The 72089-nt window shown below is 37.9% G+C and overlaps 1 protein-coding gene across 1 annotated transcript; it reads left to right on the forward strand.

Annotated features, from left to right (window-relative positions):
* Nucleotides 1–5135: 5135 nt before the first annotated feature.
* On the forward strand, nt 5136–53395 carry NDUFS4 (NADH:ubiquinone oxidoreductase subunit S4). The gene is made up of 5 exons (XM_055699443.1): nt 5136–5484; nt 25431–25509; nt 44313–44485; nt 48766–48839; nt 53187–53395. The coding sequence occupies exons 1-5, from the start codon at nt 5174–5176 to the stop codon at nt 53288–53290; spliced, it is 741 nt and encodes a 246-aa protein (XP_055555418.1). The 5' UTR covers nt 5136–5173; the 3' UTR covers nt 53291–53395.
* The last annotated feature ends 18694 nt before the right edge of the window (nt 53396–72089 follow it).

Below are 72089 nucleotides of genomic sequence, written 5' to 3' on the forward strand. Positions count from 1 at the left end.
CAGGAACCTCAGGAAAAGCTAAGAAGGAAGAATAACTATCATTAGCAATATCAATCAAGGAGTGTCTGACCTGGACAGCTAAAAGGTCTAGAATCTCTAAAAATTGCTCTCGTTTTATTATTCTAAGACTTTTCTGTAACAAATCTTCAGGCACACCCAGGATCGTTCAAAAATCATATGAGAAAGCAGATGGCTATAAAAATTCAAAGACTAAAATCTGCTTTACCTTCAGTTGTTTTTTTTTTTTTAAAGTAGAATATTATCCTGCAGATGTTAATAATTGTCTGGGGTGGGAGTCAGGGAACGGGGAGACTGGCTTCTAAGTAAACAATGCAAAAAAAGACAAAGAGGTCCCTGCTGATGTAAAACAATAAAAGCAGTTTTCTCAGCAGTGTCAGCTTAGCAAGCCTGAGGGTCTGTATTTTAAACCCCAGTGGCCTGACGTCACTCACCCTGATGGTGTGTGTGAAGGAAGCCATCTCTCTGCAATGACCGACCTGAAAAGTGTTTTCAAAGCCCAGTGGGCTAATGTCACTCACACCGATGGTGGATGGTGGGATCTCTCAGGGTGGCAGCCTGGGGGAAGTGAGCTGCAACACCAGCAGCAGACTATCACTCACTCTGATGGCAGGGGGTCAGCTGGGATTCTTTGGTGGCCTCCCGGGCAATAGTTAAAAAGAAGATTTTGGTTCACATGTCAATGTCTAGCTTGAAAGCAGGGAGTATAAAAAGTGATTTTTTTTTTTTTTTTTGTAATTGTGGTTCACCAGTGGCAGCAGTGCGGCCAGGAAGGGGAGTTTCCTTGCAAGGCCGTTTGATTGCATGTGAAGCTTACAATGGGGCTGGCTCTGCCTGGTTTTAATTTTTTTCTCCTGCATAAGCTGAGATGTTTTATTCCCCCATACCAAAGGGGTGTGTGTGTGGAGGGTGGGAATTAAATCCAGACAGCTCCAACTGCACTTTAAATTTCATATGCAATCAACCAGACTTGGAGAACATTGTCAGCTTCCTTACCAACCTGGCTGCCATAAAATCCCCAAACATCATGTTCTTATAGTTATTCATCTTTTCATGCAGAAACTGGCATACAGGACAAATTCTCTCACTAAATTTACCTTGACACCTGAAGCATAGTAAGGTTTGCAAAGGACTATATAAGAGGGGTAGTCTTCATCCCACTGCAAATACTCAAAAAACCTACAAACATAACTGCAGCTGATATTTCATCAGTAAAAAATTATTTTAAAGAGGATGGAGATAAAAGAGCCACTACTTACAGAGTAAGATTTTACAAAGATAAAATTTTCAAACTAGAAATTAATATTTTAAAAACTAAGTTCCAGTCCCATAAAAGTTAATTAATGTGAGTTCCTTAGCGTATATTAAGCTGTCATGCTTAGATGTCTGGAGGATCAGAATCTGCAAGTTATCCAACACTGAAATCATAGCTTCTGTATGTAAAAGCAATACAACCTCAAACAAAATGGATCTGGGAATACACACAGCTATACTCTGCATAACCAGTTTGCTTGCTTGTTTTACCCTTTCTCTACCAGTTTTTTGCTGCAATAGACTGTCAAGATCATTGAGACTGATGCTATTGTTTCCTGCATAATTCCTCTACGCCACCCAGAAGAAAACAAACTAACTCAAAGCAACAATACATTAAGGAATAGCTCTAGAATTCTGCTTGTCACTGCTGACTCTGGTTTATTTGAGACTATGAAATTATTTGTACCAGAAAAGATTCGTCTGGGCATGGAGTAAAGCTGTGCAGCCTCAATCTTGCAGGGAAAAAGTAAAAGGTTAAATTTTCCTCTCCAATTCTCACAATGTGTGCAGCTCACATGTGAAGAGAAAATACGACTCTCACTCTGCATAGTTAAGCTAACAAGATTTCTCATAGAGTGAGACAATAGGAACTATGAGCATACTGTACAGCACAATAAGTGCTGGCACATGAACTGTTTCAGTCTTGAGGGACAGTGTTTCACAGTTTATCAGTGACAGAAGACCAGCTTGCAGCCAGAATTATGAATGAAAAGTTTAAGCCTTCGTGAAAGTATGGACTTAGAACGATACTTTTGCAGTGACCTCAAAAATGGATGCGTTCACTTATTTTGGGGAATAAGTCATTTAACACTTCATTTTCTACGACTGTTACACACACAAATTCATAAGTTTAACCTAAGACTTGATGATTTTGAAAGGTGTTGTATTATACTATTATAGGTCTACTTCTAAACCGATGAAATAGTGGGAGACAGAAAAATTCCTATCTCTGCCTTTCTCAGGCACCAGACTGCAAGGGACTGTTGGCGCATATTAATTTCACGGTAAACTGTGTACTTGGAATTGCCACACGTGCTGTCTCTGGAGAGCTACAGTTATTTGTCTTGAAATAGTCTCTCATGTTTGTGAATACTATACAGTAATACTTCAGCAACAAATGCTATGGTTACATTTATATTAGTACATAGAGTCCAAGGACCCTTTTGTACCCCTGATGCAGCTTAGCTTATATGGCACAGGTCACATGCATGGAGCTAAAGTCTTTCCTCTCTTCTCCCCTGCTCCAAAAAAACAATGCAAACCCCAGAATAGCCTCATCTATGCGGTTTATTAGGAGCAGTCTCAGGCCTACGCTAGTTCCCAGACTCTGCTCAGGCACTGGGATGGTGCTAATGGGCCAGGGCCAAAATGGTTCCAGGGACTGCACTAGCAATTAGCAGTACACTCACTTGTGCACATGCTCAAGCCCATCAGTCGCTGTGATCTAGCACAGGATGCTCCCTGTCTCTGCAGCTGTCAAAGGCAGCTCCTGAATTTGGCACCCTCCTTTGACAGATTCAGTTAATAAGGTGGCAGCTCCAAACTCCAGCTGCCATGTGCTGCTTCTGTCCTTTTCCCACCCACAGTGGCATGGCTCAAAGAACTGAGCCACATGAAGCACAGTAACCTTTGGGTGCTGCCCAAACCAGTGGTTCCATCTCTGACAGTGAAAGAAGACACCAGATACAAAGCTGGATCTACCTTGATGTTCTTCAGTTGAGCTATGACTATCTGCTAGCATTGATGCAAAGTAGACAAACTCAAAAATCTTGCCTCAGTTTACAATGGAGCCCTCAAAGGCAACTGGTCTCACCAAACCGCTGATGCCTTTGAACAACTATAAAATGTTCCTCTGCTTCCAGAAAAGACAAAATATTTCTCTTAGCTGAAGTACCACAAAGGGACAAGTTTAGATTTGCTGAAGTAAATCTGAGCTGGTATGAATACCTCCTCTAACCTATGAACACTCACACATTAGAAAAAGATGTTGGGAGAGAAAAAAATTAATTAATTTCCTGAAACACAGATATTCTTACTAGGTCTATCTGCATGTGACTGAAGGTTCAGTGTGAGAGAAAATGTGCAGGCTGATAACTGATACAGTTAAAAAACCCTAACAAACCAAACACATAAAACTTTGGTGAACACAGTTTTTCAAGTCTTTCTCTCAAAATCCTTGGAAAAAAATTGGTAAATTCAAAAGTTTGGGATATTTTCCCACCTGCTTTTAACAAAGGATATCACCTCTCCATATAACCCATTACAATTCATCACTGCTACAAAATTACTACTCCTGTCTGTTCTACTACATCTGACTTTGAGCATATTCATTAATGATTGAAAGGTTAATTTAAAACACTCCTATCTGTAAAAGCACCAGATTTGTAAACCACTGTCCTTACTGTATCTCTGTATTATGTTGCCCAGAAAGATTTTTCACTTTTTTTTTCTGCAGTGTTGTTGCTGTTTTGAAAGGGAAAACCAGTATACAATTTTGTTTCCCCACAATTCAGAAATATTTGATGGGAAGAAAGCATAGAAACGTAACTATTTGAAAGTGGAAATTTCTAATAGGATGATTTACAATAGATAGTATTTTGCAACCTTTGATTAATATGAAGACTATGAAATAATGGCTTTAGGTCTGCCATTTAATTAGGATTATACAACACAAGGGCGTTGCTTGTTCTCATCAAAAATTAATTTCTTGAAAGTTTGTTTAACTTTCCATTAAAATTATTCTTCTTCCACCTTCCTTTATTTGGGGCAGGAAAATGCTAAATTTACTTGTTTGTGCAGAATTTTGGTATCTGACCCTGTCAAACTGTGCTGTCAAAATTGAGAACAAGGCTGGCTTCTTCTGGAGAAGAAGAGAAGCAGAGAGAGTTAGTTAAATCCAACATCTCCTCCCGTAGGAATTTCATCACTTTTTTGTTTAACAAACTTTTAAGTATTTTTTCAGTTTTTCAGTAAAATTTAAGCTGAAACCTTAGCTAAGCTTTTTTCAAAATGTCAACAGATTTTTAGTATAATCAGAATAATTTTAAGAATACCACCTTTTTTTCCTCCCAGAGCCAAAATCTGTTCAGTCTTTTACAATATTATAGATTATACTATAACACTGTGCTTTTGCACCACACATTTTTGGAAACTTTATGCCATTTGAGGTTTTGGCACCGAACACAATCATATTTGACTCTTGATTTATAGCCGTCTGTCTTCTTTAAACATGAACACAGCACTATAATGCTCCCAGGGCATAAGTACTGTTATTTACTCCCCTTTTACAGCTGATGTATTACAAATAAGTCTCCAAGAGAACAGGGGTTGTGCCAGTCGTCCTTGGTTGAATAGAGGAAATACAGCTGGAATTGGATTAAAAATAAGACAGAACTCCTGAAAGTACCACAGTATGTTACAACTTGCTTATCTTAATGACCCATGAACGCAGAACCATTTTAGATGGTGAAACGAAGCAGCATGTTAAAAAACAAGTGCAAGAAAGTAAGTCAGATCTTCCATGTCTTTGTACAGAGTGCACCATTTTGCCTGTGAAGCGTTACCGGGATCTTTCCGGGGCCAAAAATACCCGTGCCGCAGCTTCTGTGCCCAAGCAGGAGGGGCTCCAGGCTCTGGGGACACCAGGGCTCCCTGCCCTGCCCCAGGCACGCAGAGCCGCCAGCCCCGCCACTCTGCCCGGGGGCCGAAGGGCCGTAGGGCCCGTGCCAGCCTCCCGGGGCTCGTCCCCCGCCACCGAGAAGGCGGCCTCATGCCCAAAGCGGCCAGAAAGCGCTGCCGGGCCGGAGGTGCCGCCGGGAAAGGGGCGCCGGTGGCCGAGGGCATGCAGGGCCCCAGGCCTAACCTTGCAGTGGGGTGGCTGGCAATGGGATGCCCGCAGCCGCCCACCCTCGCCGGCCCCTTTCCTAGCACTATCTGCACTGCACCTTACCCCCTCCCGCCGGCCCCTCCCGCTCCCTCTTTCCGCCCTCGCCTTCGCGTTTCCTGCCTGGGCGGAGGAGGTTTGGCCCTGCGACGCCGCCGTCTCCCAGCGGCTGCAGCGAGCGTCATGGCGGCGGCTTTCTCAATGTCAGCGGCTCTGAAGCACCTTGTTGCGAGGAGCGGGGTCGCCGTGGCCCGCCTGTCGCCGGCCAGGTAACGGGCACTGCGGGTGCTCCGCCGGCGGCCCGGCCAGCGCCGCTGCAGCCAGGGGCCTGCCGGCGGCCGGTCGCGGGGGCGGCCCGCGCTCCCGGAGTCTGACCCGGGCCTACGGCTTTGCCGTGGCCGCCTCGGGCGCCAGGCCGGGGGGGCCGCGCAGGGCCCCGCCGCGAGTGGGGGGCGGCCGGGCTGCCAGTGGGCGTCCGGCCGAGGCCCTCCTCCGGGGCTGTGCGTGCCTGCCCGTGCCTGCCTTTGCCGTCTTCCTCGCTGCGAGCGCCCGGCCGGTGTCCTTGCGGCGCCCGGAGCCAGAGCTGATGCAAACGGCGGGGGGGTCCCGGCGCGGCGGGCAGCGTTCACCTGGCTGCCAAGGATCCGGAGAGCGTGGTGGTTCCTGCTATCGCCAGCACGGTCCCCAGAGATCTTCACCCCTTTCCCCTGTTCTGAACCCTGTAGTTTTTCTGTCCCCTTCCCGAAATCTGTTGGGTTTTTTTCAGGAGGGACGTAGCAACTCTTTTGTTGATTCATCAAAATAATGCTGGAAATCGTTTTATAATTTTTGGTGGGGGACTTTGTTTCATTAGTGCAGAGACCAGTACTGAAAGACCAGTACATGAGCCGACCTCAAGCTGAAGAGGTGGGCGTGTGTTTACTTCTGTGCATGTCACAGGACTTAGGTTTCTGTAAGAGTCCCTTCTGTTCAGGAGGAAAAATACAGTTCAGTGCCATTAACTGTGATTTGGAGGGTTTGCTTTTCCATGCGACTTAGATCTTTATGTATAAGCATACACAGTAATTTTTTAAAATCTGTGGGGTATTTATATATATATATATTTTAAAATATAAAAATATAAAAACACACAGAGAAAGCTATGTATACACAAATACGGAGAGAAAGAAGAAATATGGCCATACTGTTTTTCCCCACTTTTTATGTTCTGACTGTCCCATTGGTTACTGCTGCTTGCTCCTTCTTAAGGTAACATGTTTTATAGTGCTGAAGGTAATTCTTGGTCTCATAAAAATGCTTTGGAATCTGTGAATATAAATTCAGGAGTTCCTTTATGCTAATGCAGAAACCTACTGTTCATGTTTGACTACTTGTTTCTGCCCTTCTTTTAGTCCTCTGTGGTGTTGACACAACTGTTGCCTGTGCCATGTGGTATCTCAGATCAGTCACCTGATTCCGGTTAAATATAACTTTGTTTGTTTGTTTTAAAGTTTTTCCTCTCTACCTTTTAAGCAGTTATTCCAGAACAAACAGTAGGGTGTAGCAGGGTTGGAAATTAACAGCATGGAAATGTGAGGTAGGGGCTCTTAAGTTGGCATTTCTTCCAGGAAATTTATTCTTTGAAATAGTGCCACAGAGGGAGACTGAAGAATTAAGTGTCCCTTAATTTTTTTTTTAATATGAGGGATATTGAAGGTAGTTGCCTGAGGGGCGCTGCAACTTAAGCTTCACATTCTGTAAGAGAGTGGCCTGATGCAGGTTTCTTGGAGAAGAGGGAGGGAAGAGCACTGTGAGTCTCTTTAAAAGTTTTGCACATCTTTGCTATCATTGCATGTTGGAAGAGCAGGAATAAAATTTTTCTTGGAACAGATTTTCAGAGATTTTCAGAGTAAGATAGTTTTGGCAATATGGAGGAATGGTTGAGGCTGTCCTTCAATACATAATTTTAGTAAAGTAATTAATTATCTTCTTCATGAAGTAGGCACTGAAACTTAGATCTTTCCTCTCTTGTCAGTTACTGTTTTATGCAAAAAGTGTTAAGTAGCCTGTGCAGTCTCCGTACTTGGGAGGGAGAATCAAGATGCATAATTAAGAAAAATTCAGGGCTCTAAATTTTGAATTCAGCATGTCTTCCTGCAGTTCATAGACAGGTAATAAAATCAGATAGATGCGCATGGGAGAAAGTGTATCTTTTGCTTCTGTACTTTCCATTGCTTCTTGAAAGCAGCTGTTTGGTTTGTTTTCCTTTTGTGGATACTTTTCTTGCATACCATATAATCCTGCCTTTGTGTTTTACCAGAAAGATAGATGACTCTAGTATAAATTTCAGTGAACAGGTAGATGCCTTAAAGCTTGGCAGTATACCCGTCCCATTTCTAGCTTTTGTATCTTGCATCTAATTTTCTAAAAAGGGGGTAAAGGAACTTCCCTGCCTCACGGAATTTTGAATGGTCTTCTAATACAAACTCTTTAAGCTTATTTTCCAGTTATAATGATCAGCAGCTATCCAAAAGCCTACTTCTTTGAGAAGCCAGTGGTTTGCGGCATGTCTTGCAATTGGGTATAGTGTTTCCTTTCAGAAAAGCATTTTGACAGATACAGTTTGGTACAAGCAGCTGCTTTGTTACAATAAATTCAGACTGTATTTAAAGTTTTCCGAGTAATCTGTGTTTTTGTCAACCTACAGAAAGAATATACTAGTATGCTACATGTCTGTCTTAAAGTAAATATCAGTGTTAGAATCACTAGCAATAGAAGGCAGCGCTGTTCTTAGGAGATGACTGGAGAAGATACTGGAATTGGCAACTGTGACGGCATATGAATGATTCTTCTGTCACTTCAGCAATGTGCTTTTGTTTACACAGATTCAGGGTGAGGTTTGGTCAAGTTTGGTACAACTTGGTTAAATTACAGTTTCATGTTATTTACCTAAATTAGGTTATGAGGGTAACATAGCTTATTGTTTCAGCACTGTAGGATTAAAGTTTTTAAAGGATTAAATGATTCAAGCAGTGTTTTTTGCGTTTATTTTCCATATGAAACTTCTGATAGTTCTCCAGTTTTCAAAATTTCAATTACAGAATAGTATAACTGCCCTCTGATTTTGAAAACAATTCCCAAGATCACTTTCTGGTAGTCACAAGAGAGATGCTGTACTCATTTCCATGAGTTGTATTTGTTTCTTACAGATATGACACCCTCTAATGTTTAAGCACATCAAAATATGCATGTCCAAGCTGCTTGATAATTTGGAAATAGTTACTGGTAACACAATAAGGAAATAAGCATTTAGTCCAGAAAGTTAGAACTGGCAGCGACATTCCTTATATCTTTATGAAGTTCTGTGTGCCTAGTTTAAATCACTGAAGCAGTGGTTACTGAGTCCATCATGATTCTGTCTAGTGGTGAGCCTAGTAGACCATCAGCAGATGGTTTGAGCTGATCCAGAAAGCGGAAGTGCCTCCTTTTCTTGGATCAGTTTTGAAGCTTTTGTGCTCTAAGGTCTGTCAAGGCTTCAGGAGCCTGAAGTTACATTGAATGTGCCCTTTTGAATTTGACCTCTTTAGGATGAAAGTTGTACCACCTTTGTCTGTCTTACCTAATTACTTCAGTTTTTACCTCTTATCTGCAGCCACAGTTTGATTTGGTATAATGTAAGTAATACGGTTATATTTCTTTAAGTCTCATGTGAATTGGATGAAAGCATAGGAGGGACTTTTAAGTGTCGTTCATTGTCTTGGGAAAGATTGCAGTGTCTCCTTGCATTAGAAAATGTGGGTACATGGAGCTGGGAAGAGACTTAAGATGAATCTGTAATGAGCTGGGAATCAGCTGTTTGTTCCAAAACCACTTAGTGTTTCAGAGTCCCTTTATTTCACAAAGTATTGCAGTCAGGGTACAAAGGTACCAATTTCTGTTGCAGAAGGGAGATGTAATACCTGGCCACATAGTCCCTACATACCATGATAATGGCTTGTTCTTCTCGCTTCTCAGTGATAGATGATAATTCTTCAAAATGTATTACCTTCCTCTTGTAACTGTTGTAAGAACTCTGAGCATGACAGGAAGTGTTTTGCTGCTTCATCATAAATGGAAACATGAGGTTATGAAAGCAAAAAGTTACAGGCATTTGTGTAGTAGAAAGCCTGTTATTAATTCATGCTATATGCTCAAGAGAATGAAGAAACCTGGGATGTCATTTAAATCTTGCTCTTCAGTTATGTTCTACATAAGCAAGCGTGCCCCTCAGTAAAAAGAGGGGGAAACCATTTTTGTGGGAAAGGAAAAGACTTACAGAAGATACCTGTTTCATTTTCTGTCTTGCTTTTTCATGAATAACAGAAAAAATGTTTATTAACTTTTCAAAAAAAGGTGTTTTTTTCCCCTCAAGATAATGGGCTTATTGTTTTATTATTTGTTTTGTTGAGGGTTTTTTTCTTTCTTCAGAATAGTGTTGACTTTTTTGTAGCACATTCATACTAAGCCATATGTTAAAATATGGCTTAGTAGACTTCCCAGATCTGGGTAGACCAAAGTGCTACACAAAGACGCACAGAGATGCATCTGGTTAATAGAAGCACTATTTAGCTGGTGTTAGTGCTAGCCAGTGTGACAATTTTGTAAAGTTTGGAGTAAGTAGTGTGTTGCAGCAGTTACATCACTTACTATTTCATCCAGCTGTAATGCATATCTTCTACTTCCTCTCATACACTGTGCAGGATAATGTATGTGTGGTGGTGCCAGGTTCAGATGCATCAGAAGCTTTGGTTTTCGTTATTTAAAGAAAAACAGTTCTGCAGCACTTCATCAAAATTAATTCCAATAGCTAACTGCATCTGCAAACAGTACCTGTAGTAAAATTTCAAGATAAGACCAGGATAAAAAGTTTTTTGAGGTCTTGCCCTTGCTGTATAACTTGTATTTATACGTAGTTTCACTTTGGTTATTCGTAGGGGAAAAAGACCTGTTAAAACATACATTTAACTTGAATTTTACAATTTTATCTTGAATATTGATTTTGTTTTTAATGCATATCAGAGAAAGTACAGTGAATCAGACTACACAATAGTACAACTGAGAACTGAAATGTGGAATAAAGCTCCAGGGAGTTTTTTGGTTGCAAGATTGTGGTGATGTGAGGTTTGGAGCAGACTCAAGGTGAAAGATGTGGAGAGACAAATGGACGTGGCAAGGGGAGAGAAAGATGAAAAACTGCCATTTGTACGCTTAAAGAGCACAAGTTTAAAAACAAGACTCGAGGCAGCAGTGAGTATTCGCTTGATCTTGCAGACAGCCTGAAGCAGTAGTTTCAGAGAAGTAGATGTTCTGTATATCTAAGTGTAGAATTTATTTAAAACCCATTCCCTTTGACTTTGTCCATGCAGTTCAAATAGTGATTGTGTGGATAAGAGAGGGTCTTGCAGCCAAATCTTGCATATTCACAGTGACTGAAAGCATCATCAGTGGTGATTTTTTAGTCACATGTCTTTTGATGATGATCTGGTGTCTGGCTCTTGTGAAGGAAGGCTGTCTTTCCCCATTAGTTTTGCATGCTTTGAGGGAGAGAGAGGAGAAGATTTCTTCAAGTAGAATGACTTTGAGCCCTTTTACAGTACTGTATATAGGATATCAAAGTTGCTAATCCATCACTACTTGCCTCGGTAGTGTAGGGTGTGATGGGACAACAACATACCAGTCATATTCATGGCTGATGTCTTGTCCATGGGTGCCTTTATTAGAAGGTCAGAGTGGCTCTGGTGAACCAGAATGGTGTTTCAGATTTCCACATTTGGCTTCTCTGGCATTATGGGAAGTAGGCTATAGGAGTGGTCCCACTTTCCTTTAAAATGGAAAGAGGAAGCTTTGGAAAGCCCCCATGGAGAAGTGGAGATGTTGGGTGTGATGAAACTTCAGAGCAGTAGGATGTTGCTATCGAAGTGAAGAATACCATCACAGATTGGAGAAATGAAAAAGTGAAAAAATTCCATGTATCATGTAGTTTAGCTTTCTTCTAATTCACAACTTCTAGTGAGCTAAGATCCAGATCATTCTTACTCTTAAAGTTGTATGGAACGCCCATAATGTGCCTTAACATTCAGGTACTTTCAGTATTGGTCTAGGTGAGGAAGAGGTAGAAATATGTAAGAGGGGCAGAAGGGGGGGATAGGGTAGGAGAACCAGAGTTTGAGCATGGGGGCAAGGGAGAGAGGTGTTGTTCTGGAAATGGCTGTTTTTCTGAAGTGGTTGTGGAGAAGTAAGCAGAGCAGGCATTATGACTGCAAAATGTTCCTGATGAGGCTTCTTAAATTGCTGTTCCTTATTGGACATATGCTACGGAGTTACATATTTTAATACATTTCGTTCCTTCACTTTCAGAATTAGAAACCCAAAGGGGAAGCAATGACAGTCTTTTCAGCAATAGAGACAAACAGACAAACGTTTAAGCTGTTTCTGTCTTGAAAGATAACTAGTAAATAAGTGACGTGCTTGCTTCTGCATTAGAACAGCTGAAAGCTCTTCTTACCAGCTCTGTGCAACTAGTCATTGTGGGCTCAGAACTACAGGTCACTTTACCTAAAGTTTGGTGCAGCATTAAAAAAAGGATTATTGCATGTTAGAATAACTTTTCCTGTAAATCTACTGGTCTGAGAACCTAATAATCTTCTCTCTACTTTGAAGATTAGAAGAAGAACGGAGATATGAATAAAACTCCAAATCCCCACCAAAAGAGAAAAAAAAACCCAAACACAAAAGCCTTGGAGGGTAGAGATGAAGCTTGTTGGCACTAGTATCCCAAAGTAGATGGACCTAATACTTTTCTTCAGGGACTAAACAATTTAAATTAGCTTCTGACACTGTGTTTGAAAATGACGCTCACTTGGTTTTCAAAACAAAACCCAAAACTTTTTTAATGGAAATTCATGTTGTTATTTCCTAATACCAAATATCTGGTATCTTGAAGTTTAGCAGAAATGTATCTTAAAGCACCTTTTTGTTTTTTCAAATGAATAAATTGAAAGAAAGATTATGAAATGCCGTATGAATACATGGAGAAGGCAAATTTGAATGCCAGCTGTCAATAGATAGAATTTCAAATCTGTGTTAACAAAATAATAAAATTTGCCTTAGTGGTGGTAGCTTAATATATACTATTTAGCAGATTTAACTCATACTGGGAAAATAATATATTTTGGGTTATAAAAATGACCTTGATGTTGCTTTAATGTAGGTTTGAGCATTACAGCTCAGTTAACCATGTTATTCCATTACACATATGAACTTGATGCAATATTTTTATATGGTTGGAAAAGCCCAGTAGAAAGTTGGAATGGGTTGTATTTCTGACTGATGGGAACGGTCGCTTTCAAAGCTGTTCTGCACAAAAGCAGGCACAATCAAAATGCACGAGTGAGATTCAGAAGTTGTTAAATTCCAAAGCCCAAAGTAACTTGCAAATTTTATACCATCTGCCTCAGTACAGTGCTGCTTTGGCCTTTCACTCACAGCTAGACACAAGCAAAACAGTATCCAATACCTCTGGTTTTGGCAGGAGATAAATGCAAATAAAATCAACAGTAGGAAATTAAACTATTGTATAGCTCTTGGTGTATTAGACCAATGTGATAGGTCTTCTGTGGCACTGTGGGAGATCTTGCCTGTTTTTAAGTGCATATTGATGAATATTGAGGGTGGAAACACCAATTACAGTTAATATGGTTGATACTTTCAGCTTTTATCTGTATTCTCAATTTTGAATGTTGCTTTTGCTGACGTCTTTGTATAATATTCTATGGACAAATCATCTATTTAGTATAGTAATAATTTCTCATCATCACCAACCTTGTGACTGTTTCCGTCAGGTTGTTGTTTTAAAAGGAATCTGAGCTGTAAGCATGCTTGAAAACAGTGTTAGGCATAAGGTAAATTTCTAGAGATACAGGCAATATCGTAGTTCATAGTTACTATGATTTATGCAATTCTCTGTGATGTAGTAAAACAACTGTTCTTAAACTTGCACCTGTTTGGTTCTTTAAAAGTGGACCATGCCTGTTTGCCTTTTTTGTTTGTTTTGTTATCATAAGGCATGACATAAATTTTTTAGTATTTTAAGAAAAGCTAGAAATTAAACATACCCCACCCTTCCAGGCTGCTGTTGATTTTTCTGCTGTTGGCCAAATCATCTGCCATAGATAAAATTGTCTGTTACAAGAGACTGAAATGCTGAGAGGCTTATACAGTTAGCAGGCAAGCTTGAACCTCCTCACAAAGTTTAAAAAACCCTCAAGTTTTTAAAAAACTTTTTATACTCATAGTTTAAGTAAGTTTGTATAATTTATATATTTTATTTATGTACATGTTTTAATTCTCATGACAATGCAGTGGATTTTGGTAAGGTTTTTAAATTCTTTTGTAAGAATTTGATTCTGTGTGTTACAAAGTATACTTCCAAACTGTCTTTTAAGATCACATCTTTTATTGTTTCTAATAAAACTGTTAAGCTAGCAGGAGGCAGGCCAAAAACTTAACATTACCTTCTTTATAATGCATGTTTCTGTATTTCCTAAGAAATGAATGGTGTATGCATGTTTCTGTATTTCCTAAGAAATGAATGGTGTATTTCTGTCTGAGTTTCAAAGTGCAGTTGTTTCCTCCTGACGGTATAACAGTATGTATAGGTACTGTTTTGTTAACAAGCCACTTTCTAGTTGCAGGAATTTCTGTCTCTCTTAATATTCCCTTGACCTGTGACTGATGTTGAGGAAGTAAATTAGCTTCTGACTCAACTAGACAGACTGTAGGCAGCTCCAGAATGTGTGTGGGCAAACAATTCTTACAGCTGCTTATTCCTGGAGTGTTAACATGAAAGATTTCGTAAACAGCTTCTATTCATTATGTTTTAAATAACAGATTTGATGTATTTTATAGGAAATATTTGAAGACCTATCTTTTTTGACTGTATACTTTATATGTAAATACTTCTGATGTCATTTGCTGTCAGTCTACTAAAGTATTGTTGGTGATGCCATTTGTATTAAAGTCCAAGCCAGAATTTTGTTGCAGAGGATAACTGTTTAACTTTCCATCTTTTCTGTATTTTTCAGTAATTTTAAGTAGAGATTTTTCTGGATGTTGTATCTGATGTCAGTAATGTTCAGAAGTACCGTCTTTCATTATAAAACCAGAGATGTATTTTGTGGCTATTTAAAGACCCAAGAATAAACAAGACGCTTACTGCTTTCAGTAAACCCACTGTATTTTAAATGAAGGGAAAAAACAGCAGAGCTCTTCATGCAGTAGCTTTGACTTTTCTGTCATGTATTCAAGGAGTATTTGTATGTGCTGCTTAAGTTATTTGAAGTGAAATTCTGCAGCCGTGATGTTTTGCCATATGTCAGTGTTGATTGTGCCTACTGGAGAAAGAGACAAATAATCCAAATGTTGTTGTCTGAACTGGAATTCAAGAATAAGGTTTGCATTTGAAACACCAGTTTTGCCTTAAGGGTTTATTCCACTTTAGAAAAGAGTGAGCAATAGCAAGGCTAGGAGTCTCCTTTCAGGGAGCTAATAGCTGCTCAGATAGTAAGAATATGAAAAGAGACTAGAAAAAAGAAAGAGTAGTACCAGTGGAGGAGGAGAAGGTCAGCATATAAGGGAACACACAAATAGGGTAAACTGATGAGGTTATTTTTATTCCCCGGGTTGAGTTCTCCAAATATGCTTGTAAGGTGTGTTTATGTTAATAAACAGTGATAAATGGGGAAAAAATGAAGTAGGATAGTGATGGAACAGCAGGGCACTCAGGCTTTATTTTAAAGTGGATGTCATTTAAGTACCTTGGTAGTTTCATTACATTATTTTTCTAATGTACAATAATTTATCCTTCATCAGACTACAGATGCTGATACAGTACCCTCTAGAATAAAGGATTTCCCCCACCCACCCCCAAAACTAGTGCCTTGTAATTGTTAGTTGCACTTGCACGTAGAATAGCACTTAAAAGTTCTGATGTGGTAATATTTTAAGACTTGGAGACACTTGCATATGTTGCTTACATTGCAGCCAACCATTTGTTTTAAGCTAAAGACAGATGTGTATTGTAGAAGCTAATTAATCACACTGGTACTCACAACAAAAAACCTGTGTGTTTAGTATCTTTTTTAAAAAAGAGATAAGTTTTAGAATTGGTCATTATAGAGAGATTACATAAAAATTAAGTCCTGTGCATTTGTTTCAAAGTAATGAGGCTGAAAAACAAGTGTAAATATGTTGCATACACTGGAAACACTCCAATCTCCCTAGAATTTGATGTGGATTTAATGACTAGTGACGAGTCTGGAGCAGCAAAGGCTGGCTGCTCCTGAAGGTAAGTAAGGCAAGCTGGAAGCCAAGCCTGATCCCAGCAGGCACAGTGCCCTCATGACCAGTGCACAGTCTTAGAGCATCTGTACATGAGGACAGCTGGGTGCTGGTTATAGGGGTCCATCAACCGTCCCAGACACAGCAGTCATAAGTGAGGTCCAGGGTCTGTCTGAGGAGTCCTTTCAGGAGCAAAAGAGACATGTTTGGAGACAAGCTGCAACGTGTTTCTGAAGTCCATCCAGGCAACAGGGTCTGAACAGGACTGGAGTCATACTGCAGCTTGGGTGAGGAGTCTAGCCAGGCTGAGAGACAGGAGCCAGAGCCAGGGCTAGAGGCAGATACACTTAATGATGTCGCTTAGGCAAGGGTGGAAGATCCAGAGCTGAGCTTAAATGGAGCTCCAGGGCCACAGGCAGGGGGTGGTCATGGAGGCCCTGGATGAGGCTGGTCAGGGCTGTTAAGACCTGTTAGTGCCTGTAGGGTCCTGATGGCATGGTCTGACAGAGTTTGTGTTCAGACTGTTAATGTTAGCGCAGAAGCTGACTTGAAAAATCAGATTATATTCTTTCTTGTAAGATGCTATCTTCTCTGCATGTAACTCAGTAGGCAAAGATCTATTGAGATACCATGGGGGTTGTTCCACTCAGAGGTGTGTGAAAAGGAAGTTGGAAATATGCCAACAAAGGAATGATGTGGATAGGCAGAAGAATTAACAAATGGGCTGTGGTGTGATTAAGGTGTGTGATACAAAGGAGAGTAGCCAAGGTACCTGATAACTGTGGAACGGCAACAGTTCAAAAAGGAGTTGAGGACAAAAGCTTAATGTTGGGAAGGAAATTGAAGAGTAAAATGGCTGAGACAAGTGTTTAAAGGCCAGGTTGGGTGGGGCTCTGAGGAACCTGGACTAGTGGAAGGTGTCCCTGCCCATGGCAGGGGGATTGGGACTAGATGATCTTTGAGGTCCCTTCCAACCCAAACCATTCTGTGATTCTATGAAAGCTGACAAAGCAAAGGTGGCATAAAATCGTACACAGTAATATTAGCTATATTATCCCATTCTTATCTAGAACAGCTGCTGAGAGCATGCGGTTCTGGAAGTGACCGGCTTCTGTATGTTGCATTCCATTTGTGAGGGATTTGCCTGCCTCTTAAGTGGCTTTTACAAAGTACTACAAACACAAATCAGTAGATTGGTCTTAAATACATTTTTTCATAGCTGCCCAACACCTGAGGCTTACTAGCCAAATAGCTTCATGGACTTTTTTTAACCATTATAAACCAAGATGTAGTTTTCCAGTATCACTTTATAGGATTGTTTTTTGTACCATGGTTTAGTTCAGTAGTTTAAGTTCAGTTGTTTGAGGGCATTAAATATATGTAAGAAAGAAGTTGCCTTTGTTTATATGCCATGTTTTACAGACATTGCTATTACTTTAGGTAATTAGAATAAGTATTACTTAAGCCTACAACTGCAGTCAGATAGAAAGGCTAAATAAAGAGGAAAGGATGAGGCTGAAACACAGGACCATACTATGCCATAAACCAGTTTGCAAACACAGAGGAATCTTTACTAATTTTTTTTTGCTTAATGTTACATGATTCAAAGGCTCTTGTTCAAAATGCATAAACTTCCCTAAGACAGAGGTGGGTAGTGGAACATTAGTTTCATTCCTCACAGTTTTGGAATTAAACCCTTTGACTTCTGTTGTTCTTACTATAAAGAGAGCACAGTTTATAGTTACTGTCTAGTTGTATGAATGCCTTAATGTGTGTGTGGGGGGAGAAGTTTGACATTTAGAAAGCACAATCAGAGCAAATATGTCACCTGTTTATTTTGTATTTACTCCCTACATAACTTTTCCCTCTTCCTTTTTAACTTTATTAGGCTTTCTAACCAGATGCATAAAATTCAGTTGATAGTTGATATGGGCTTTGCAGCGTTTCTAGTATTTGCTTTTCAGCTGACGCGCCTGCAAGAGGTTTCCACTGGTTCACAAGGAAACCTGCTGTTCTCGGATTGTGATTTTGAGGCTGATTTCTAAGATTAGATCTTCTCGTTTGGAGAGTAGTGTGTCATGAAATTGCTGATCAGCAACTGTACAGGTGGCAGTAGTTCAGAATTCCTGTCACCTGGCAGCAGTTGGACATCTTATAAATTATGTATTCTACTGCTGTAAAAGTAGTACATCAGATCACCTTTTATTAAAAGTTTTATAATTTTTATGACAAAAGTATTTAAATAATTTTGGGTCATTTTATTCTTAGCATGCTAAGCCCCTTTCACCCGTTTTCAGTCTCTTTGCTGTAATCTGGGGGAGACCACTAGCATACTTTGAATCTCATGCATATGAGGGTCTAGAAGCACTGGTATGACTTTGTTCAGAAGTTTAGTTGCAGGTAAGTGACAGAGTTTGCATCCAAGCACATGCAGAAACAGTCTGCTGTCAGCCTGGGACTTGCAGAGAACTGTTTCAGTATGTGCAGCTTGAACCCAAGCTAGCTCTGTGCTTTTTGCCTGAACTGTTCCTCAGCTGAAGCTATTTTCATCGTGTATATGCTTGTGCCATGCATGTACCCACCTTATTAATGCTGCTACAAGGCACAATGCTAAAAAGCAGAGTGGAGACATTCATATAGCTCTGCGGGAGTAGGTTGAATGGGCCTGTGCTTACTGTATGGCTATTGCAGAGCCTTCTGAAGGGTTGTGCTTGCCTTTGTTGTGTGCGAAATGGTGTCAGCTCAATTAGCTAGCTGGAGAGCAGCTCAGAGGGGGCCTGTTTAAGTTGGGGGCAGTGCAGGCTTGGCACTAAGTCAGAGCTAATCTTCATCTTTGTTGACCATTAGAAAGCCGGTTGAATGCGGGAAACTGATGGTGGGCAAGTCAAGCTGTGTCTTAAGAGAGCTGACACTTGTCCTGGGACTTAACTGGGGTGCCGGGAGCAGCTATACTGCTCTGGTCCTGCAGTAGTTCTGGAAGGACTATGGCTATGTTTGCATAGTGCTGTGGTTCAGTTGATACCTTGGTTGTCTGCAGATACATCAATAACGTTTTCCTATCCATAAGATAATTGAAGTAGAACATAAAATAACTAAAATTTGATTCTTTTCTACTTAAATATTTACTACTTGAAGATATAACTCATTTAATGTTTCTAAAGGCAGTTGAACAGAAAATTTAGCTTTGAAGATGCACACTGAATTACAAGTCACAAGTCAAATGCTTAAAGTTATTTTCATGTTTCAGTACCTTTATATGACCATTGCTTCTTTTAATAATGCACATTTGCCTAACAAAAGCGCAATCAGTTCCTGCCCTGTTTTCCACATACCTGGAATATATATGTATACACATTTTGCATAGAAGCAGTGTTAATAAATTTCTGTTATCAATTTTGATCTTTTTTGCCACTTAATATAGAAATTTCAGTAGTTTAAATTAAATAAATAGGCATTCCTTTCATCCATTCAGAAATGTAATTTACTGTGTTTGTAATTTAACATCATTTTGTAGGCGAAGGAAGAATTACGATGTGTCAATATTGCCTGAGAATGTAACTGTATATTCCTGCAGTTCACACTACAAAATAGAACTACATGGTCTCCACAGGCAGTATTTGGCATTATATTTCATAGTTTGTTTATGTTGGGATGTAATAGGAATAATAAATGTATCCTGGTAAAAATAAAATACCATTGACTCTGTTAGGTCTTTATCACTTTAATTACAACTGTGAATCTAATACCGAGGAACTATTATCCCACTCCACTTAGAGTTCATCTCTCACAAGTTCAACTTTACAAGCTGTCTTTATAAAACACATTATATGGGGGCTGCATTCCGTGATCTGTACTGTATTCAACATCATATAACAGGCAGTCATTAATGTCTGTATTTTACATGGCAGAACATTATACTGATTTGGTTTTAGTCTACTTAATTGCAGCGTGTGGCTCGGTTGGATGCTGTGGAAGTTCTGAGCTGGCAGTGTTTCCATGTTCTTTTTGTTCAGAATTTAATGTCATTATGGTGGCTGTATGCTGTGAAGCTTTTATTATTCCTGATAAATGCCATAATATTAAAAAAGGTTGGTTTTCTAAGAATCTGTTCAAGGTTTTGAATGGTTCATCACGGCTTCTGCTTCTGCGTGTATGTATATCCACACCTACTGGTGCCCTGATCATTCAGTATGAGAACAGTTAAAACAGCATTTAGACTTACTTCTTAATGACTGCCCTCATTCTTCATGAGGCTCGTGAGGTTTTCATCAAGGATTTGCTTCATCTCTGTGTTGTGATCTGATTACCTGTGCTGCGATATCTGATTTTCTTTAACATGTCTCCAACAGTTGACCAAAAGGGGGTGCTAATAGATCAAACAGTCACACGTGTTGCCAAAGGTTAAGAAGCCTATTTTTGTGCAATGGATTAAATCTGAGCTACTGAATTAGGTCAGGTAAATATGAGTGTTTGCATCTCTGTGTTATGTAACACGCTAGTCACATCATTGCTCTTTGTGGACGGCAAATTCGTGCTTTGTAAATATGGCAGCTTCTTGCCTTCCATTAGGCTTGTGGAGGATTCTTCGTGGCATTTCCAGAGGCTCTGTGGCTGGCATTCTCTTCTGTAAGACTTCCATTTATATCGTATAGGGTTAAGCGTAAGTTATTTAGCAGATACTTAAGAAGTTCAAGTTTGTTAATTTTAGAGATTGACTACAGATATCCAAAACTACCAAGATAAACGTTCACATCAAATGCCTTAATATCCTACATCCTGATATCACAAAATACTTTCACTGTTCTTTTTTTTACTGTTTGGTTTCTCCAGTTCAACAGAGCTTGGCTAATGGCATCAACAGAGCTGGGGTCTCTAACATAACAAGGGAAAAGAAGCCATAAATACATCCCCTGCAACAAGGAACCTTGTTATGTCCTTATCCCACAGTGGGATAAGATGGTCGAGAGACCTGATACTGATGTGAATATTGTGGCATAGGACTGGAGAGCTTCCAGCAGCTTCTCAATGGACCCCTCCATTTGTGTAGCAGAGATGAACCCATTTGTGACTTTGCTGGAACAGCATATAATGGTGGGAGCACATGCTTCTTGTGGATGACACATGGTTAGATGATCACAACATTATTTTTTTTCCAGGTTGCCCAATACCTATAGAAATTTTTTAACTCTACAAATTCATATTTTCACTAGTAGTGATCATTAATTCATTCCATGTCATTGAGCTATTGTGAGAGTGTTTTTACAAGTATTTAATAAGAACACCATGTAGTATAGTCTTTGACAGATTTCTGCTCTTGTCTCTCTACACAGTATAGAAGACATCCACATTTACTGTGGACTAAATGTGGCATCTTTACAAGCCATACACCCGGTTCTCTTTGATGAAAGAAAAACTTTTTAGGGACTAGAAGACCTTGTGAAGGGTTGGTTATAATCCAAGAAGCTACAGATTGGATTAGTCACATACATTAATGTAGGATACTGTGGGAAAGTATCAGCAAGATCATGAAGGACATAGGTGACTTTTCAAAATAAACCTTAGTTTTATTTTTGTCTGTGTAAATTTGAAGTATTTTTGATTGAAAAGGCTAACTATTCTAATCAAGCCAGGCTTTTACATTTAAAAGCTTGTTTCTTCATCACTAGGGAGCTCACTATAAGATAGATGTTTGGGCAGATCCACAAAGGAGCTGTGGCCAGCTTGGAGTCTTGTCACACTGTTATTAGATAGTAACTGTGAGGGAAGTTTGTCTGAGATGTGTTTTGAATGGGACATTAATGAGCCTAGAAGGTATCAGGGTTTATTATTGCTAACTATTACACGTAAAACTTTCTGTATAGTTTCTGAACTTTAGGATTCTATCACTGCTATTTATTATTATTTAAAGTATTCTGCGTACAGTAATCTTAAGTCAGAGTTTGAGTGGTCTTGGAACAGGGTAAGAAATGGAACTTCCTGCTTTTAAGGCCTCATGCCAAGATCTTTTTTGACAGGAAAAAAAATAATGCGTAAGAAGTCAAAAAGGCAAAACAGGATAATGTGGACCCATATTGCTTACAAAGAGAAAGGGAGAAAGCAGATTACCTTTCTGGAGGTCAGTAGTAGAAGAAAGGAGGAGAACCTTGTGAGAATGGAACTGTAAACAGTATGTTTTATACTTCTGTAAGTTTATCTGTCACAAAAGCTACCTAAAGGCAAAGGTATTGGGAATTTTGTGAGAATTACTTTACTGTTGAGCACAGAATAAAAGATTTACATTGAATGGTCACTTGAGTGATTTAGATGGCATATTCATTTAATTTGAAGGTAAAAGAAATGTTGTAAAGTTTATACAATTTCTAAGGGGAAACTTGAGTGACGAAATGATACTTGTAGTTGTGGGAATTTGAAAAGGGAGGATTGTGCGTAAGAGATCTGTTTACTGATTATCTTCTCAGTTAAGTGCCTGACATTAGGGACAAACTTGCAGTGAAACCTGTTGAAAATTAAACAAGTGCTCTGGGAATCAAGTAACACTTTCTATTAACTTTGAAATAGTAGTATTTCAGAGTTGCTGGTATTTCTCCAGGTTACTTTCCTATGAGAGATGCAACAAATGGAAATACCAGCAACCTATCACATTTAAAGCAAAACTGGTGTTTTATGTATTTTTACACAGCCAGACCTCCATGGACTTACAGTTCACATTCCTAGTCTAGTCCAAATGTCAGTTTTCAAGCACTTTTCAGATAGGAAATTCTTAAGGAAAGTATGTTCTTTCCAACTCATTGCAATCCAGGGATGGCAGAAGGCTGGGCATTTAAGAAATGTACAAGGCTGCAAATTCCAGTAACAGTTGGGCTTTTTCCAGAATGCTGTAGTCAAGAGAAAGGGCTTTGAGAAATGATGAAGAGGAGCAGAAGTTGACAGGTTAGTAAACTATCTGCCTGCTTTTGTAGAAGAGCTGAAACATCATGGACCAGCTGTAAGGTGTGATGCCTTGCAGTTTATCCCAGCTGACAGAGACATCTTGTGCAAAAAAATCAGCTCCCTCTGCATGCAGTGTAGAGGCATCTAAGAGAGATTCTGCTCACCTTTGATCTGGTGGGATTTTTACCCTGCTCTTCCCTATCAACTGTAATGATATGAAAAACATTTAATTTTTTCTTGCAATTACAGAAATTTCCAAAATGAGCAATCATCTGAGGAAAAACAATTTCAAATGGCGTAATGCTGAGTGGAAATAATTTTGGAAGGGCATGGCGCTTATACTTTGCAAAGCTGATTAATGCTTTTCCAAATCAAAAAATAAACACACACACACACACCAACCCCCCCCCCAAACAACAACACAAAACAGCCAAATGCAAACTGAATTGTGCTAAAATCTGTTCCAAATGTCATACACATTAGAAGAAAATCCGTGATTCTGATTACCCTGTTGCTTAAATCATGGCATATTCAAATGTTTACATAGTCATCAGACCTCTCCACAGAGCAAGGTTCATCGAACTTCTTGTTTCATAGTTTAGATGATTTTCTATCCAGAAAGGACCATTTTGATTGCATAATCCAATGTCCTGTTTTGGCCATATATTAAGAGGTGTACTGAACACTGTATCATGTGATGTTCTAGAATAGCTGCAGAATAATACTTCGATACTAAAATTACTGGAGCGGGGGAGAAACTGATTTTCCTGTAACAATGGTTTTGCCTTGTTTAAGGTTTTAAATTTTGTGGCTTCAGCTGCTTACCACTGGAACTCAAGCATAATGCTCCTGTTCTGATTTAGGATAACTGCTCTGGCGTGTTTTTGAATAAGGACATCTAAGAGCCATTTCTTGTAGCATTTTGCAGTATCTGTCTGTTGTGTTTTTATGATGTATTTTTTTACATGTTCAAATTAAAAAATAACAGCTGTGTTGAACCAAAAGCTCTCTGGGACAGAGATTCTAAGCTAACATGGTAGTTATCATTTTGATGTTTATGAAATTCTTGTGCTCCCTTATGCTTGAAAACTTCCATCTTGTTCTTCAGAATACCCTTCTGGTGGGTTTTGTGATTCTAAACAAGAATAGATGTGTCTGTCCATGTCACGAAGTTGGGTGATATTGTAAACTTTGTACTTTGAATTAGTTTTTCATGATGTGGGGATTTTTTTAAGTTGTTATTGGCGGATGGAAGGTAATTTAGTAGACTGTAATCTGTGTTAGAAGTATGGATTCGAGGAAATCTGCATTTGAAATATTACTGAACTGAACTTCATTCCATTTGCTTAGTTTTGTAAGATTCTTGCGGCTTTCTTCAGTCACTGATTTCAAATTCCTGTCTAGTGTAGGTTTTACCCACTAAAAACTTTACCATGCTAATATTGCCTGAAAATTGAATTCTTATTTAGTTACTGTGTTAAATCCAGTGCAGCTAGATTAATTAAATGATCAAGCTCATATCTTCAAATGCATTCTCACCAGAATCAACAAAAATTAGGGGGGGGGGATTTGAGATCAGAAGACATGGCAGATGCATGTGTTACGGAGACTGTTTCCCCAGTTAGGTCTTCCATGTTTCCATGGTTTAGTATAATGTGGTAGAAGATAATGATTTTTTAAGTCTACAAGTTTTGAATGATTGTGTGCAAGTTATCTGGCCCTGAAACACCTTTCATTTTATTGACTATTTAACAGTTACAGTTTATGTGGGGAAGGGTTAGTTTGGATAGTATTGCAGGTTTTATGGAAGTCTTGGAATTTGGCTTTAAAAGCTGTGTTGTTTTTAAAGGCATCTATGGATGCTTTCCTCAAAAATTAGATAAAAATTACGAATAGGTTAAATTACTAGCAGTATGGTTGTAAGTTCCCATAGGCAAAATCTCAGAGTTCATTTGCATCTGCAAGCATGCCTGGCTTTCCAAAGTAGGTAATCATCTGAAGAACAGTCAAAATGAAAGTGGGCTTCATCCCTGTTACTGTTCTCATGTCTGTATTTTTGCTTTTTTGTGCCTTATTTGTTTAAAATGACCTTAATTTAATGTGGAGCACATTCTTAGCTCAGGGAATTGGGCTTTTTGGCTTGTTTCACTCACTGTTGTATTATTTTGTCAAAAGATGATATATACTCGGAGGGCCCAATCCTGACATTAGTGACAATGCAAATGAAGGGAGATTTTACTTCTTAAATCATTAATGTGGAATTGGATTCTGTGTTTCCATATGTACCTTACAGGTTTAGTAGTTATGCAAGAAGATTAATCATATTTCTTGGAAACAAATAAGCTGACCAATACTGATCTAGTGATGAAGAAAATACTTGTGAGCTTTCCCACTCAAACCCAGAAAATTTTGTTTGAATTCTCAGCTTAGGGTTTGTTTTGGTTTTGTTGGTTTTTTTTTTTTGTTTGTTTGTTTTTTAATTTGTTAATGTTCTGTTGTTAAAGTGTAGAACTGGAGCTTTACCATTACAAATAGATTGAGGATTTTTTTCCTTTGATGCCATCATTTTAAGGATCGGAGTTCCAGAATGCTTGCAGCAGCCTTGTATTTTTCTGTCTGTTCGTGACAAACCAGCTACTGTACATTCATATAGAGTAGTACAGTCCTTGCCACTGGCAGTCTGTCTGTGACAGAGAGCCTGTAGGCTGACATAAAGTGCAGCCTGTTGTGAACTGCTAAGTGGGAGTCTGCCAAAAACTCAGCAGACAGAACTAATTGGGGAGAAAAAGGATTTTTGTGCCCTCATCTCTCCCTCTTCAATTTTTTTTACAAGACGGATATTGTTAAAGTAACTTGTTTATGTAAGATTTGTCTGCCTCTATTTTCTCATTGCATGAATCATTTTTTAACTTCAAGTCTTGCACCGCAGGTCACTGAGCACTTCCACATGGCGGCTGGCACAGGACCAAACTCGAGACACGCAACTCATCACAGTTGATGAAAAATTGGTAAGGGTTTTCTACTGCATACTGCTATGATACAGCCTTCAGGGTTATTTTTGCACAATAGACATTCAGTATGGTATTCTGCGTTCTTCTAGGAAAGCTGTATAAATTGGAACTACAAAGCAACAATGCTTCATACATTTTTAAGAGGAGCATTAGTAAAACGTAACTATGTGAAGGCAATACGGAATTCAAAGTATTAAGCAATATAAAATGATGAATACCTTGTTTATTATTATTATTATATCATGGCCAAGGATCAATATGAACTGTAATTTATAACAGTTTGTTCTTTTTGAAATCTGGATATGTAAGTATACATTATTTGCCAGATTCTTGAAACTATCTTCATTAGGACCCATTTTATTAAAGGAACTGTGCAAAGAAGCAGCATGCAAGATTATTGTTACTATGCACATATACTTTAGCTTTTGAATATGCATGAAGGTTAGATTACAACTAGGAACAAATGCATAACATTCTTCTGCTAATCAGTAGCAGATCAGAAATTTGGCAATCTTTTCTTGTAAGTTCTTCCATAATGTGTGGTCTGTTACTCTAGGTGCAACCTGACACTTATGTTTACATTATTCAATAGTATAATTTTTGTAAGACTTCTGAGGGGGAATGCATCACAGCAGAAGCATGCTTTTCATTGGTTTTCAAATCACTTTTGAATCTTCAGGGGAAAAAAAATATTCCCATCATATATACCAGACAGTTCATATTGTATGTAGTGCCTTGTATTCCTAAAGCTATATTAACTACTTGAGAAATATTTTGAATTTGTATTTATAAATCGAAAATTTGTAATGTCAGCTGTCACAATCTAGTTAACGTTTAACAGGCTATTGGAAAAAAACACACCTACTTTACTCTTTAGGGCTTTTTTTTCTCATGCTTTGTAATGTAGATGTAGCAATAATAACCTACTCACAGGTAAAAAAATACAGTTCTTTACGTAAGCTTTTTTTCTGATTTTAGGAAGTAATAGTATAATTTTAGGTTTAAAAATCAGGGAAAAAAATAATGCTGTATTCTAGTGAATGGGATTGTCTTACTAATCTAGTTGCATAACTTGGGATTCAGGAAATTTCATTTAATGGATAGGGGTTTGTGAGTCACTATGTAAATAAGATTCTCCAAGTCAGTAGACCTACATTTCCCTAAACAAATTACGAATGAGTTTGATTATTGTAGCACTGTTCTTTAACATAAAAAAAAAAATCATCTAAATAGCATTTTTATAATGCCTGAATTTACAGTATCATATTTCCCTATTGTGACCTCAGGTGATGAATACATAGATCTGAAAGAGGCTACAGTGCAAAGAGAAACCCACAAAATAAATACTCTTCTATCTTCTGTTTTGTATTTAAATGTACATTATCCTAAGTTAGGGTTGTACATTACCCTGTCTATCTATGACGGTTTACACTTCCAGTTGAGTTAAAGTGATACTGATTTGAAATACAACTATTCTGTTCTCTTAGTGTTAGTGTAAATGAATTGTAAGTTAAGTGGGTATTTCTGTCATAGACGACACTCGTATCATAGTTGCTGGGGCTGGGGTTTGAGATCTCATAGTAGCAGCTGTTGAGTAATTTTAATTTTGATACATGTAATGTATCTAAATTATTGTTTTATGCTCATTTTTTTTCAAGTATTACATTAAATGTCAGACTGGATAGTATTTTTCTACAGTATGTTGGTGCACATTCTAGATGCGCAAATCTTTTTGTTTTCCAGATTATTGTAGAGCCCTAAATAAAATGATGGGAAATTAGAATAACATTTTAAAATTTTCATTTGTAGGTTTAGTAAGTTTTTGAAGTAGTTTCCATAATGCTGTAAAATTTCCAATAATCTATGTTCTTTTAATGGACAAAAATTTGTATCCCATTAGCAAGGAAAGTCTTCACAAAGGGGTTTGATGTGGTTTTCAACTCTTTTCAGGACTAGGAGAAGTTCTCTGGGCACCTATTAAACCTCATGGAAAAGTAGAGTACTGTATTAACTTATTTTAAGTTGCTGCAATATATTTCCTGATTTAAATAGGATTAATTACAACCCATTAAAACCAATTTAACACATTACATGAATGTTCTGTTTTTCTAATAATGTTGCTCAGCACAATAAAACTATTATTTCCATGCAAGTTGTAACTAAACTGTATTCCAGAGGTTAATATTTAACTTTTAATTAAAAAAAGACCCCTTTGCTTGTGTTACTGCCAGATGTGTGAATCTTATTGTTAGAAATCATTAAGTCCTATTTTGATGGATTTGTTGGCTTTGTCATACTTGGGTTTTTTGGGGTTTGGTTGTTGGTTTTTTTAAAGCCTAACATCACCTTATGCGTGGGTTTTATGTGCGTATCAGAAAGAAGAAGCAAGAACAGGTGGAAAATGGGATATGGTTGTGCTTGTTTGCCTTACTGCTCTTGTAACTTATTTTGAAACTGAACTCTTCTGTGAGCTGGTGTTTGCAAGGCTAGTAGAGTAACACTGTGTTTATTTAGAACTTTTAACTGCGTATTGTGGTTGGGTTAATCTATTTCCAGTGCTTTTGTAGGCCCTGTATTCCTATGTATACATGCATATGCTAGAACTTGATCAACAGGGGTTCCTTTGGATTATCTAGAGCCCCATTTGGTTCTGTAAGTACTAAAATGTTCCTTGTCTTGTGAACACAAATGAAATAGAAGGCAGAGGAGCATCCTGACATTGAATTATTAACCAGTTGTCAGTTATCTTCTTACTGCCACCCAGCATGTGTTGAATACAACAGAAAAATGAGTTCTAATGAAATAGCAAAAGAGACAGTAGTTTAGGCCATGTTGACCTTTTATATTAGGAAAAAGTGGGACTGTTAAATATAAGAGGAGCTAAATGCTCAGCTTGTCTAGAACACATCTGAGAAATGGTACCTATGTCTCAAGTTACTGGCTGTTTTGGGTGAATATCGAATAAAATAACTTTTAGTGAATAGTTAAATCCAAGGAAAATAACAGACAAAATGAACAAAGCTGAACAGAAATAAAGCTCTTGCATCACATTTTGAATCTCTGGCCACCAATTAGGTCATATTCCAAGAGTCTGGACAAATAGTTATGTGAAAAATAGTCTCTCAAGACCCGGCTTGTGTTAGGAAATTTGGGCTATAGAGGACAAAGGCTGTCGGCAGCGAATCTCCCTCAGGTAATGTTCCAAATGATTTAACTGTTTATGCATATGGAATAACATAGCTTCCATCATCATTATAAAAAGCTTCAGTGGTTTTGTCTGAAATGTGGGTTTGAACTGTTTTAAATTGCTATGATTTGATTAAATCGTTTTAAGTAGGGTACATCAATACTGTTTGTTTTAGCTAAAAGTTGTCCAGTTCACAACTGGCTTCCCAGTCAGGGCTGGTGACGCTGCATTGTGGGTATCTAGCCTGGAGTTTCTACAGGCTAGGCATTTTTGTGAAAGTTGCCCCCTAATATTTGCCAATAAAAGGACTTTCGTAGTGGATAAATGATACCGATTTCAAAATTAGAACAACTGCCAGAAAATATCCTTTCCATCTCTGAGGCAGAATATTCCACTGATAATGTATATCCTGTAGTTCAAGAGAAAAAATATTGCAAAGGCAGTTTTAGGGTTTGGTCACTGCGGAGACACTAGAAACGTTGTTCAACTGTGCTAAGGATCAGCTGTTAGTTGCAACCATCTCACAGATGTTTTTACTCTGTATCAGGCCAAGACAAAATAGGATGAGTTGCTACTCAGGACTAAGCATTCAAGAGCAGTGCTATCAAGTGCACTTGAGATGGTACTAAAGTGGTTTTTCCAGCATTATGAGAACATGTAGAAACAGACTCTATTACACACATGACAGGCTAACTAGAGTGATAGTATTGACATTTCAGCACCTGTCTTGAAATTGTTTTATATATACTGTGAATTAACCTTTGTTTCAGTAATGGTTCAGAAGTCTCAGTTCTGAAATTCAGCAGAGGGATCGTTTACTTCTGACTGTAGATGAAATCACATACATAACTCATTAAAAGTAACTTGCATACACCAAACTGGGCACAGAAAATCTGAATTCTTTTTTGAGGAAAAGTTCCCATTTTTTGGATGATGTTCAAGAGGAGCAGTAAAAGCTGTATACTGCAGCAGCCTAGGCCAAAGCAGATTAATAAGTGGACTTAGTGGATGAGGGAAAGGCTGTGGATGTTATTTATCTGCTTGAGTAAAGCCCTTGACAGCATTTCCCACAGCTTTCTCCTCAAGAAACCGGCTGCTCATGGTTGGACAGCTGTACTCTTTCCTGGGTAACAAACTGGCTGCATGGCCACTCCCAGAGACTGGGTTCATGAAGTTACATCCAGCTGGCGGCCAGTCAGAAGTGGTGTTCCCCAGGGCTCAGGGCTAAGCTCATCAGTGATCTGGATGAGAGGATTGAGTGCAACCTCAGTAAGTTTGCAGGTGATGGCAAGCTGGGGGGGAGCGTTGATCTGCTGTAGGGCAGGAGGCTCTGCAGAGGGGTCTGGGCAGGCTGGAGCGATGGGCCCAGGCCAGTTGTGTGAGGTTCAACCAGGCTCAGTGCCGGGTCCTGCCCGTGGGTCACACCAGCCCCCGCAGCGCTGCGGGCTGGGGGCAGGGGGCTGGGAACTGCCTGGGGGGAAAGGGCCTGGGGGGGCTGGTCGGCAGCCGGCTGGGCATGAGCCCCCCGTGTGCCCAGGTGGCCAAGGAGGCCACCAGCACCCTGGCTGGTGCCGGGAACAGCGTGGCCAGCAGGGCCAGGGCAGTGCTGTCCCCCTGCACTGGGCACTGGCGAGGCCGCCCCTCGACTCCTGTGTTCAGCCTCGGGCCCTCACTGCCAGGGGGACGCAGAGGGGCTGCAGCGTGTCCAGAGATGGGCAGGGGGCTGGTGAAGGGTCTGGAGCACAGGTCTTATGAGGAGTGGCTGAGGGAACTGGGGTTGTTTAGCCTGGAAAAGGAAGAGAAAAGGAGGCTTAGGGGGGATTTTATCACTCTCTACAGCTACCTGAAGGAAGGTCGTTGCAAGGTGGGTGTCAGTCTCTTCTCCCAAGTAGGAGGTAATAGGACAAGAGGAAATGGGTTGGTTATTAGGAAAAATTCCTTCCCTGAGAGGGTGGTCAAGCCTTGGAACAGGCTGCCCAGGGAAGTGGTGGAATCAGCATCCCTGGATATATTTAAAAGATGTGTAGATGTGGCATCTGGGGGCATCATTTAATGGTGGGCTTGGCAGTGCTAGGTGAATGACTGGACTTGATCTCAAGGTTTTTTTGCAGCCTAAATGATTCCATGATTCTAGTAACTATTGTGAAATGGATATCAAGAATCTCAGCAGCTTCCTCTTGGCTGTCCAGAGGTAGCAGTTAGTGTCTGTTGTGTTTACTACTGGATAATCCAGGAGTAGCACTGTATTATTAGAATTCTCAGAACATGAACCTCTTCAGCAAAAGAGTTGCAGAAACACTCCAGTCCAGTTTTTCTAGAAGCAAACATCATTTTCATTATTAGCAAACATCACACAATGTTTTCAGTATTGACTCATTGTTCACCATCCAAATCCCAACTTTGGCTAGGCTTAGAAATTAATGAACTTGTATAATCTTTGTTTGATTAGAGAAGTATAAACTTTACTATAATAAACTGTGGTAATACTGCGGCTCAAAATAAAATATACAAACAAGTGAAAAATAGGCTGGAATGACAATACTTCTTGAAATCTCAATCCTGATAGGCTACAGTGCTGTGAAACAAAGGGCATAGCAAATCAAGCTTTAACATAGAACCATAGAATGATTTGGATTAGAAAGGACCTTAAAGATCACCCAGTTCCAACCCCCTGCCATGGACACAGACACCTTCCACCAGACCAGGTTGCTCAAAGCCCCATCCAGCCTGGCCTTGGACACTGCCAGGGATGGGGCATCCACAGCTGCTCTGGGCAGCCTGTGCCCGTGCCTCACCACCCTCATATGCTTTTTAAAGTGTGATCATTGCTAGCAGCATTTCCCAAGAACCGCAAATAGATAATATACTTTGATAACCGGAGTAGTATGCACAACATTACTTGCAAGACAGTGTGACATTGCATTTGAAGATTGTGTATAGGAACTGATCTTGGAACTTGGTGAAGAGAAACACTTGGCAAAGTATGCGTTTATTAAAGACAGGCTTACTAGATTTGCTTTTCTTGAAACTGCTATTCAGCCAAGAATTCTCCAAGCATTACCAGTGTGTTAGATAATAAGGATATACTGGATGTTCTGTGTTGGGTTTTTTTTCCAAAATGCTGTTAACCCCTTGTGGGGTTATTACTTGAGGGTGAGTTCAAGCTGTTCGTAAAGTAACTTAATGGGATAGAAGAATTTAGAATAATCTTTTCTTCATTTAGACCACTCTAGCTGCAATATTTATTCAACTCGTTACCATATAAGATGGTAAGGACAGCATTCCTCTTTAGATGAGGAATGTAACTTTGAAATTTTTGTGTGCTTTATTTGTATGGCTCTATGATAGGCAGTTGTCCTGTTCAAAGGGTACAAGGTTCCACATTCTAGAATTATTTCAGAATTAAAAGCATTATTTCAATAAAAGTGAAATACTCAAAGGAGAACACTATGCAAATGAAAATACATCTGCTTTACTAAAAGTGTATTATTTAAGAGTGGACTTTGTATAGAGTCAAATATTAAATATTAAATACAAATAAATAAAAAACCCCACCTTTACTTTTTGTCATCACTGATAGTTTATTTGTGAATCTGCATTTTTGCTGCAAAACAATCTACGAAAAAGTTTTTTTCTCTCTTTCTCTTTTCTCCCCTCCGCCCCCTTCCCACCCCCCCCCAACAAAGAAAGACTGCTCTGAGGAGGGAAAAAACTGTGTTGGTTAATTTTGTCAAGCAGCTAATGTGAAATTTAGTATTTAAAGTTTTTATTGATTTTGGGGATGGTGATAATCCTTGTCACTTCATGTATACAACACTGGTCTGTCAGAGCATACATGTATTTCTAAACAGTTTTATTTGTTTGGTTGCCTTTTTTTTTCTTTTTCTTTTTAAATATTTAAGTAATTTGACAGTTTCTTCTTCATGGTTTTGGCTGGTAGTTGTATTTGGTCTTAAATACAGTACAAACTCAGGTGTAGCTGTGTGCATACTCGCCAGATTATCTAGTTCTGTACATGTTTTAAGTACTGCAAATTCACTATATTGTGCTGTTTGGCAATTAAACCCCTTTTCACTTGGAACAGTCTAGCTCAATTCAGCCTATACTGCTTGCTACAACTTGTTTTTCTAAGCAATTGTAGTTTGATGAAGCTTGCAGTGGTTTAGAAAACCTGGTTGGCTGGATACCAATAAAGAGCTTTCTGCAAGCATGGCTGCAGGCAACAAGTTACTCTCCACGATAAAGTTTCTGTAGTTATGACAGTCCAAGTAAAGAAATTGCCGTCACCTTCAGCTGTCCTTTAAGAGCAATAAATAGTGCTATATTTCTAAAGTTCAGCTTGAGATAATTTTATTTTTCAGTTTAGAAAACTACATAAGTTGCAAGTAGCCCAGAACCTTGTATGAAGTGGTACATAGTTGAATAAGTGATAGCAATTGCACTCTTATCCCTGTGGAGGTTTGTTTTGGTTTTAGGACAGGGTAAAGGATTTGGATTTCTTTGTCTCAGAGCCTTCTCTTTTGGTGCATGGCGGTGCTATCTCTGCTGGGTATTGGAAGGGGGAGTGCCTGATATTGAGGTTACATAACCTTCTAACATCTCGAGTGTCTGTTTTGTCTGGGCTTCCTTCATGCAGCATTCTTGTGCAAAAATTTCAAGGCTTTAGTCTGGAGCACCGGGTCAAAGAATATGTCTCTTTGAAGGGTATGCAGGCGATTTTTTTTTTTTGTTGTTTCATGACACCGTATTTAATTTTCTATCAAAGAATACTGGTTTTGACGAGCTTGCTACGGTGGCTGCTCAAACAAATTAAAGGAGTGTCATTGTACCATGTTTAGTTTGTCTGGCTTCCGAAGGGTTATTCAACATGCAAATACTTGTTTTTTTAAGTCAAAGTATATAAGCAATGTTTCTAATCTGCTAGAAAGAATAAAAGCCATTGATACAGTCTAGTAATCAACAGGAGTAAGAAGTAACATAATTTCTGGAGCTGTTTTGCTTTTTAAAGACTAGATAGTATTTTCATGTTCTCATAATACAATGCCATTATCTGAACACCCAAGTTAGTATCCCGTGTTACGAAATATTTTTGTAGATCACATGAATTCTTGTCCTGTTGGGAATACTGAATGTACAATTAATTGTAGAGGGCTTGCAGTTCAATCAATGTGTCTTTCTGAACTTCTGTAGCATATCTAAGTTGTAGATTTAAGACACAAATCCTAGCCTAACTAACAGAGTTCTATGTACAGACTTGAAAGCTGTTTCTAGTTCTGAAGTTCTAGCTGAATAATTTTATCAAGTCAGAAGGGAAAAACTTTCCTTGTCTAGAAATCCTCATAATCCTGTGGGAATCGTTGAACATCTTAGTCATACTGCAAGAGAGCTAGGCTCTTCTGCAGTACTATGTCTTTCTACTCAGAAAATGAATGATGAAATGGAACCAGATGCACTTACAGTTTGTGATGGCTTGTTTATGAGCTATCTTTGAACTGCTTTTATGGCTGCTTTCTCAGATTAGGAACATTAACCTGCATTAAGTGGGGACATGGGCCATGGAGGCAGCATCTGATGTTGAGGTTCTAGTATGCAGTTTAGTTCTTGTGTTGTGAAGCATGCACTGTAGGGAAATTGCTCAGTCTTTTTATGTGTTGTGGCTTACAAGTAGTGCAAAAGAACATCTCAGCTTGATGGTGAAGTAAATTTTATCCTATTACTTGTTAGCCTGAAAGCTGGGTTAACAAGTAGGCAGAAGCTGAGCTATAAGGAATTTCTACAAAATGCTGATAAGACATACCAAATACAGTATTTCTTTAAAGATGTTACAATTATTTTGCAAATGTTTTAAAAAAGTTAAGGCTATCATGATTATTTCCAATTACAAACGTGAAAAGTGGATAGTTTTTCCTTACAGATTGATTTTATAGATGTACACATATATTCCTGTATAAAAATAAATAACTATTTTTTCCATTTTTTATTGCCATCTCCACTCCATTTGAAAGCCTTCTTGAGTCAACTAATTCTGGTTCTTTAAGTCAGAAGTTTGTTATCTTCTTCCATAGTGTCTGTTTCCAGTACAGTGTCTTACTTTATCATTGTTTAGTAAACACAATTGTACATTGTAGCATCCTTTGATTTTATTTATTTTTCCTCACAGTAATAGAAAACTGAAAGGAAAGATGTAGATACACTACATGTAAATTTGAATTCAATCTGAAAAACTAATCACTGAATTTAATTGGTGACAGATTTCTCTCTACTTTATCAGGAAGTGTAATACCATGATTTCTGTCGTGTAAATAACCTTCAAGGCCAAGCATATAAAGGCCAAAGCAGAAATTACAGGGACAGACTACTAGGCAGAATGAACTGAAAACAGGTTGTGAAATAACACTAATACATTCTAGTTATGCTTCAGCTTTTTAGAAAAAGATTGTAGAAAGCTTCTATTTTAACCAACCATATGGATGAATTTAAAGGAACTGTTTTTGTCTAGTGGTGTTAAGCTGTGTATTTTATTGATGATGTTGAAACAGTTGAAACCCCATCAATTCCTGTATCCATTGGGGAATAATGACTGTGTTACTGTTAGAAAAGAACCTTCTAAAACACATTTTAAGGCTTAAAAGCTGTATGCACTAATTAACAAAATAGAGTGAACATTTAAGCTGTTAATAACTGCAACATCCCTCATGCACAGACCTTCAGTATGCTAGCACTGCATACAGTTTGTTATTGTGCATCTCTTTAACGTGGGTAACTGTGTCAGTTCTTTCTTGGTTCACTACCTGCTGTGTATGGAAGTTATGTACACTATTCAGCACTTGCTTTCAACTTTTAAAGGCCATGCATATTACACAGAAGCATTACATCTTTCATTAGAGTAAGGGACAGCTTACTGTCTGTCTGGCTTGTAATTTCTTAAAGGAAACTTTTCTTCTAAAAAAGCATGCACCAATAGCAATGTTGCTTTAAATTTCCGTTTCTTGATTGGGGATTTGCTCCTGGTTTTCTCCCGTGTTGTATACCACTTGTTACTATGTGGCAAAGATCTGTTACAGAAATCACTTTCTTTTTAGAGGAGGTGTAAAGACTAGAGAACATAGATCACCATGAAGGCAGGCATCCGTTTACATGAACTCAGGGTTTCTCGGTATTGTTTGTAGTAGCAGACCATGCACTAGTGTGACATTATTGTCAGGTTAAAACTTTGAAACACTACTTTTTGCCTTTTATCCACCCCCATCTTTGATGAATTGTCTTTTTTAAATAAACCAGACCCTAAACAGTTTGTTAAATTGTAACCATTAAATTATGTTCCACAGTTATAATTACATAGGGAATTAAGAGGTGGGAGGTGAAATGCAAAGAACACCAGAATGCACAATAATGAAATTTAAAAACAAAACAAAAAATAGTATTCTTTGCTGTAGCTACCAGCCCAGGGAGATTTTTGACTAGTTAAAATGAATTCACAATGGATGTTTCATATTATGTAGTGATAATGTCTCTGATGGTTTCATGATAGGAAACTACTAGAGTTCTCAAATCTTAAGACTGCACTTTACGTCCAAATTTGAACTCAGCAGCTCAGACCTTAGGATATTTGCTTTCCAGATTACAGTATGAATTGGCCAAGGTGTTCCTGCTTCACTGCACTAATTACACTGCTGCTGTGTGAGTACTGTCCCAGCTCGCTGCTGGGCTGTGAACATCATGCTTCCTTGGGTCTTCGCAGCTTGAACTGGTAAGGGACCTTTCCACAAAACTGAGAAAAGGCACCCCAGCCACACATTTAACACAGATTAGACCCCTTCCTTACAAAAACTGAAGACGGTGAAACAAATGGTGCTGGTATTTGGGAATTCCACCTGGGCCTTACTTGCAAAATTTCTTAGTGAGTACTTTAAAGGAAGCTTTGTAAGGTTTTCAAATAGGCATAAAGCAGATGAGTACTGTTAATTTTCTTGTTTCTGACAGAATTCCTGAAAAACAGTAACTTTACAAAAATCACTTAAGTTGTATGCTTATCATTTATTTTGTAAAGATAGGTAACTTTTAGTGAATGTTAAAAATAAGGACTTTACTGAAGTGGCATTAGAAACACACAAAAAAAATACAGAAAATTATTCCCAATGTGCAAGAGTAGCCTGAATTTTGGCTCTCGCTTAAGATATGGAAGACCCCGTGCTGAGCTGCAGGCTGAGGCTTTGCATCAGCAAAACTACATTTTATAACTGTAAGCTCAAGAGTCACCTTTAGTGAATAATTCACCTAGATGTTCTTGAAATACTATGTTTAGCTTTGCAAGCCAGTTTGCTTATTGTGACTTATGTTAGGAGTATAGCATAAATAATCAGAAGTACAATCTGAATAAATTTTGTTTGAAAGAACATACCGTCACTGAACTGGAGGTGAGCTACAATATACTATTTATGTAATAGCATATACAAATATGAACTAATCGGGGGAATCAGTACAATGCTGTCTGGTGGGCTCTAGCTGCTAGTACTTTGTCTTCTTTCCTTTAAAGCTCCTTCCTGCCTGCTTGTTTTCCAACTGAGAAATAGTTTATTTAAGAACAGTTGCTTATGGTAGTAAAGGAGCAGAGTGTTGTCATAACTAAATTATTCTAAGCGGAATCAGATTATTTCAATTATATCAGCTATATTCAACCAGTTATCTCCTTTCTAAATGTAGAAAAACTAAAACTGCCTCTCCTTTTATTTGATAGTTTAAGGTCTAAAAACTCTGCTGTAGTCTTACTCTTAATTTAATTGATTTTTTTTTTTTGCACATTTTTTAATCTGAAGATTGTGAAGTTCTTGGAGAATGCTTGAAAGTTGTGCACTGTAGAAAACTGCCTTACGGGTAGTAAAAAAATCTCAGACATTTGTGTGTAAGCAAAAGGTTTGCTTACATACACTTTGAATGGGTTCTAGAAAATGCATTCCCTCTAAATCTTGCTGTGTTACAAGAAAAAGTATTCTACAATATCTGCTGTAAGTAATTAAGACTTTTTTTCCCCCACCTTGTTCAAGATAAGCCCACTGTGTATAATCTCCTTAATTTGAAGAATGTCATGACCACACTTAAGTCTCTGATGACTACTACTAGCAATGTCAATCTGTTTGTATGAAATCTATTGCTCTCCCTTGACTGCACCTACTTTTCTCCATTTAATATTCTTAATATTTCTTACTTTCGGTCATATGGAGAAGCTCTGAAGTGTAGACCCAGATATTTGGTTCCTCTTCTCTTTAATTTCATAGTATTTACCCAGACAACATTTACAAAACTAAGACATACTGTTACAGGAAAAAACCCGTACATGATTAATAATCAAATAATCATTTTGTCTTGCTCTTTGATTATTCCTTGGCAGAAAAAGTATACTAAGCATGAAATATCTATCTGTGCTGAAAGTGGGACTTAAGTGTTTTGACTGTTTCATTTTTAAATTTCTAAAATGTTGTTTACCTGTCCATGAAGAATGCAAGCTGAATGATTGGTATTTGTCACATGTTTGTCAAGAAAAACACCTCTCCGTTTTGAGGCTTGGCAGAGCACTGAGGTGCGAAATCTGAGATTTTTTGTTTTATTTTTAGTATTGTGGTTTAAAATAACAAAAGCACAGATCAGCAACTTTTGCCATAACTTTTACCATTAATTGCTTTTATAAATACAGTCTTTCTTTTGCAGAAGACGAATATGGATATGAAATTTGGGAATGTAATGCAGACTATAATGAAACTGTTTTAAGATGAGAAAGAAGAGTTAGTAAGCAGGAAGTTTTCTACTTACTAGTGTGAAGTCATGTTCCAATTTGTGGAGAGCACCTGGGATTTTTAGAAATCCAGTCAGTTATTCCTGTTTACTGTTCTATCACGTTCTCTCTGAACAAATCCAGGTGATGTTAGTTTAATGTGCTTGTGGGATGTGTTATGCCATTGTGTTTGTAGTAAGTCATGCAATCAGCATGGAATAGTATTGGGCATGCACAATATTGTTGGGAAAGTGGAGTGAGCCTTTGTGCAGTGGGATGACAGGGAAGTTCTCAAGGAGGCTTTGCGACAGCAGCAAATGTTTAGCTATCATGGCTGTTAAAGTAGTATCTCCTCAGCTGTGAAACACAAACTGATGAATAGAGTTTGCTGAAGCTAGCAGCGCTGGCGGATGTTGGACTGTTTAGGACTCTGAGAACACCTTTACATAATGACAGTCAGTAATCTAAAAAGTATTGTAATAGACTTATGTGGATTCCAGTATTGTGACAGTATCTCCTTCTGTTAGACCCACTTTTCAGCATATCGTTTTCTTCATTTCCAGTTTCTCTTCAGTGATTTCTGCAAAACTGCCTATGGAAGGAGATACTCTTAAGTAGAAGCTATCATGCAGTCATTATTATCGTTGAATCCTGTCTCCTTAAAATAGGGTTCTTTCAGTGCTTTTCTCACATCTTTATTAATCGTTCTGCAGGATGGTTAGGTGGGAGAGCATGTTACGGGTAACACCATGTTGTTCACAAATTACTGTGATAATGCAAAATGATTGTGAAACCTGAAAGAAAACTCTGTTCTGTGTAATACAGAGTTTCCTAAGGGCAGATATGCTTTTTTCCCCTTGTTATGTCTGTAGCTGTTAGAGAAATGTTGTCTGACCGCATTTAGTTCGTTTTGCTCCATTTTTCCACTGACAATTTGCATAGTAGATTCTGTTCTCTTGCATTTGTTTCAAAAACACCGTATTGAAGTGTAGAGACATAAATGTTCTCATCCTGACTTGCAGCCTAAGCAGCTGAGCACACTACATAAAAAGTCCCTTTCACGGCAGCTATTTTGTGGGTATTATGCAAGATGTTCTGTGCTTTGATATAACAGCTACTAAAGAAAGTGTATTGCAACATTAATTTATAGTGAAACTTTATGCACTTAGTCTTGTAAAACATGTTGGGGGTGGGGAAGAGAGCAAGCTGTTGTAAGCTCCAGAAAACTTCTCCTCCTTTCTAACAAGTGTAAACTATTGAGGTTAAGTAGGTGGGGCAACCGGAAGTAATTACTAAGGCCAGTGGCATTTTTGCGGTTTAATAAAGGCAGAAGCTAATTATTCAGTTTTTATTTAAGTGAAATGATGCCAGAAAGGAGGTTCCTGCAGGGCAGCTGCACTCCTTCAGTGTTACCCTAATTTACCACAGACACAACTGTCACAAACAGAACTTTTAAACTTGATATATAGCCACGAAAGTAAGGAGTCCTTTGTCTGGAATGCATGCAGAAGAACTCCTTTATACAAATCAACCGGCAGATGACGGACAATGATGAAAATTTGATTCTTTGAAGTCATAATGGTCATTGAAATGTGTGAAATTCTGGTATTGAAAAGAGAGCAGCTAGCAAGACTCTAAATCCTGGGTGGTTGCTGGAAGCTTGCTGGGAGGTTTTTCTGTGTTTTGACATCAACTTCCCATTGCTTGTTCCCTGTTTCCTTTATTAAAAAAAAAAAGAGGGAGGGGGATGCTAAACAGTAGATAGTTGGTAGTGGTTATGTACAGGTTTTGTCTACAGTGGAAAGAAATGTCCTAGGAGAAACATGACACCTTTATGCACACCTGACCCATTTGTTCAAAAACATTTGTTTTCAGAGATTCTTTCAATCATTGGTCTTTTTCCCTTGAATGATAGAATTCCGTTTATTGTCCCCTTTGGAATGTGTGCTATTGGTAGAGTACTTAAAAGAAGGAAATTCTCATTTCCTTTAAAAGTCATCTTCATGCTGAATATTGCTTTCATTGACACTGCCTCCGTGAACCAGTTTTTCTCACTGCTGTATAGCACGTTTATAATTTCTTATTGCTCTTCCTAGAACAGCTTTACTTTCCACCGTGGCAAGCATTCATAGATAGCAGTGTAAGTTATAATAAAGAAAACCCCTTATCTTCATTTGTAAGCAATTTGATGTGATTTCTGCAGTTTAAAAAAAGTGTTTCATCCCTCTGAGCTTATTCCAGGAAGAGCCAAAATGTTTCAAAATGAGTATTTTGGGTTTTTTTGAATTACAAAGAAATTCAGAGGTTGCTATTAAAAGAAACAACACACTATGTATATTAAGAAAAATATAATGTCAGAATGCACCTTTTAGATGATAGCCTGCCTTAAAATGTGAAGCAGGATTGTTAATTTCTAGTAAAGCGAACCTGTACAGTTCAAATCTTAGGTCTTTTATATTGTCACCTTATTATTTAGAATTTTGAGTGCTGAACACCTCACTAATATTTTAATATGCTAATGTGGCAAAATTCAGTAAGGAACACTTTAGGGAAAAGAAAAAAAAAAAAAAAAGAGATAGTAATGTGAAACCAGCTGTCAAAAAATCTTTGTTTTGGAAAGTTGGTTCACAGGTAGTTTCAATGAGAACTTGAACTCAGAACAAAGCACTGAAGACACAGTAAAGAGTTCAACCCAGTGCAGCATAGTTCTTTTCAAGTATTATATTGTTTTAATGGCATCTTGGAGTGGGAGCTTTAGCCCATTGAAATGTCGCTTAAAGGACAGGTTCTTCTGTCACTTGCTGGAGCTGTGTGGATGAAATGATCACAATAGAGTGTTGTAATGCATTTTAAAAGTGTGAGAAATCAGTTTGTCTAGACTAAGAGTGCGCCTACAGGGAATAGGAATTTTAGAGCTTCTGTGCTCTTTAGGTGTCAAGTATGTGATAGATGCCAAGCCTTTTTATTCCATATCTTTGGCAACAGCTCAGCTATGCTACAGTACCTTACATGTCTACAGCAAGCATAACCAGTGATTTTATGTCAGGACAACTTGGGTTTCAGAAACCAGAAACTCATTGTCCTAACAACTGTCTGTTCAATTGCCAGCTTTAAAACAGGGAAGATATCAATAAACGATTGCTAGATTCCCAGAAGGCATGGAAACTTTAGCTATAATGAATCAAAGTGTGAAGAGCTAGCAACACCATGTAGATATTTTAGTTTTCAACTTGAAAAGATTTTTTTAATGGGATGAATCCTGTACTGTTAGTGAAATAACTTTGATTTGGAGCCAACTGAGTGCCCAAAAAACCATGGCTTGAAGGAACTTATGGTTTGTCTGGGGTTTTGGTTTTATTTTCATTCAGATGAACAAGTCTAGGCATTTCTTTTCTATGGTTGCCTCATAAATACAGCATTTGCTGCTTTTTAATGCTCTCTTTAGATTGTGTTCTGTGTACACTAATAGGTAGTATTTTTATGGTTCTCTGGTGTGGAGGCTTCAAAAGAGGAAATTATGTATGTCGGTAATGTTATTTCATGTAGTATCTTATTTTAATAATTCCAGATAATTCTGGAAGAATTCAAAACCCTCTAAATCTGAAGCATGAATTGCTGAGAATAATAGTAGTTAAGAATACCATTATTCTGAGCTACTTTGAAGCTTGCACATTTGGAGGTATTCGATAACAAACCTAGAATTTTTGCCTGTAGCAGATAGAGGGGGGAAAAAACAAAATTTTTGTGAATATTCGTATGTTTTCTAGATATGCATGCTTGTTTAATACAGAAATAAAGGCTAATATAGTAGCCTGTTCCTATAAACAGGCAAGCTGAAACATTGAACCCCTGCCAAACTTTACTGCAGGTAAAACCCCCTTTTTTGTTAAAGAAAGCACTTTGCCAATTCAAATAAGAAAACTTTAAGCTATTTCCTTCCAAAACTGTGGTTTAAGCTTCAGCAGTCAGAAATGCCAGTCTGTCAGGAGATATTTTACATACATGTTGCAACATTGCAGTGACTATTCACGTTTCTCTTTCGTATCACTGCTAGACTCATTAAAAATAAACATTACTCGGTCCTAATGAAAGCATTTATAATGGAATTGTTAAGATATTTTGACGCTTTCTTTTGGTAGTCTTTGTAGAAATGTCAGACATTGAAAAATTAAACGTGCATGCTTGTTTGTTTCTCCTGCTGTTCTAATTGCAAATACAAGTCACATGCTTTAAACTTGCTCTGTTTTGTAGTTTAGAGAGACTATCTCCCAAAATCTATTTTCTGAAGTAAAACAAAAAAATGACACTTGCCTCATTTCAAAGGATGATCTGGTGACAGCACCAAGAGCTTTCAAGTTTGCCACAAAACAAAATCCCAGAAAGTTAGTAGCTGCAGACATTTAAAAGCGACAGTGTTTTATTTAAACTTGTTTGGCTTTTAATTCAAGTCATGGCAGTCCTGGTGAGACGAGTTCAGTATGTCCAACGTTTTGCTGCACTTTTTTTGACTTTTGCCAGTTTACTATTTGTTCCTGGAGGGAGAAGGGAAGCGAAGGGCAAGAAAGGAGACCGAGGAGCTCCCACTGGCCTTTTAAGTATGTAAGGAACAGGAGCAGTTTAGCATTCTTAGAGATGGATTTGATGTTTGATTTCACTCTTTACTCTACTAGGGTGAAATGACAGGTTAATTTTATGTAATTACTGTTTAGTTTTTAGCAAGAAAGTTCACTTTGATTATACCAGATGCTGCTGAGGGTAATTTTTCACAGCAGTTCTTGTGAAGTTTTTCCCTATCTTATTCTTTGTTAGTCAGTTAATATTTTATGCTGGTTTTGTGATCCTTCAATTTTAATCTTTGTTAAGTTTATTTGTTGAGTCACAAGCCAAGCCTTAATAGAGGAGGGCATCCTACTACTGACTGTGTGCAATGTTACGAGCCCTTTTGTGTCTTTGAAGGTTGGAATCCCTTGAATCCTTTTGTCCTTCACAAAAATGCTGATGAATGTTACCAGTATCAATGTTCCTCTCTTAATCGTGAATATCAAGAGAAGAATTGACTGTAAAAAGCTGATACTCGTAGCTTGAAACAAAAGGGAGTCAATTTTATAGAATAACTAATGGTTAGAGAATTAAGAGAGCTGGATTCTAGTACCTGCTCTGCAGTCTCAGTCAACAGAATATTGTGCAGAAGAGAACCTCCTGCCTCTTCTTCCTTCATGCTAAGCATAGCTTCTGGGGTCAGTGTGGATGTCGGTGCCTCTTAATAACATACAGACTTCTGTCTGAGTGAAAGAGCTTACGCTGTGGCACGTAGTAGGCTAGCTAGGAATTTGGTAAATAGCCCTGCTCCTATGAAATTCAGGCTCCTAATGTTAATGTAAAATTCCAGGATTTGTCATTTCAGTCTGTGCTCCAGTATTTTCTTTAAGGGTGAAAGAAGAGTTGACACATCTCCACATTTACTTTAACTGGTGCCAGTTGGAGCAGTCCTGACTTCGCAGTTGTGGTCAGAGGATGGGAGGGAATGTCCTGTCCCTTCTCTGACACTAGCAGTTCCGTAGCAGGGAAATGAGTATGTTCAGGTAGCTGATCCATGCAAAATTTTAATTCAGCCAGGGGAAGTAGGGTGATAGCAGCCCCAGCATCTATCAGCTTCACTTTTTTTACAACTGGACTCGTAACATACTTGTTTGAAATTTTTTTTCTTTATTTGGAACTTTAAAAATTAAGCATGAAATTATGTAAAAAATTAAGCATGAAATTATGTAAAAAGCGTAAGCAGTGTTATTTTACAAGCCTTTTACATGAACCCTTTTTTAACAAGTTCCCTTGTGTTTTTCATAGGATATCACTGCTTTAACTGGTGTTCCAGATGAGCACATCAAAACCAGAAAAGTTCACATTTTTGTTCCAGCGCGTAATGCAATGCAGGCAGGAGTTAACAATACAAAGAAATGGAAGATGGAATTTGATAACAGAGAGCGCTGGGAGAACCCTTTAATGGGCTGGGCATCTACGTGAGTAGTTACTGAATGGGAAATATTTTTCTTCTATATTTGGCTCTTACGGTTCATATAAATGTTAAGTTTGAACTATCCTTCCTACCTGTAAATCTACTTGTGTTTTAACAGTTCTTACGGCAAGTGCTTGGGTTATTTAGTCATGTGATTAATGATCTGTTATGTTTAAAAGATTTTAGCTCCCAGCATCATCTGGAAGAGTTTGAAAAAAGTGTTAACAACAAGAAATGTGAACAATTACATTTGCAGTGATGTTACTGTATGGCAGCATCAGGGAAAGAAGATTATTTGTTAGCTGAAGCAGTAAATCCTCCTCAGCTGTACAGTTGGGTCTTTTAAATTTGGTTAAACATAAAATCTGAATTATTTTTTTTTTACATAATTTTATAAATATCCTGAAGATCTGAAATGGAGCCATACCTAATTTAAAAAAAACCAAACCAAACATATTTAAAATATTACACTGCTTGTTTCAGTGTTGCTAATATTAGCAGTAAAAACTCTTAAATATGCCAGAACTCAGAAAACTACTAATCTTAGCTAAAAATGCTATAATTTGGAGCCATAAGTACAATTTGGATGCAGCTAATTTTTAATTCTTTTTTCCTTATATAAAGGTACTACCTACATTTTACAGTGTACTTAGAATTCCTGTAAACTGTGAGGGCTACACTAGTAATTCTTCTGACAGTGTTGTGGTTTTGATTTGAAGCTGTTTTGTTTGAGGCATATTCAGAAAAGTTAATTATTCTACATAAACAAAAAATAGCCACTAGAGAATATTGTTTAAACTTCAGAAAGGATACAACATGTATTGAAAATTTCTGTCTGCAATCATATTAGTGCTTACAATGAAAGAATACAAAATTACATGAAAAAAAACTTAAAACTTTAATTATTAAATAATTTGAGGACATTTTTTGATACATTCTAAGTCCAGTCACAGAACGTTTTTTTTTAATATATTTTTTTTTTACTTTTTAAACATATTTATAAAATAAATGTATCCAGAAATATTCAGAATAATGCTGAAATCAAGTCTTCCTGTTATGTTGGTTTCCTGTAAAAAACTGAAAAGACTCACAACCTGGAACATCTCAGTTGTATCAGTATTGCAAAGTACTAGGGAAGCCAAGCTCAACTGTCATTAGACGTGAAAAAATACTGAATATGAATTAACTTACTAATTGTATTTAAACAGTCTGTTAAAATAGCTGTTCTAAAACTATAAGCGTTTATATAACAATGACCTCATGTCAAGCATGTCTTGGGGGTTTTTCACCATTTCATCTTAAGCGTATTTAAATTGTTGTTTCAGAGGATAAGAGTTCAGTGATTTAATACATGTATGCCTTGGGTGACTCACCTGCTGAAGATGGCTACATTTAACAAGTAATGACCAGGTTGTTGTTTCATGGGGCCTAAATTAATGAAGTAATAGACTGTTGACCAGCAATACACCTTTCCCTCCCGACTTGTGTGCCCCCTAAGTGTCTAGCCACTGAAGTATGGTGGTGTAAACACCACTGCACAGATGTAACATTTTAGCAGGTGCTACTAAAATCTGCTTTGGTTCAGTTTGAATTTTAACTTTTCTTCTGATCTCCTTTTGCTTTTCAGCTGTCTTTAACCTCCCCAGACAAATTATTTTATGTGTGGGATTTTGCATCATCTCAGCCAAAACAAATGCTTTTAACCTTTCTAACAGTTATAACCATTTGTGCTAAATAAATGACCTAGAAAAATGAGCCCTGGTATTAAGGGCTTACCTGTATGTTAAATTGTCCTGGAGTGATCTTACTGTGGGAATTTAAAAAAGGAATGACTGTTTTGAACTAATCCATCTCTGCATGTGGTTTTATTTTGGAGTAGGGAAAGAAATATTTCCTGTGTAAGCAAACTCCAGGTAGGTCAAAAGCAAGTGCTGTGTTGAGAATTGACACAGCTAGGTTAAGAGCTTTTTAAACTAGTTTGTATCTGTTCATTTTTAAGGGATTTTTGCAAAAACTATTAGTGGTCATTCTAGTAATTTCAAATTACCATTGAGCACTGAGAAATACCTAAGAAGAGTTTCTTCTCTTCAGATTTAATTTCTGCAAAGAACAATTCTTAGAAGTTTTCCCATTCACTCTTGAATAATGTAATGGGATTAGTGATTTAGAGCCCTTTAGAGTCTGGAGATTAGATCCCTTTTCCTCTGAACTCAATGTACTTGCTTACCTGTAGGTCTTTGCTATACTTGTATCATTTTACAGTCTCATTTGCTTTTTTTGTTGCATTTGTTGTTTCTTGGATATAGGTTTCTGTGGAAATAATCCAGCATTAGATCAAAATAAAATGGACTCATGGATTTTTTTTTTTTTTTAATTAGGCAGTTTCATTACGGGAATGCCTACGGATAGTTCTTGAGTACGTCTTTTAATATAAAGCTGTAAATGAAGGAACATGGGAAATACATGGTTTCAATTGTACAAGATGTCATAAGAGAACGAAACTTGGAATCTCTGTGACTGATAAGACAGTTTAGGGCAGTCATTGCACATCCTGCAGCACTGCTGTTGCTGATGCTATCAGGATGTGATGCTGGCCATCCAGAACTCCAGTTTGCTTACAGATTATCCAAACTTAAACACGTGGATAGCTCATTTATGGGAAGAAATCAAAAATCTGTATTTAGGTTGAATGAAAGATGATCCCATATGAAAACAGAACAAATAATTTCTGCACAATCCTCATATTCAAACTACCTCTGTCCTGTAAGGTTTTCACCAGACTTGCAGTACTGAACAGGCAGTGGTCCCTCACTACACATAAGACTTAAACTTCTTTGTTTCCACTTAGTAGTGTTGAGAAGAGTTTTACAACCCCAGCTGTGGAAGAGAAGGACAAAAAGCAAAAGTTGTCACGATATTGCAGTTTGGGTCACTTGATTCTCCACTGTTCATGTCATGGACTATTTCTTAGTTCCTAATTCTCCTTACTGCTCTGTAAGAGAAATCTTTAAATGTCTTCAAGAGAACCCATCTTAATGGCTTGTGAAAGTGTAATTTCTGCCTGTATGCTGTTTTTTTGTTGTTGTTGGGGTTTTTTTGGTTTTGTTTTTTTGTTGTTTGTGTTTGTTGTGTTTTGGTTTTTTTTTCTTGGGGAATATATTGGATATATAGTGAACTCCATTTTCCCATGTGTACATCAGATAAAATTACATTGTTGTCTTTGCTGGAAGCTAGATTCCCCCTTTTTCCCTCCCCCTCCTCCAGTCACAGGCTTTGTCCTTTATTGTAGAGAGTTCAGTGTAGCTTTGGTTGCTTTTTCTCTTCATTTACCTTCTAGCTTCAGAGAGAGAACAGTTGAGAGGCAGCTCCTTCAGTAATCTGTTGCAGTTTGGTTTTGTCTTCCCAGTTGTCTCCCAGGCTCATGTGCAGTGTTGTTTCAGGGAAGCATTATCTAATCATTGTGCTGCTACAACCAGTATCTTATTTTCTAGAAGTTTTGTAGGTTAATTTTTAGAGCCTATTTTTTTCATCACTTGTCACTGTTCGTAAATTGAGCTTTTGTAACAACAAATGCAGTGTATTTTTTAAACTGAGTTTTCAGTTTGTTTCAGAAAGGTTTTTGCTGTTTGATTTCTTTCAGAAATGCAGGTGAGGAATAGCTGATCATTTAAAACTAACCACTGTGTAGTTAGTTAGCTAGCAGTTTGTGGTTTTGAACTTTCTGTTCAGTGGTGGCCTGCGGTCAGTGTGCTGCACTGGAATAATTTGTGGAGGTCATGTGACCTCAGCCAAGCTGAACTCCTGAGTTTCTGTAATGTACTTTTCAGTCTCTTATTGATTCCTGTTCTGCTCACTTTTGATATTCTGCTCTTTTCTGTATAACATTATTTTTCTCCTAGCTGCTCTACAGACTCCAGGTCTCCTTGAAATGTTCAAAACTACCTTAAGCCTCCTGACCTTCCAAAAAGAGAGGCACTACAAAGCTTTAAAAAGAAAAAGATTGTTGCAGAGCAGATATTATAACCTCAGCAGGTGGTTAGATATATTTGTCTAATAAAAAACTTAACACAATAATTTCTGCAAGGAGTTAGGAGGGGAGGTTAACAGACTGAAAGGATGAAACAATACCCTACAGAAAAAAAGGTTAATCCCAGAAATAATTAAAGAGATTTTGAATGCCTTGTGAGGTGGCGTACATACAGCATTTGACTAGCATTTGAGATACAGATACAGTTTTTTTTTATTTCAAATTTGCTTAAAATTTGTCATGTGATTTTCTTACAGCGCTGATCCTTTATCCAACATGGTTCTTACTTTCTCTACTAAAGAAGATGCCATTGCCTTTGCTGAAAAAAATGGTACGTTATGTATTGTACAGGTTGGGTGTGAGTGATTCAACTTTCTATAGGCAATCTTGATTTCGAAGCATTAACAACAGAAAAAGTACAGGATAAAGTATCTTCCCTCTGTTCCGCAAAATCTGCAGACCATTAGTGCTCTGCTTGAGGAGGAGGAAAATGGGGCCGAATGTTTCCAAGGGCACTGAAGGCATGAATCTAGGCCTTTCACTTCCTGGATAAGTGTTCCAGCCTGTTAGCATTACTATTGCAAAAATAAAGCAAGTATCTGTGTTTTGAATAAGAACTGAGCCTTGCTTAACTCTCGGAGGAAAATCAATATTAATACTTCAAAACTATCCCAAGCTGCAGGTCCCAGCTATATGGCAGTTAAATTTTTGCATGAAGGCTTGACATGAGCATCTGAATTCTAGTTAAGGAAAGACTGTCAGAACCCTTGTAAGTGTTTGATAATCAGAAAAACTAAAATTAAGTGACTACCAAGTAATTATGTTGGACTTTAGTTTTGGCCATGTTGCAGAATGGATTTATCATTGAATCAGAGTATCTCATGTTGGAAGGGAGCATAAGGATCATCAAGTCCAACTCCCTGCTCATCGCAGGGCTACCTAAAACTAAACCATATGACTAAGAGTGTGTTCTAGATGCTTCTTGAACTCTTGATAGGCCTGTTGCCATGACGACTTCCCTGAGGAGCCTGTTCCAGTGACTGACCACCCTCTTGGTGAAGAAGCTTTTCTAATGTCCAGTCTGAACTTCCCCTGACACAGCTTCATTCTATTTCCTTGTCTCTTGTCACGGGTCACCAGTCGAGAGGAGATCAGCAGCTCCCCCTCAACTGCTCCCCTTGAGGAAGTTGTAGATCGAGGAAGTTACATGTTACTTACAAAGTACAGTACTAAAGTCTAAACATTTACACTTGATGATCATATTTGAGAAAGAGAGTAAAGCCAGTATCATTACTTAAATAATTTTAGTACTAATAGTGTAGCAGAAGGACTGTATCTGTAAACTTACTTGGTTATTCAGACTTGCATTTTCTGACAGAATTACGTACGCATAATCTCAGCCTTTTGAATATTCAGCAGTCATTCTATGTGTTGGTATGAATTTTTCACTGCATTTTTTTTTTTTTTAAATCAGTTCAGTTTTCCTTAAAGAGCTAGGCTTGATGCTTAGTGCTTATGGATGTGAGGGAGATTAATTGCACTGAGTTAAAGGCAGGAATAATGCACATGGAGTGCAAACTTGTTCAGAAGTCTTCTTACCTGTGGTCTACAGCTTTCAACTATATTTAGTCTGGGGTAGACAGGTAGTGAAGTTTTTTGGTCAGGCCAAATCGTGCAAAGTTGTTAGAAGGCTTAAGCTGTACACCCAAACAGGGTAAGTCCATTAGCTTCTACAATTAAGAATCTAAATCATTTAATGTGCAATTTATTTGCACTTTTTAACGATAAAAGCTAGTATTGAATTCCTCTGTTCCTCTTTAAATGGATTTTTTTAAACTTAATAGTCTTAATTTTACTGAAAATTAAATTGTATTCACTAAGAAATTAGTAGGATCATCATGTTTGTATTGGATATACCAGTCACTGTGCAATTCCAATAGTATTTTGTAATCTTTTGTGAAGAAATAAATTTTGGAGAATCTGCTGTTGCTTTACTTATGCTTCTTTGTGTTTAGTATTGTTCACACTATTTCCACTTATTGGGAAATTCAGACTATAAGAAAAAAAAAAGAATCCTGGCCTATGTATCACTATGTTAATGAGCTACTTATAACATGTCCAAAGATATGACATATTTTGTCCTTTTGAAATGCAGATTCAGGTAAAATACTTTATTTGTTCAGTGCAGAAAATTTATGCCTTCACTGAATTAGTAATGAATCTCCATTGCACAGGAAAACTGCAGAGAAATTCTGCCAACTAAACTAAGTATTAATATAATTAGTTCAATATTCACTTACCTAGCACCCTTACTTGTACCATAGTCGAGATGCACCAAACCTTTCTGCAGATACTGGCTTGCCTAAATTATTATTCCATTTTTATATAAGGTGGCTTAGTTTTATGCATATGATATGTGCATAGTATTTTCTATAGTAATAGCTGCAGTATCAGATGTAGCTGGAAATAAAAATCACAGTATTTAGTTCTGCTTTTGGAAAAAAATGAGAAACAGGCACACATTTACAGTAGAACTTAGGTTCTAAACTGATGTGCTATTGAAACATGTCTAAATCTAAGAACACAAATATTTACCTCTGTCCTTCCTGTATGAACCACCCAAGTTTTCCGTTACAAAATTCCTTAAGAACCTCAAGTTCAATTTCTGCAAATCCTAGGTATTTCAGGTATTTTGATATGATTGGGAAACCTAAGAGTTCTTTCTCACCTAAGAACTTCAGGAATGTGAGGCAAACTATCTTTTTATGCCTGCTCCATCTGATGGTTTTTTTAATGTAGGAGTAACAGCACTGAATACAGTAATGGGAGAGATCTCTGTCCAAAATATGTTAGCTGACGATAGTCTGAAGACAAGGCAAGGAGGAACCCCTTTTAACTGAATGAAATTAAAACTATAGCCTGTCGGCCTAAATCCTTTTTTGTCCTGTCACCAAGGTCGTTCTTTAAAAACATACAGCTTTAGTAACAAGTATGTAGAGTTTTTCTACTCCACAATAACCTTTAGTCAGATAGTGAGGGTGTACTTCCAGAGACAATTAAATCTGCTTTTCATCTACTTGGCTTGTATGCCAGGGTTCTGGGCAAGAACAACCTCCCCCACTGTTGTGGTATTTTTGTAAAAGTGACCTCTGCTCTCTGTCATGAACAACTGAAGGTGCCTAACTCAAAGAGACTGTTCCAGAGTGTAAAACCTTATCACATACTGTAGCCTTTTGCAATCCAAAGTTAGACGTAACTAACATTGTGGATTTTGGACAGCTATAGCAGCCCAAGTCATTGTGCTGGCTGTTGTGAATCTCTTTTGGAGGCACTCAGCTCCTTTCGATCTAGTCTATAAAAAGATGAAGCAATAACTTGGGGCTACAGATCCATTCCAGAAGCCAGTGTCTCAAAGTTAGGTGTTACAATGCTAAATGTTGCAATACCAATGTCTGTCTCTGGATCTAGTTCTGGCTGTTTACTCAAGCTTATATTTTTAATTGGAACAGAAGGCAAAAGCCAGTGCTCGCTCAGATGGAAAGAGCATGTTTTTAAAACCTCTATTCCAGTATTTCTTGCAAAGAATAGTTAACTTGGAAATGAATGTTGATCCAGCCTAATAAACATGAAGAAAATGTTTGTGTGACATTTTTGAATACACAAAATTGAGGCATGGTGACAAGACAACTTGTGTATGTTACAAATCATGTTTTGACATGTAGGTGTATCTTGAGTGTTTTCTGTGGACATAAATGTAAAAATTCATATATATGTTAAAACTTTTAAGAACTCTACAAGTTTTTATTTTAAAACTAAGGAAGAAAAGTATCATCTTATTAGTAACAGTTAAAACTGCATACTTAACCACATCTAGCTTCAACTCAAGTATCTCAACTTTGAGTGAAGTGTTGCAGCTAAAGACACCAAACTCTGGAATACTGAGTGCTGCCCTGGCACCTTTCCAGGCACCTGGAAGCTGCAACCAATTTGCATTTTGATTTACATAAACACTAATGTCTCCACCTCCTCTTTTTGACATTTTTTAGCATTTCTCTCGCTTAACTATCACATAATTTACTTGTCTTCTATCACTTCATTCTCTTTTCTTTTACCCCTGATTTTTTACTTACAAAAATGTTAAGTATTAAACTCCTTCTAATGCTGAAGATTTTTCTTTGGTCTTACTTTCTTTCGGCCTCTCACCCTTCTTTTTTCTCTAGCTTTCCAAGGTCTCCATTCTCTGCCAACCTTTGGGACTGATCTTCTGTATGCTACTTTTTTTCCATGTTTCCTTATCTTATTTTAATTTCCTGTCCCAGCACACACAGAGCCTTAGTGTTTCTGTGATTCTCTGGAGTTTTGTAGCCATGAACTTGCAGGACAGTCAGTGTTCCCTGTTGAGCTTTTCATTGATGACTGTCAAGTTTTTTGCAGTAGTAAAGAAAATGGGGCTACGTAGTATGGAGAGGTCTTAGCAACTGGGAGAACGGGCTTATGTCACATCTATGATACTTCTGCTGCCCACTACATAGGAATAAACTAGTGGATGCCTACGTGGAGAAAAAGATATTAAAGTTAAAAGGTTTTAAGTTGCATTTGCTCAATGTTATATGCTGAGAATATTTAGAATTCTCTTTTGTTTCTTGTCTCCTCCCACCATTCCCCCTGTAACCTCCAGGCTGGAGCTATGATGTTGAAGAGAAGAAGGTTCCAAAACCTAAATTCAAGTCTTATGGTGCAAACTTTTCTTGGAACAAGAGAACGAGGGTGTCTACAAAATAGGTTGGCATTGGCTGCCTGACTGCAAATAAAGTCAGCTGTGCTGTATTTATAGTCCATGTATAATACATCTCTTAATCTCCTAATAAATTTGACCTTTAAACTACAGATGCATCTTGTGATGTCTATTTAAAATGTTTTTGATGTCTCCAATTGAACCTGTTACAAACCTCCCTATAAATAGAAGAGATTTGAAGTGTTCATACTTCTGAAAAATTGCTGTACTAGGAAACTATCTAAAGGAATGTTTGAAATCAGCTGCAACTTTAAAGATTATGATTGCTTTTCAATGGTAATTTTATATTGACTGTCTTGTTTAAACTTAACCAGCCTTGCATATATAAGTTCTCTCAATAGAAGCTAGGATTTTTTCTTGCTCTATACAAAAGAAGTTGTCAATTGAAGACCAAAGTATGATATCTAAAACTTAGCATATGAGTAAAATGTGTATTATGTAACTTCCTTTCTGTCCTAATTAATATTGTCATTATTCCAGAAAGATTTATGACTAGAATAGAAAGCACTGATTTTTATGTTTGATATGGGGGAGGTTTAAACCAAAAGATTGGGATTGCAATTGTTTGTCTGTGACATTCTTCAAAAGTGAAACTAAGACAGTTTTCACAGATTGTCAGAATAGTGTCAAATAGCGTATATAATTATAATGCTATTTTTTAATTGCTAGTTACATCTTTATCTGCGTTGAAGTTTCCTGTTGCCTAACAGAGAGATGGTGATAGTATCTTAGCCTTCACACCAAATATGTAGCCTAAACTCAGTTTGTCTATGTGACATTAAATTGTTAATTTTAGTAATGCACAATATTCTGTTTGGAATCCTTGGTTACGTATCTATGGCATTTGATATATTCACTTTAACTTTTACTTAATAAATTGAGGTGTCAACACATGATCAGTGGAATCTGTTACAAACTGGGGGAAGGTACACCTCTTTCTATGCGACTGAGAGTTTTATCCCAACAGTTACAGAAGAAACAGGAGACTGCTCTCTCAATATAGATCTAAAGAATGGTGTAAGTCCTATAGCTGATTTCTAGCTGAAAGAAGGCATAAAACTACCTTGTGTTGCCCAGATTTGATTATATTCTTGTTTCAGTTTTAACCAGCTGCCCTATATGCTGGCTAACATTTCTTTAAAGCATTGTTTTTGACCCAGTTTCAGTGTAATCAGCCAGTTGGCTGATGTCGCTATTTTCCTATTGCAGACAAGAACTGTTATTCATCTTCCTATTGAGTGCTGCATTGTGCAGTGGAGCCTAAGGTCCTCCAGGAACGCCAAAGTGCACCAAACTGGAATCTTCACAGACCAGATTCTGCTGCATCTCTTTGTATTCCAGCTGAGCTTAATGTGCTGATCTTACTAAGGAGACAGTAGTTAAGAAAAGCCATTTGTTGGCGGTTTTTTTCTTCTGTCTTTTACAGGTGAAGAGCAGCAAGATCTTAATTTAATGGTCTTCAAGCTTTATAAGAATGTCAATATTAAATTGAAAAATGCTGGGTTATCTAATGTGGCAGGTGCACAGTTCTGTTTTTTAAGTTATGTAGTCCAGGGAAGTACACTGATAATGTTAGATACCTAACATTACCTTTGGACACCTAATATATGAAGCTGCTCTAAACTCATAACTAGAATCAGTTTCACATAGAGAACAGCTTCTTTTGGTTTTGTTTCTGCTACTAAGATAATGAAAATATTCCAAGGTGAATTTAAGTCCCCTTCCCACGGAAGAAAGCTTTTTTTCATAATGCAGATGTTCATTGTGATTCTGTAGTGCACACCGCACCCTAGGTCCTTAAGTCATGTATGAGCCCAGATCTTCTTTTCCTCTGATCACTTTCCTAGGACTTGGGTTTTTTCCTCCTGATAGATGGCTTCTTAAGAATGGAAGAGCTGATCATCATCGCTGTACTCTTCGAACCCTAGAAGTGGAGTGCAAGAGCTTGCAGAGGACCAGCAGCAACAGGAATATATTTTAAAGATCAAAAAATCTTCTAGACCCTCAGCTTCATTACCCTTTCATTAACTTACCAGAATACTACAGCAGTAGGCTGGAACTCAAGTTGTACAAGATAGTCTGACTGTCTTCAGTTAAGTACCTTCAGAAGTGAGTGTTTCATTGGTGAGCTTCTGTCTACTCTGCAGGGTATTATGACAGGTAATACTACTCCCAAATCTAGAATAGGTAAAAACAAAAGGCGCAGCAGGTAAACTACCATAATCGGTTCTTTTAGTATCCACAGCCATTGATCTGAAAATGGAGATCTAGAGATTTTGAGGACTCAAGGCTAATACAAATGCTGAAATAGATTACAGATTCATCTTGGTGGTAGGCGTAGCTGTACTGCATCCTGCTAAACAAAGCTTTTAATGGGAGTAATGTTTCAAACCTATGGAAGTGTCAGAAGCATTAATGAGAAAACAAAAAGTTTAATGCTCCCAAGCAAATAGAACACATTGTTTACTCAGTGGGATTTACATGAATCTGAGTTATCTTACCAGCTTACATGGTAACAACAACCAAAAGAGTATTAAAGAATTACAAGACAATTGTGTGCCAGTATTGCCGAGGAGCCTTACATGGATACTACATTCACATTCTCTTGTTGAGCTGTGTAGATTTGAGACGTTTTCTTTACAGTTTTGTGGCTTCCATTATTGTTGTGGGAAGTCTGATGCAAAAAATTAACAGGGACTGATCTGAAGTAGTTTACACTTGGACTTGTGTAGATACATTGTGTGAAGTTCAGGAGGCAGAACTCTGCACTACTGGACAAATTCCAGAAAATTAGATCCATGGTGTCACCAGCTTTCTGAAAAAAGGCTTATTACCTGTCATTGCTGTCTCAACCAGCTACATGACACAATGAGGTGTGGATTATTCCTGCCAAGTTTGGGTGAAAGTTCCTTCTTCTAAGAAAGGAGGATATTTTTAATAGATTTTTTTTTTTATAATTTTTGTAATTTTTTAAAAATGTCTTAACTACATAAAAGTTTTAATACATGAGTTTCAAAAGGTTGGCTACTGCAGTACTATAATTTGTGTTGAAAACCAGACTATTTTGGTGAAATCTTAACTTTAGTAATAACCTCTTTTTTTATTTTATCTCACATTTGCATTTTCCCCTTCCTGCCACTTTTTCTCCAAGTTCCTTACAATGTAATCTGTTCTGTTAATTGTATGCCTGCTTACATCAATTCAGTGATGAGGCACAGAAAAACAAAACCCAAACCAACCCTGTGTAGTTGTCTTCTGAATGTTCAAAATGGTCCTAATCTTTATATTTTATGGCATTTATTTACCTAAGCCAAACTGAAATGCTGGAAGTAAATGCACCGTGTTCTATTGCTGACTATAGATAGTAATACCTACTTTGCAGTACAGGACTTCTTACAAAATGTGATTGCATACCTGCAAATACTTAATATATTTTGCATAGTTCTGTTGTGTTAAAATGACATTTGCAGGATACCAAGTGATTTTGAAGATTGGCAGCATTCATAATGCCAATGAACAATTTTTTTATTGTAATAAAGGCCCTGCAACTCTCAAAGTCGTGATATTGTAATGGAACCTAAAGGATGTCAGGAAACTAAAAGCACAGATTCAGATTTCTAGCAGTATATTCCTTAACTGTGCAGTTTGATGGATAATTTAAAACAAATTAGACTATTAAATGATACTACAAAATGGAGAATTTAATTTCCCTTACCTGCAAAGTTTTGTCATCTGGTAGAAAAGGAGAAGGAAATACAGACTCATTTTAGCTTTTGCCTGTAATTTCACAGCAGGAACCTTCGTCATTTGGTTCTGCCAGAGAGACAGTTATCTGACCTTATGTTTGGTTACTGGGCATGCCAACATATTTTGCAATTCCAAAAAGAAAAAAAAAGTGCAAATAAAGAAAACCAAAATAACCTAAAAAAAAAATAAATATTTATGCAGTTGTATAGTAAGTTATGGTATGTCTGGTAAGGCAGCTTGCTTTGATAAGTCCTTGTTCTTATTCCTACATTCTGAGAGGGATTTATTTTTAATTGGTATTTGATTAATGCTGCAGTATATTACCAACATCACTAGATTGCTGTAATAAATGTGCCTACAGCAACTTAATAGAACAAAAAAAAGGAAAATTATTTTGAAATGGTATTAAAATACGGATTTCAGTTGGATTTTAAACATTGATTCTTCCATCCACGTTCATCACGAGGGAAGGTAGAAAGGTCCCTGTCTTGAACCCTTCCTGCACAGAAAACGTGAATGAAATCCTTTTTGGGAAAGTTCATTAGAATAAATACAAAGGTCAGGCAGTAGTCTTGTGAGAGTCCTGAAGGAATTAAAATTTGAAGCTACGTAACTTACTATATCTGGCTGAAACAATTTGCTTAAAACTCCCTCTACCTTAGTGACAGGTTTTGGTTTACTGGGGTTTAGAGATTTGGGGGAGGGGAAGGGAGTGGGGTAGGGGTGGGGAGGACACCTCTACCACCACCCCTAAATAATGCTGTGAGAAGACAAGATATAAACATGATGTGTCAGTTTGGCTATTGTAGACATAAATCACTTCAGTGTTCTTCAGAGGAGTTGGTGAATATGAGGAGAAAGCGATTCAAGTAGTCCGTTTGGATTTACAGAGGGCTTTCAAAAAAAGGTCTCTTACCAAGTTACAGAAGAGAGGCAACAGCATAAAGACTTGACTTGTTTGAGGAGCAAATGTGTAGGGTGAAATTAGCTCTTCGGTCTACAGGAAAGAGCACTGAGGATGAGTATGGTAGTGGCTTCTAAAATCACAAGTGGTGCACAGAGTAGTGTATTATGCACTTTTTCATACAGAGGTAGATCAACAAACTCATGAGGATGCAGCTTAAAAATAAATGAGTACATTTTCACATAGCAGATTGTGAATTTCACTGGCAACTTTTTGACTACCAGAACTAATTTTACACTAGCTCAAATTCAGCACAAGAGATGCATGCAATAAGTTTGCATTAGACATAAAATAGTGCCCTGTTTAGAAAAATCCCTGAGATAAAGGTGGCTGAGAGCTGGGAAAGGGTAGGGTATCCCTGGAGTAGCCCTGTTCTAATGTTCTTTCTCTGGCTGTTACTACTAGCCACTGCCAAAGCTGCGTTTGTTCAGGTGGATATCCTGATCTGGCACAGAACGGCTGTTCTTGGTACTATTTGTCAGTACAGCATTCCAATATTTCACGCTATTTTGTTTGTCAGTGTTCTGTGATTAATTAAATACATTCTTTAGAGTCAAGAAATGACCACAAACAATTTTGAGCTTGAAGCTGTGGAGATTTACTGCTAACCATCATGATATTCAGTGATGATCAGATTTTTTTAAAATAAATTACCATACTCAGATACCTACATGTGGCTGAATTCTATAGATTCAAAATTACTGTCTAAGATCGCAGAAATATTTAAATGAAGATTAAATATTTTCACATTACATGTACTGCTTACTCTCCTAAAACTTCCTGGGAAAACAATGGCTTGACTTGGTAAGTAAGTGCAATTATTTTTAAAAAGATACCACTAAGTCAGAGGAAGTATTCTGGCATTGTGTTTCTAAATACTTTTAAGATATCTTCATGTCTCTTGTATTAGGTAGGGAAGATGAGAAAATGCTTAGCATGTCTATCAAGTAAAGCAGTTGTCTTTTAGCATGCCCTGGTTGTCTGTTGCGGGGATATGTATGCTAAGATGTAGTCAGTCTGCTGAAATGATTTTTCTAATCAAATGCAAGCTTGTCAATGCTGCCTTCTGCCTTAACCAGCTAAGGGATTAAAACCTCAAGCAGAGAAATACTGTAAATTTAAAACCAGAACATACCACTTATTACGAAGCGGTGCCTGATAAATTCTTTGCTTGTTACAGCACCTTTTCTGATCAGTTCTTGGATGTTCCACTGTTTTCATTTATGTATGATCTCATGTTGCCAAATAGATGTTTTGTTAAAATTACAAAGCTGCCTAGAAATGAGATTTATTTTTGCTTTCTTTCCCTTTCCCCTACCTGACAACTTTTATTGCTTCACTTGGGGTGTCTGCACAGTGCTTGACGTGCATGGCTGCTTGATTCCCCATGGCTGGGGAAACACTGCAATTCCAGTGCCCTTTACACTGCAGACTGTCTTATTAATCTATTGTGTGGGTCATTCAAGTTTTAGCTTTCTGCTGGCACATTTTTTCTTTCTGGCAAGACAGATTTCCAGTTTATTATTGGGGTACTGATGGTAAAGTTCCTTTACCAGTCAACATCCTAAAGTATAGCCTTCAAATATATAAAATAATAACTAGAACAGGCATAAAATGTCATTTGTAACAAACGAAGCTTCACTGAGACACTGTAAAAGAAACTACTAAATATTTCACAACTTCAACCAAGTAAGATCTCTTTTAACTTGCACTTCCACGATCCTTAGTTTGCAACTGCTCTTTACAGCTAGACATAAAACAGAACTTGGGAGCAAAAGGTACATTTGCCTCATCAGGGAGTACTGAACCACAGCGCTGAGTGTGCCGGAAGTAGATTCCACAAGCTACACTTGCACAAGTGTAATAACTATGTAAGTAAAATTATATAAACAAAATTACTTTAAATAACTAGGCTATGAAAAAAGCAAAACCTGCCACTGAATATAATCCAAATTTTTAAAATAACAGTAAATTGGAAACAACTTTGCTGCAGCCCATCACTGTAACTTGGTGTAAAACTGCAAATGCCAACGTCTTACAGTATCTTCTTTAAACTGGGGTGATGTGAGAACAACTCACCTGTCCACAATGTGGATAGAATCGTAGGATGGTTTGGGTTGGAAGCGACCTTAAAGATCATCTAGTTCCAACCCTCCTGCCATGGGCAGGTTATCCATACTTAAACTGGATTCCTGTAATAGCTGGTGGATTTTGATTCATCTAGCTAGTGTAGAAATCTGAAGAGGTGAGGTGCACTGAACTTTGGAAGTACCTTTTTGTCTGTTGCCATGGGTGTGATGTGAACGCTAAATGTGCATGTCTCAAAAGAGACTAAAGTTATTGAGAGGGAAAAAAAATATCATTAAGGGTTATTAAACGCACAGAAGCCACCTCCAACATAGAAGTCCCTAAAGCACAAATGTCTGGAGGTTATGAGAATACTCAAAGGTACATGACTCGGCAGGCATCCCTGTAGAGCTAGATAGCTGTCTACGTTTGCTCCCCATCAGAAACAGGACCTGGGCTAGGCAGTGCCACCATAACCAACTTTATGTTCTTACTACCACTCATATGACTATAAACAGAGACTAGTTAAGCTGCTGGCATCTCCACTGTAAACACCTGAAGTTAAATCATCAATACCACTCTTCCTGTCTGAGAGATAATTAGTTTTGATAAGTAAAATATCGTCTGAGGGATGTTGAAACTGTTGAATTTTTATCTCTATATCTGAATCTCCTTGCTTTGCACAGCTTAACATTGAATTGCATACGTATTTTTATTTTGCTGTATTATCTCAAGTTGCTTTAGGTTTATTTTTCTGCCTCCTTTAAAAATGATGGCTGAAGCATCCACTTCTGCTACAAAAATGGCTAAGCAATGCCTGTTTTACCTTTTTTTTTTTTCTCCCCAGTTTTGTTTAGTATGGAAGTCCTACCTTGTCCCAAGATCCCATATGCTTTCTGAAGGAGGCCTAGATGCTACCAGTGAGTGCAACAGAGAACTGGAAAGAGTTAGGTATACTCACTTCTCTTGATGTGACCTCAAAAATAGCATCCTCACTTCCCATCAGTGCCTACCTTTGGCTTTCAGACTGATTATGAAGCACAGGAGAAAGAAACTGCAGAGCCCGTGTTTGGACTCAAGCCTTTATCATCCTGAAGAGAGCCAGGAGAAGACCATGGAAGACAACATAGGAATCCCATTTCAGGAGGGGCAGATGACTTAACTACCTGAAATATTTTGAAAGAAAGAGCTGAGATCATTTTCAGTTTCTCCTCTGCCTGCTTTCCATCCAGTGGAAGGCAGGTTATGAGGAAAAGCAGGTAACAAATTCAATTAGCACTTCTGCTGATTTTTACTTGTTAGAACAGGGTAGAAAATAATCAGCACCTGGCTCCCCCACCCACCAATCACAGAGTGCACCTTAGGAAATTGTCTCAATACCAGGCTTCACTTCTTGCCTTCTTTTCCCACACTACATGATGGCTTATCTTCAAAGCATTCCCACTTCACTATCTTCAGACAATTCTGTTTTGCAGGTGGAAGGCAGCTTTTTGTTTTTCCTCAACTTTGATCATTACCATATGGTCTTTCATACATGCTCAGGGTCTCTTTGCAGGATCATGATTCATTTTTCTCCTCCTAGACAATTTTTGTGACCAGATCTCTATACAAAGAACCAACCTAAACACAAAGTGACGTGGTTCTTGGGAGTATTTTGGGTTCCAGACAGAAATAGTTGTGTGGTGCCAGGGACACAGATCCATGGCCTGGCCTGGGGATGAATGTTTTCAGGTATGAGTTCTTATCTCAGAGGAACGTTAACCTAAGATGCAAATATCCATAATAGAAAACAAACGAACAATGTCACAGAAACAAAAATCCAGTTCTTACTGGTGCCTGTTAGGCCTTTTATTCCTTTCCATAGTCATTGCCTTAAAGATTCACAGTCAGTCTGTGAGGGATGTGATTATGTGTGCTCCATCCTAGTGCTACGTTTTCTGGAGCCTGGAGTTTCTTTCTTGGCCAGTAGGCTTAGCATCCCACATCTGTGGACTTAAATGACCTTCACCACCTCCTGAGGGCATAAAATGGCAGAGTGTAGGCAACTCTCTTATCTGTGATTAGATTTGCTAGTCATGTCTAGGTGCTTAACTCTTTTTATCTGTGGCATATCATTAATTTAGTACTAGGCTAGCTCAGAAAGGTTTTATTTTTAAGCTTCATTTTGAACTTTTTCAACTTTAATTAGAGTCCTGCTGTTTGAGTTGTCACCAACATAAAAAGTTCTCTGAATCTTGGCAGCTTGGAAATATTCTGTAAAAAATTAAGTAATATTGGGAAATGTTGAGTTGTTGAAATCATTGTGATTTGTGGGAAAATTCTGGCTTAAGTAAGCGTTAGTTTTGAAATATTTTGCAGCCAGGCATAACTTCAGATCAAAACCACGGAACTTGCACGAGAGTAGCCCATAGCAGGAAGGTACAATGTCTAGGAAACAGTCAAGGGACTGGCACCTGCGGCTGCTACAGGTGAATTACCGAGCTGCTACACTAAGGAACTCCACTCCTTTTTGCTGACCCAACTGATAGCCAGTTGTCTGCACAAAATAGGACTGTTCCAAAGAAGTGGCTGAAGCAAGTACTCCAGATACTGTTAGGGTACTCATCTCATATACAAATGACCTAATTTCTGATTTGGAGCCAGAACTTCAGTCTGGATCTTATGTCTCTTAGTAGCTGCTGTGACTGTAACTTGCTGTAGTTTATTTCTCTGTTGCTCTTTTCATTTTTTCTTTGCAAGGAACTTCAAAAGATCCAGGTTTTATTTCCAGGCAAGGTCCTCAGGGTTAATATTTCCCCACCCACTTCTAATTAATTTAGAGTACCTTCTTTGCCAGATCAGAGTCAGAATACACTGCCTCTCAAATGTCTGCCAAGTTTTGGCTTAGAACGAAAAAGAAATATAATTTCTAATGCCATCTTGCAGAATAAAATTTGCAAACTTCGTATTTCAGATCATCAGCAAGAATCAGTAAAACTCACTTCAATTTTAGAGAAATCCCTAAGCAGTAATAAGCCTGAATCTGAGAATACTTAGTCATGTGCCATTGGGCATGTCCCATTTCTCTTTAAGCCAATTTTGCCTGTGTTACATGCAAGAATTTTTGGCTTGGCATCCTGGTTCAGATACTACAACATTATAGCATGTCTGGTGGAAGGATCCTGTTACAGTATATGTAAGGCTGTTCTCACAACCTTCACCTGCAGTGATGCTGATAAAAAAATTTGCAATTGTATGTTCATCCAAATAAACTCTCCACTTTGTTTCCCTGAGACCTAGGGAGTCTGGTCAAGTATCAGGGTTTCTTTGTACTTAGCTTAGCAGCAATCCATCCAGCTTGTTAGTCTCAAAAAAATTGCTCTGTGTCCCCTCTGCGGTTATGAGCTCTTCCTTTCTAGTATCACAGGTGAAATGAATGGGGACTGGGTTTTGACCCATTGATTTTGTTTCTTAAATTATCTTTGTGTAAATATAGGACCTTTGTAAGTATTTTAATTCTACTTCTTGAGTGCCAATAGAATTCCACCTTACCTTAATCCCCAAACAAAATTTCTCATTAAAATATTTGTAGCTTTCCATGTCAATCACTTCATTACTATTTAAAAAGTCTTCATACTCTGTGTATGTTAGAACACTTCATTTGATCACTTACATCTTACTAAAATATTCACAACCTGATTGAGGTGACTGGCTTTGTTCAAAGAGTAAAAAACCAAACCATTCTGCAAGCAGTGCTGCAGATTTTCTCCCAAAATGAATCCATATGGATTGCAAACTCAAATACTCCACGTAAACAGATAGCTAAATGAGAACCTTCTCCCGAAGATAAAGATTTATGCCATAAAAACTTCTGCAACTTCTTTTGGAAATATTCCCATCTTTGGAGTACGCGCTATGCCACCTGTTTATGCATTTATGAAACACTGTTCCCTGCGGGACAAGTCTGGGTTGTATGCTTATTTTGATGAAGCGGTACTTTAATCTTCAGACACTCAGCAATTACCTCCTGCCACTGAAGTCATGTCCAGGAGTAAAATACGTGATACCTTTTCTCCCTCCTTCAAATTTATTTCCGCAAATTAACTGTCCATTGTATTGTGTACATGTATTCAGTAGTCTGCTATTATAAAGCTTTTAACAGATTTATAGGTGATGGAAATATCTGGGACTCCATTGAAGACCATCTAACATCTTAGGATTAAGTATTCAGACTATGTATGTATGGCATATGTACAACAGGTGAAGACACATTGCATGAATAGTTTTTGTAAAACAGCAGCCGTAGGAGAAGCAACAGTTTAGTGTCCTTTGGGTAAGTGTTTATGTGTTTCACTATTGGTACCTTGCAAATGCTAATCCAGTGATAGGAAGAGATGCTTACTATCTAGCTAAATAAAGATTGAAATGGTGCTTAGTCAAGTAAATTTATGTTCAAATGTTTCCCTAAGGGCATTCAACTGGTTTGATGCTGAATAACCATGCTGTTAACCAGCCCTGGGTATTACCTCTATATCCCACCCCACTTTATCCATGGCTGAGCTGTAATTCCAAATAGATGCCACTCACTCAGTAACAAATAATGATACATAGATGCTTCTTCTTCCAAGGAATAATTCTGTTCAGGGAATGGGTATCATATTAGCTCCAGCAGTATGATTCATGGTGGTTTTCCAAGACCGGTCCTTTCTTGAATAACAGATCTGTTCTAGTCAGTCAGTATGTTTAATAGAGAATTCATAATACACTGGAAAAGCACTTGTAGCCCCTATCTGGAATTTACGTTCTAGGAAGAACAGGGTTTCCTTTGCTGTGTGCACGGCAGCACCATCAGGGTGCAGATGAACACATAGAATGAGCTGGGTTAGTAGGAGTTACTATTCTTCCTTCAAAAAATAGCTCACTCATCATAAATCTGTTTGTAGAACTAGAGCCTAACCTTTTACATCTGGAAGCAATGAGGTGGCCTATAGTCTCCAAGTGTCGAGACTGAGGACAGGAGGTGGCAAATGCCATCTTATAAAGCTGAGCAAGGTCTCTACTGTAGGTTGTCTGATCTTTTATTCTGCTTTCAGAATGGTACCAAAAAATAATGATAGGTAAGTTGCAGAAATTTTTTTAATGCCATCTGGCACAGAAGGCTGTGACTCAACATCGCATCTTCAGCATCACTGTCCAAAGACCAAATCCTGCTATGTTGCCAACCTGCCTACATAATGGAGTTAGGATGGAAACCTAGGTGAATTCACTATTATATCCCTACATTCCCAGAAACTAGAACTTACTCTTCCAGCTGATGAACTGGTGAAACTGAGCCTAGGAGGTTTTACTACCAAGGCACAGGAGTGCCTACATTAGAAAATAAAAAAAACACATCTCCACTGTAAACTGCATGTTCTCGGTAAGTTCAGGAAAAGGATATATATGCAGCATTTCCCTATGTTTAGTGTTTTTCAGGGCACCAAAAATATTCCAACTAGTTACAGTTGCAGAGATTCAACAACTACTTGGTGAACTTAAATACTAAGAGACATAGGTCTTTGGAGGAATCTGGGATCAATCGTAGCCAACCATGGATAGATGCTCCACAGCTGGCTACAAAAATAGCTGCTCTGACTGCCTTAAGTATGCAACCATGCACTTACACGCGAAACCTCAAAACCTTGCATAAAAGTTTCTGCCACTCTATAACTAACCCAGAACATTCAGCATAAAACCAAAAAAAAAAATCATCACGGAGCATAATATGCAAGAGTGAAAGAGATAAAACCAAACATGTCCCAGCCATGGCCTTAGTGAAGAGAAAATGGGTAGGGAATCCTGGAAAGCAAACGCTGCCTAATACCATGTAGAAAGGCAGAAACCAGAAAAGACTCTTAACAGATTCTGTCACACTGAATTTGGGGAGAGGAGTGCACCTGACTCCAAACCTGACAGTCGGGGTCTTCCTAAAGAAATGAGCACAGGCAGGAAAGGTGGTTTTTTTTTTCAGTATCATGAAAATACCAGTAAATTCTGCTCCAATTTCCCATCACTTTCTGTGGCCATGGTCTGACACTTCAAAAGAAAGTAACCCTGCCTACCTTCATTCCCCAAAAGCCAAATTATGCACTGAGGGCAAATGTAAATCTCTCTGGCCCCTGCAGGTAAACAGCTGGCAGGATTAAAGTATTCAAAATACAGTGCAAAAAAGACATATGGAAATGCAGTCTCCTTTCAAGCTTGTGTTACACATGCAAGAAGTTAACCACCCAAAGATGCAAATCACAAGTTTTAATTTTCAATAGCAGGATCACTTCTATCCTGTCATCAAATCCTGCTTACACAGTTGTGAGTTGGTAGTGTGAAACAGTGAATTCCTTGCGGTCCTTATTGCATTTCAAAGACCCATACAGAATGGCTTATCTCTGAAATACTGATTTTTCTATTCTTATTTCCAGACTAGTTTTATTTATAATTAGTTCATATACCTTTCCACTTATTTAGCCAATATTCCCTCTCTGGTAAGTGCTTTCTAAATTAAAATACCTAATCAGATTCCTTTTTAGCCTTGATTACTAAACTAAACACATCAAACTCTTTCTTTAGTCTCATCTCATGCCAATGGCTTGCCATTTCCCAAATCATTTTAGTAGCCATTGCTGTGTTAAATTATTCTTTTTTTTAAAAAAAATAAATGCTAAAAGCTTTGGATGCTGTTCACTTTCAGAACACTAATAATCTCATACTATAGTTGCCTTCAATATTAAGACCACCTAGTCTACCAGACAGTGAGACAAGCACCACCAAGTTGAGCACACACAATTTTAGCTGCTGGCACATTTTTCTTTTGACAAGTTTTCACTATAGCTTTGTCTCCAGGCAATGTTAGAAGGTAAATGTATCTATAAAACTTTTTTTGCAGGGCCATACATAAAGAATGATCTTCTTCCTATACTCAAAGTATGTTTCATCATGAAGACAAAAGGGAAGGCTTACCTAAGGTTTCTATTCAGCCATTTTCTTTTCTTCTGTAAATCATGCCCATTGCAGTTCCAAAACATTATTCAGAATGGGGATATAAATTGGTTTATTGTCATTACAGCTGGTGACACTCTGGAAATGGAAGAAACCTGCTTCTGCCACAAAATGCAGTTAACCCACACTAGCATTTGATAAGGGAAGTATGAAACACTACAGCCTAAGAATTTTCTCAGTAGAAAACGTCTGAAATTGGCAGTGACTTACAAATCATATTCTGAACTTGGGTTGTAAGAGTCCAGAATATCAATCTGGTCAATCTGTTGAATGAAGACATTGAAATTTTTCAGATAAGCACTGGGCAAAACAAATTATTGTTCTGATTTTTGTTGTTGTTTTCAAGAAAGTAACTTTAACTTATTAACAAATTACAGTCAAACATGGAGTTGATTAAGCCAGTAGTTTTTAACTGCCTTCTGATGGCACTAAAATACTTCATTTTTAGCAATTACATTTCAGTATGGGTGACATTTCCATGGACCTAGGTTAGACTAAATACAAAAATAAGAAATTTACCTTCAAACAGAGATAAATTTAGAGTATTAAAAGTACTGAAGATAGATCTCCATCTCCATTTTCACTTGCTTTGTTTATTTGGTAGTTTTTTCAAAGAAAATTTTATCATCAGTTAGCCTAAAAATGTTATCACCTCTAGAAACTTAGTCTTACAAACTTCAAACAACAAGGAAAATGTCAGCTGAATATAGTCAACAAATAGCAAATGGGAGTTGTTTTCTTACTAGAATGACAGTGCCCACGGTGGTGCTTGGACTGCTGGTATTTACCTTCCATTTGCAACACAGCTTGCTAATCTGATGATTATTTGTGTGTAGTCACAAATAAGAGAGATGAAGGAGAAAGGGAAGTTATTCATCAAGATGGCAGACTGCAATGTGACAATGGTCAATGTATATCAGGATTGCAACTGTTGAAACAAATGCTGATTTGCTAGATCCAAATTGTTTAGGCAATGTGTTAAGATATTTCTTTGATAGCTTTACTATTTTCTTCCTTATTTATAGACTGAAGAAAGAAGTGGTTATTATAAAAACTGTAAACTCTCACTGAAAGTATACTCCCTTAATCATGCAGCTGAGTTAATCATAACTTAACCTTAGAGCTAAGAACACTGTAACTAAATTTGTAGGTTTCGATGATATAAATATTAATAACAATTCAGTTAAATCATCAAACTGCCTGTTTCCAGCAGATCAAGACTTAAGCTTCCTCCACAACAGTAACAACAGTTTTTTTCTAAAAGAAGCAAAGAGTGTAAGCAAAGTCAGTTTTCACCACATTTTCATGCAAATCCAAGCAAAGTTCACTTTTTTCAGGCTGCCAAACAGAATGTGCACTTTAACTCGAAACTCCAAAGTTCTGTGGCAAAATTTACCTCAAAAATAGTGATATACTGAATAGGCTAATGTGTAGCACATAGCTACTTTAATTAGACAGTTGCTTTACTAAAACAGCTTTCAGGAACGAGTCTTTTAAATACATTGCAGTGTAAATACTAGAGGCAGTTTTTTACAGAGGGAGACGTCAGATGAGTTGTACTTATATATATATTCTAGCTTGGCTAAGGAAAGGGGAGAGGGAAGTGTGTGAAGACCTGAAACTTGGCTATGGCCACAAGAAATTCCATTCTCTTCTGGCATTAAAGTGGTTTTGGAAGCTACTGATCAATCAGATGGTACTAACAACACTTCTGGTTTGTGTCTCTGTGTTTTCAGAAAATTGTGATAAGAAATCAAGTAGTTGCTTACCACAGATGTAAGGTAGTAAACTTTGTTTCATAATACTGACACTGAACACCAGAAAAAAATGAAAAATAAATGCATGATGAAGTATATATGCACACAAATCTGAATTCCTTTTTTTTTTTTTTTTTTTTTGTTTTAACTGAAAGATAGTGGCTACTTTTTTTGACAATATACTGTTTCTTAGGGTGTTCTAGAGAAGAGGAAACTACTGGTCCTTGCAAAGGAAGAGCAGCTGGAGGGAGATTAATATTTGGAGTTGTCAAAAGTAACAACCCTAGACTGTCATATAAAATAGTAGCATGCAAACAATGGAAATAAAAATATAAGAATAAAATATACTATGCAAACTAAACAATCCTCAAGGCTCTGCCAAAGTCACCACTGTCATTAAGAGCAAGCTGAAGGATTCCAGAAGTGAGACAAAAGTTTGTACAAATGAGATCACCAAACCAGGCTGTGACTGGCTGTTCATTGCTGAATGATGCAGTTGCTGCTGTGTTTTTGAACATGGTGCCTTGAAGAGCATCCAGAACTGGTGGACTAGAAGGAGTATATATTCATCACAGTGTTTCCAGTTGCTCTTACACCATCTGCCCAGAAAGCATCTGGCCTAAGATGCCAAGACAGCATTGCCTTTCAAAACAGTGTACCAGCAAGCATTTCTCCTCTTTATGCATTTCATGTGTGGTTAAAAATGTAGTTGTTTATGCTGTGAGCCATGATAACTTCTCAGGAAGCCCCAGAACAGAAAAAAAAGAAAAATACTGTGGTAAGAAACATACCCTGTGCGTGCCTTTTCCATGGCAGGGAGCAAGGCATGTCCTTTAAATCCAGTGTGGTAAGCCAGTAAGGATCTCACTCCATGACTTCACTGCCTGAATTCTGTTATCACAGTGGATACTGTGTTTCAAATAAGATTGAGAATTAAAAGCTTTATGGCTAATTTAGAAAACTAAACCAATCCTGAAACAACACCTATTAATAAAGGAAGGGATGATAACTCAGCTGAGCACTGTCTGTCCCTTGTGGTTTTTCCACTTGGTGTTTTTTATTGCCAGGTGTATGCCTTTCTGCTGAGGCATGACAGAAGCTCATGATGAGTGGAGTGATCTTAAACTAACCAGGCAAAGATCAATAATTCTTAATATGAAAGAATCTATATGCCAGTTGGCATTATTGCTGGACCTGGCCAGTGCACAAGATCAAAAAAAGGTCCATGCCAAAGATAATTCCCATCAAGAAAAGAATTAATCAATGGCTGTGGGGCTGAGCAAATTTTTTGTAATAACACAGAACCAAAGGTGCCTCTTACCCAGGGGGCAGTGAGGTCCATTACCAGCAAAGCTTTATAAACCTTGCTACATCTTTGTTGCTATGTCTTAATAAGGAGAGTGTAACACAATGGAGGTCTGAAAGAGCTGAGGCAATATGTAACACATTTCCATAGACGATCTTTTTTAAGGTGCAAATGTTTTAGCCAGTTGTGCACTGGTGCACCCTTAGCCCTCTATGGGGATTTCAGTGGCTGTCCCAGAACTTACAGAGATGTGCATGCAGCAACATAAGAAAGATATTTCACATAATTATTTGTCATACTCAGAAAAAAAAGTGACATGTAATTCAGGTCCATCATTTTAGCTACTATACTACTACGTTACTGCCATACAAGTTATGATTTCTAAGTCAGTCGGTCATTGAAACTTTTACTATATGTATAGAATATGAATCCGGCGTGGATTCTTGAACACGTCACATGTCCCCACTACAGAGTGATGTGGACACTTCTACTTTAACAAGTGAGTAATGTCAATATACTCTCCTATTAGAAAATACGTCCAACATGAAAATTGAGGTTTTGTCATAGCTTCTGGCTCCTCTAATGCAATATACAGCAGTTGCTCTGAAACCCCAGAGGCTGTAGCTTTGAGTTGTCTTTCTTTTATTACTTTGCACAAGCTTTCTTTTATAACTTGGAGGGGAGGAGGGGTTAGAAATGTAAACATAAAACGAAGTGGACAATGATACCTATATGGAAACGTTCATTTTCAAATGCAGACTTCAGTTTTGTCTCCCAGTGTTATAGAGCTGACAGACTGCTAGTTTTTGTACATTCTGTGGTCCACAGCTCCTGTTTGCATCACTGTTATAGTGGAATAACAGCAATTGTAACCCTTTCTATATTGGCTAAGAAAGACTATTTAAAAACCTCTGAAGTATAATGAAAAAAAAAAAAGAAAAAAAAAAAGAAAATGAAAGAGTTACCAATGATACCTATACTGGACATAAAAATTTCAAATAGCCCATAGAATAAAACATGAAAAATCACAAATATTTTTTAAATCTGATAACAAAAGGATGCTAAAGTCCAGCTGAATATATGGTTGGAGAGGTTTAGAATCCTATTAGACTTTCTACCACACTTTCTTACCTTTTTTGGCTGCCTGTCTTCCTGGCCTTGAAACAACTGTCTTAATTGACTTTATAAGCACCTATGTGAATCACAGGAAGAGGCCATAAAGTTCATAAATATAAAATAAACCACCCCAACCTATCCCCCTCTCCCCCAAAAGGCTCACTGCATATGTAAATGGTCTAATATTAATATCTGAAAATGCTGAATTTGTAAGTCAATCTAGACTTTTCCAGCAAAATCAGACTCACTTTCCCAGAGCTCTTTTCTGACTCACCACCCAAGCAGAGGTAAAAACTCTGGTACAGTAATTTAGTATGTTACTTTATGCCACACAGACAGAAAAGTATCCTAATTTTTTTCAACCTTTAAGCATTACAGGTGAGCCTTTCAGAGAAACACAGCACCTGAATAATTTTATTACTTGCTTAGGCAAACTCATGACTTTCATTTTCCTGTTTGACTTCAAGGTTCTAAAGTACATTGAGATCCCCTTTCTTTATATTGTATGTGTAAGAAAGTTAGAAATCTAACTCCTTTGAGCTTTTCCACAAGAAATGAAATGTTCTTGGAACATGTTGCCCTAAGAATTGCAAGAACATGATGTTCCCCGACAGAAATAAGTATTAATGGTGTCACAGTGTTCCTAAATATTTTTTTCTGCCAAAAGTTTACTTATGTTTTCCTGATAATGACAAGAGAAACTTTGTTGAATTTAATAGCTAGCTTAGATGTTAAACTTACCATCATTTCACTTATGTTTTATCTGTGAGTCAGTCTGGTCCAAGGACTGGTTGCTGGCAGTTATTTAGAACATC

Source organism: Falco cherrug, chromosome Z (genome assembly GCF_023634085.1).
Source record: "Falco cherrug isolate bFalChe1 chromosome Z, bFalChe1.pri, whole genome shotgun sequence".
Classification (NCBI taxonomy): domain Eukaryota; kingdom Metazoa; phylum Chordata; class Aves; order Falconiformes; family Falconidae; genus Falco; species Falco cherrug.

Excerpts from the sequence above, each read along its gene's own strand:
- NDUFS4 (XM_055699443.1), top strand. The coding sequence starts at position 5,174 with ATGCAGGGCCCCAGGCCTAACCTTGCAGTGGGGTGGCTGGCAATGGGA. Across the intron at positions 25,510-44,312 it reads TCACAGTTGATGAAAAATTG|GATATCACTGCTTTAACTGG; the intron begins GTAAGGGTTTTC and ends TGTTTTTCATAG. Across the intron at positions 48,840-53,186 it reads TGCCTTTGCTGAAAAAAATG|GCTGGAGCTATGATGTTGAA; the intron begins GTACGTTATGTA and ends TGTAACCTCCAG.